A 72089-nucleotide genomic window follows, 5' to 3' on the forward strand; every position below is an offset into this window, starting at 1 on the left:
AAATAATAATTTCTGAGGTAATTCCCATAGTCATGGACGTGGTCGCAGACGTGGTCGCAGACGTGGTCGTGGTCGAAATCAAAGAACCCCCAATTACCACACTCCACAAAATACCAATTCCAACCAGTATAACAAAAGGAATGAAGCTGGTAGGTCCGAAAAAAATGGCACTTCTTGTTTCAAATGTGGAAGAACAAACCATTGGTCAAAGCTTGTCATACACTTTCACATTTATGTGAACTTTACCAAGCCTCTCTCAAAAGAAAAGAAAAGGAGGTAAACCATGTGGATAATTTTAATGATATCAACGTCGAGCTGAATGTTGCCGACTATACTAATGACATGGAACTCTGAAACAAATGTTGCTAAACCATAATAATTATATGCAACAATTATGTAATTTCCTTTATTATAACTATCTTTATTATGTTTCATTAGTCTTTCTTTTCTTGTAATGCTTTCAACTAATAAATAAACTTCTTATTAAAAAATAATTCATAATGCCTTCGTTATACACTTATTATTATTTTTATTTATATTTTCAAGATTAAAATGAATACCATTGGAGCACAAGAGCAAACAAATGATGCATATGTATATATAGTGGATAGTGGAGCCACACACACTATACTTAAATCTAAGAAATATTTTTATGAGTTGAAACAAACAAAAGGAACCGTTGATACAATATCAGGTCCTACAAACTTAATAGGAGTGGGAAAAGCTAATTTAATATCACCAAATGGTATAAAGCTCTTAATAGAGAATGCTTTATTTTCCCCAAAATCAGCGAGAAACTTGTTGAGTTTCAAAAACATATATCATAACGGATATGATACTCAGTCAAGGACTGTTGATAACAAAAAATATTTCCACAGCATGAGCAAAGATCATGTATTGGAAAAACTGCCAATGCTCCACTCTGGTTTGCATTATACACACATTAATGTGCCTCAAGCATATATGGCAGTAAAAGAAAGTTTTTGTGATCCTGAGACATTTAACTTATGGCATGACAGACTAGGCCATCCAGGATCTACAATGATGAAAAGAATTATTGAAAACACACATGGACATCCATTAAAATATCAAAAGATCCCCCAATCAGATAAAATGTCTCTATGTACCTCTTGTTCACTTAGAAAACTAATTACAAGGCTTTCGTCCTTAATAGTTGACAAGGAATCACCAATGTTTCTTGAAAGAACTCAAGGTGATATATGTGGACCAATTCATCCACCATGTGGACCGTTTAGATATTTCATGGTCTTGATAGACGCATCCAGCAGATGGTCTCGTATCTCTTTATTATCAACTCGTAATGTTGCTTTGCAAAATTTCTTGCTCAAATTATCAAACTACAAGCACATTTCCCTGATTACACTGTTAAAAGGGTGAGACTTGATAATGCTAGTGAATTTACATCACATGCTTTTAATGATTATTGCATGTATGTGGGAATTGTTGTCGAACACCCCGTTGCTCACGTACACACACAAAATGGCTTAGCTAAATCATTGATCAAACGTTTACAGCTAATCGCTAGACTATTAATAATGAGAACAAAACTTCCTGTGTCGGTTTGGGGTCATGCGATTTTACATGCTGGATCACTGATTCGTGGGAGACCAAGTGTAAATCATAAGTACTCCCAACTACAACTTGTCTCTGGCCATGAGCCAGACATTTCCCACCTTAAAATTTTTGGGTGTGCAGTGTATGTTCCTATTACACCACCACAACGCACAAAAATGGGACCTCAAAGAAGGTTGGGAATATATGTTGGATATGAAACAGCCTCCATCATACGATATCTTGAACCTTTAACAGGTGACGTATTTAAAGCATCTTTTGATTATTGCCGTTTTAACGAGGCAAGGTTCCCAGCATTAGGGGGAGAAAATAAAAAACGAGAAAATGATGTCTCATGGTGTGTGCCGTCATTGTCTCATCTTGATTAAAGAACAAAACAATGTGAGACAGAGGTTCAAAAGATAATACATTTGCAAGACATTGCAAATCAATTGCCTTATGCTTTTACTGATACAAACAGTTGTTGGGGGTATCGGATCAGGGTAGGCTCGAGCGGAAGCGGAACAAACACACACACACTAGTAGAAAATAAAGAACATGAGAATTTACGTGGTTCGGTCAAGGTGACCTACGTCCACGGGTTGCAACTAGGGTTTTACTTTATTAGATGCTCACAACTGTTTTCAGAATGACACAGACTACAGTTACATAATAGGTATTTATAGAACAAGATTAGGGTTTCCTACTTGGTCAACAAGTTAACTAAGTGGGCCTAATAACTAGGGCCGGCTAACCCTAACTAGGGCAGGCTAACCCTAATTAGGGTCGGCTACCCTAAAGCCTACGAACCCAACAATCTCTCACTCGGAGGCTTTGCATAGTCCACAAAGTGCATCCAAGAAACCCATCACCAGTAACTTCAGTAATCTTTACAAGATGTAATAGGAACATACACTGCACACCCAAAAATTCAAGTCTTCCTAGCCTCCATTTCCAAGAACAAGCTAAGACTTCAGTCACATCTAAGCCACCTAGTTGCAACCACACCTCTCATCAAGTAACTGAGAGACCAGTTGAAGCTCCCACAAGCTCCAACCCAACAGTCTTTTGAGACCCATTCTCTATCTCAACCGGCTTGCACGATCCACCAGCTCCAGAGATACACCAAGAATTAATACCACTCTCCACATTTTGCAAACTATTTCCAGAAGAGCTTTTTTGTTCAGTCGAAATCTTCGTCTTCAAAACCCAACGGTTCTTTGTGATTGTACCCGGAACACGACCCATGCTCCCACTATCACCACATCCCTTGACTGGCTTAAACTTAGACCCCCGACCACATTCAACTGACATCCCCAAAGCACCAGGATTCAAGTTCGCAAATTGAACCCTCTTCCGCTTACTAGATTCAGTGAACCAGACTTTATGTTATACAGGGACGGCTACTCCCTCAACAGGTATCTCAACTCGATACAACGATCCACATCTCCTCCCACAGGCAACAACAAGACTTTCCATCAATCAACTTCCACTTCCCACCACCAAACTTAACATCTAGTCCCTGTTTATCCAGATGACTGACAGAAATAAGTTTCTTCGTTAAACCTGGAATTACCCTGACGTTCTTTAAGTTCCATGTAGTGCCCAGTAGAGTCTTCAGATTGACATCTCCCATACCCGTAACATTAAGAACGTGACCGTTAGCTAATCATACCTTTCCAAAGTCTCATTTTTTTCAGATTCACCATCGTCTCCCCGCTGTGCGTGGCGTGAAATGAAGAACCAGAATCCATAGCCCAAGAATCTATAGACTCTTCACAGCAAACCAGTACATCACCGTCAGATTCATCTGACATAACACTGTTTACATGCTGGCTACCACCCTCTTTCTTAGGATCAGGACACTCGTTTTTAACATGCCCTTTTTCACCATAGTTCCAGCATCTCACATTCTTCCCAACTTAAGACAAGCTTTTCCCACGACTCCCACTTCTTCTGTTTTTACCTCTTCCCCTGCTAACACTGAGCATACAAGAAGTAGATCCTCCACTAGTGTTCCTCCGGCGAACGTCTTCACCCAAAACACTATCCCGGACCCGATCAAACTTCAAATTTCCTGTTCCAGCAGTTTCAGTGACCGTTGTCACAAATCCTGACCAACTATCAGGTAAGGAAGATAACAAAACCACAGCCTGAGTGTCATCATCCAACTTCATGCCCACAGTTGCTAACCTGGACAAAATTGAATTGACCTCGTTAATGTGATCAGCAACTGAACTGCCTTCGTTCATACTCATATTAAACAGTTCCCTCATCAAGAACACCCTATTACCGGTAGACGGCTTCTCATACATATTTGACAGAGCTTCTAACATATCACGAGCAGTTGTTTCTTTCATGATATTAAATGCAACGCTCCTCGTCAAAGCCAATGTAATTTAACCGCTTGCCTTTTTGTCCTTTGAGTTCCAAATTGCCTCGGCAGCTTTATCCATTCCAATAGGTTTTTCTTCCAGTACCGCATCCAAATCGCATTCACCAAGCAATGCCTCTATTTGCATTCTCCACCAAGCAAAATCAGTACCGTTGAACTTCTCGAATCGGAACTTCCCGTCTTCAGCCATAGCAAACGAGAAAAACCAGAAAAAACCACAAGGAACCAAGCAACCGAAACCCGAGCAACTTTCAATAAACTATAAACCCGAAGTACCCGAACCAGCGACTTCTCTTGCAAACCCGAGCGTAAAATCAGCGAATAACCAAGGTTCAAGAACCGAAACCCTAATCGCCAAACACCCCAAAAACACCAGATCTGCAATAGCAAACCCTACGGCGCAAACCCTAGACCTTACGAGCCGTAACCAGAGAATAGGTACGGGCCGTAAACAAGTCAGCGGCGACAGCAGCAATAGTAGATCAAGATCTCTTGTCCAGCTCTCTCTCCTTCTCATGCGATAACCGTGTGAACCGTGTATTTAACTGAACCTTTGGCTCTGATACCACTTGTTGGGGGTATCGGATCAGAGTAGGCTCGAGCGGAAATGGAACAAACACACACACACTAGCAGAAAATAAAGAACACGAGAATTTACGTGGTTCGGTCAAGGTGACCTATGTCCACGGGTTGCAACTAGGGTTTTACTTTATTAGATGCTCACAACTGTTTTCAGAATGACACAGACTACAGTTACATAATAGGTATTTATAGAACAAGATTAGGGTTTCCTACTTGGTCAACAAGTTAACTAAGTGGGCCTAATAAATAGGGCCGGCTAACCCTAACTAGGGCAGGCTAACCCTAATTAGGGCCGGCTACCCTAAAGCCTACAAACCCAACAACAGTTACTAAATCTCATATACCAACTGCTAATGCTCCAGCTCGAGTTAAGATCCCAAGTAAGGCAATAGATAATAAGATAGCTCATGAATCTCAAAAAACGTTTGAAACGTGGAAGGCCAATCGGTTCAAAAGATACGAATCCTCGAAAAAGATAAGCACTTATAAAGAAATTGACCACAAAGAGAATGATCTTGATAAAACACTAAATACCGAAACCTCTCATGAGGAAGATGTTGATGATGCTAACAAAGAGATATCAATCAACTATGGTCATACACATGTCATATGGAACCGATATGAAATGGAAATTGTTAATGTGATATTTTCTTATTCTGTAGCAAGTGACATCATGGGTGGAGATGATGATCCTGAACCAAAATCTGTCAATGATTGTCAAAATAGACATAACTGGGATAAATGGAAAGGCGCTATGCAAGCTAAATTAGATTCACTCAACAAACGAAAGGTTTTTGGGTCTATTGTTGTTACACCTAAGGTTGTAAAACCTGTAGGGTATAAATGGGTTTTTGTACGAAAACAAAATGAGAAAAATGAGGTTACAAGATATAAAGCGAGACTTGTAGCTCAAGGGTTTTCACAAAGGCCAGGGATTGACTATGAAGAAACATATTCTCCTGTTATGGATGCAATAACCTTTAGATTCTTAATCAGCCAAGCACTTTCTAAAAAGTTAGAAATGCATCTTATGGATGTCGTTACAGATTACTTGTATGGATCACTTGATAGTGACATCTATATGAAAGTTCGTGAAGGATTTAAACTCCCTGAAGCGTTAAGTTCAAAATCCAAAGAAATGTATTCGATCAAATTACAAAGATCTTTATATGGGTTGAAATAATCTGGAAGGATGTGGTACAATCATTTGAGCGAGTATTTGACAAGTAAAGGTTATACAAATAATCTTATCTGTCCATGTGTCTTTATTAAGAAGACAACATCAGGATATGTGATGATAGCTGTATATGTTGATGACCTAAATATAATTGGGACGCAAAAAGAAATTCATGAAGCAATTATTCTTTTAAAGAAAGAATATGAAATGAAAAACCTTGGAAAAACCAAATATTGTCTTGGTTTACAAATTGAACATATGAGCAATGGAATACTTGTGCATTAAATGAATTATACTGAAAAGCTATTGAAACGTTTCAATATAGGCAAGGCAAATCCTTTAAGCACTCCAATGGTCGTTAGATCACTTAATGTCGAAAATGATCCATTTCGTCCTTGTGGGGACAACAAAGAAGTTCTTGGTCGAGAAGTACCATACCTCAGTGCAATTGGAGCACTTATGTATCTTACGAATTTTACGAGACCTGACATTTCTTTTGCAGTGAACTTGTTGGCAAGATTTAGTTCAGCTCCTAGTAAAAGGCACTGGAATGGGATTAAACATATTTTTCGATATCTTCGAGGTACTTTTGATTTAGGCTTGTTTTATCCCAACGATTCAAAAGAAGGGTTAGTTGGTTATGCAGATGCAGGTTATTTATCTAATCCTCATAAAGCAAAATCTCAAACTGGATATGTGTTTAAGAACGGAGGAACTGCAAAATCTCAAACTGGATATGTATTTAAGAACGGAGGAACTGCGATTTCATGGCGTTCTCAGAAACAAACACTTGTCGCAACATCCTCAAATCATGCTGAAGTCATTGCACTAGCTTCCAGAGAATGTGTATGGCTAAGATCTATGTCACAACACATAGTGACTTCTTGTGGACTAGAGAAAGATCGAAGTCCAACTCCTATCCATGAAGATAATGCCGCTTGTGTCTCTAAAATGAAAGAAGGGTATATCAAAAGTGACAGAACAAAACATATACCACCAAGATTTTTTTGCATATACTCGGGACCTTATTAAAGAAAATCAGGTTGAGATGAGATATGTCCAATCCAGCAACAATTCAGCCGATCTTTTCACAAAAGCACTACCTACAGATTGCAAACTAGATTTTTTTGCATATACTCGGGACCTTATTAAAGACAATTTAGCCGATCTTTTCACAGAAACATGTTCATGACAATGGCATGCGTTATGTACGGAGAATGTGATTCCTTATAAATTGCAAACTAGAGGGGGAGCTATAGACTGCACTCTTTTTCCCTTAGCTAAGGTTTTTTCCCACTGAGTTTTTCTTTAGCAAGGTTTTTAATGAGGCAGTACTTAAAGACCTCGAAGTTTGCAAAGTGTCATCCAAGGGGGAGTATTATGAATATTATAAAATGTTTACCATGAAGATCAAGATTTACCTCTAGATTTACCAAGCAAGTGGATGAACTCTTTGTCAAACTTATGGATAGATTTGTCTACTAAATAGTTAATCTTGTCTACCAAATAGTTAACCTTGTCTACCAAATAGTTAATCTTTCTGTAGTATAAATACTAGCTCAACAAGAAAAGAAAATGCACCTCATGTATACACTTTCATAAGTTATATAATTCTCTTCTTCTTTCTCTTATAACATTTCTAAAGTTCTTAAAGTTTTAGCACTAATCTTGTGTTAATTCTTGTTATATCATACCATATTATTATTATTATTATTATTATTATTATTATTATTATTATTATTATTATTATTATTATTATTATTATTATTATTATTATTATTATTATTATTATTATTATTATTATTTATAACTATAAAAAGAAAGTGGTCAGTAAACAAATTTATGTTTGTTATTATATTTTTTCTACCTTTTGATTATTTTGTTATTTTAGTTAAACATATTTTGTTTTTCTATTATAACTTTTATGAAATGATGTTTTATAAATTTTCTGAGTATGCTGTTACGATGTGTTTATTTTTTATCTATATTTAATGATGTGCTGAATGCGGTCTGTAAAAGCTAACATAATCTAGACACCCTTGTTTTAAATTTACAAACTAGGACTCTCTAAATGCTAGACCACTGACAGGCAAGTGTACCTATCGTACGTAGTAAAGCCTAATGAAGTCCGAGTATCGAACCCACGAGAAACTAGCGACGCTAACTAGATTCTGACTTAACTAATTACTTAAGTGTTTATTTGATTTGATTGGATTTTGGGGTTTAACTAATTAAACTAAAGGAATTAACTAAGTTGAACTATACTATCTAGACGCAGGCTGAAGGCTACTAAGGTGAAATCAAGGATGAGAAAGTACTACCCAGGTTTGGAATCCTATCTGTGACTCTCGGTTTTCTCTCGGCAATGGTAACTATGATGGAACCAAGTTCTAATAATACGACACTCTGAGACTAAAGATAAGTTGAATCTCCTCCCGGTCTCATCAACTTCTCCTAAGGTCCTAAAGGTCAAATAAAGCTCACTAGTATGGGTTGGATCACCTCCCGGTCTCTCCAACAATACTAAAGTACCCAAAATCTAGATCTACTCTCGGTCTCACTAATCACAATACACCCTAGAGTGCACAGGGTAACCTAAAAACACCTGACAAGACTTAGAGAAACAAATAATACTAGGCCACTTAGACAGATCCCCTCCCGGTCTCACTGCACATAAATACCTAGCACCAAAAACAAACCTAACTATCTATCTCTTTCCGGTCTCAAGAATAGGTAGAACACTAAACTTCTCTAAATCACCAAACAAAGTTCCTATGGGATACGTGCACCATAAACCATAAACTAGTTACAAACACAAAGTAGGTAACCTAACATGTATCTATACATGAAAGACATTTACAAATACACATGAGAAACATTTGAATGATAATAAAACAAAGTTAAGCATGCATATACATCTAGTCAAATATAATTAGGTCTTTTACTTTAATATTAAATCATCAATAAATTACCAAAACCGAGAAATTACCGATTATCAATAAATATTCATTACAAACCCGGGTAGAATTAAAGTCTAGCCAAGAACCATAATTAATAACATAAAACAAGTCTGAAACAATAAGCAGTCCATAATATCGAATCTGAAAAACACTAAATTATTCGAGAACGAAACTAACTAGTTGCTAACTGAACCCGACTCCTCGTCTCTAACTTTGAAACTTGACACCCACTGCTTCCTTCAAAAATCGCCCCTTTAGATATTCTCCTGCTTTGCGTCTGAGTTTAAGGTTTTAGATATCATCGACCCAACTCCACTTTCATGATCTGCTGAGCTTTAATGCTTTTTATGGCCCACTTACTTTCATCCCAATTAATGTTCTAATTTACTCGAAACGGCCCAAAGTCACAAAATAACAAATGGCGGTGGTATGTTGTCGCAATAAAGCTAGATTTTGAGGGGCATTTTGGTAATTCTTATGCCCTTTCATTTAATTTCAAACGACCTCCAACTTTTGTTCTTTGCATCCGATGTGCAGCCCTCTTTAAGATGACCAAACCCACTTGGTGCAGAGTGAGACATTGGTGGGCAATAATAAAAGATCCAGGGAAACCTAGGTTGGATCCTTAAGCCAAACGGGTTTTACTGGTAATTTCACCGTCGTGCCTACGGGCGGGTGGGTTACAGGGTTTTCCCCGGAATTGGTGGTGGACTCGGGTTACTCTCGAAGTACTCCGTTTGTCCAGTGGGTGCCCCGAAAGTGCTCGAGATTGAGTTTGTTGGCCGTTAAAAAAAAAGATGACCAAACCCACCATCTAAAAGTTCCATTTAATTTCTTTTGCTAATTACTCTCCAAGTAACCTGCCATTGTTATAAATATATTATTATTATTATGATTATCAACACCAAAAATAGATTAGCCTTGTTTTCAAAATTTGTAATCTAAAATCTAATAAAACAATCCAAAAAAGTCCACATGTCAACATTTCTCTTACCTTAAATTCTTTAAAATGCCACGTGGCCTTTTCTAATCCTACTTTCCGTTCGACCCAGTTGGATCTAAACCCACCCACCCATAGTCAATATTTTTTACCCTGAATTTCATTCCAAACCCTAATAGCGTCTCCTTCATCACGCTCACAATCGTCTCCCTCCCCACCACTCGCGTCTCCATCTCTCCCAAACCCTAATCAACTCTATCTACTTCCCTCAAAACATACGCAGAGTAGAGGTGGAGATGGAGTTAGCTAGAGAAACATATACAGAGAAGAGGCGGGATAACAGGGGCTGCCGGGACCTTCTGTTCCCACCGTCGGTTCTATCCACCACCGTTCAGGCTTCAGCCACACCACCTCGCCGAGCCTCTTACGCCACCTTCGACCTTCGAGGTAAGTTTCTTTATTCAATTTGATCGAGTGTTCAAACTAGACCATCATTAACATATTTCTTCTTTCTTTGTTTAATCCCTCATTCCACCACTTATATTGATTCACGTTATTCAATTTGATCGAGTGTTCAAATTAGACTTTCTCCAAGCTCCAGCACTAGCATATTCATTCAATGGGTTGTTTCTTTATTTTTCTCCGTTTTTGAGTTTTTCCCTCACCGTTTTTGTTTATCTGGTTTAGGGCAATGCCTTTAACCTAATAATATTTTGTTTTCATCACAGTAGTCAGCTTTAGATCAAATTTTACATTCCATAGTTCCTTTGTTTTTCACACGCATAGCATTGTTATTTTTCTTATGATTTGTTATCATTTTACACTAATTTAATCAACAAATCTTCAATTTTCAGGTTGTCAGATTTAGATCAAATTCGGCATTGCTATAAATTCTTCTTTCATTTTCACACGCTTATTATTGTTATTTTTCGTAATTCTTCATTTTCACACGCATGTATTGTTAATATCATCATCATTTTGCACTAATTCAACCAACAAATCCACGTTTCTTAGGTCATCAGTCTTAAATAAAATACTTTAGCATATTATTTATAGCAGGGAGAGCTAGATTTGTTATTCGATCAGCTCTCTTTCTGTTTATAAGTAATCCGGTAACAACCGCCATTCGTCGACAATATCCCAACAATGGCGGCACCGACATACCTATTTGGAGCTAAGACACCCTATCATTTCTCCAAAACCAGAAAAGGCTGCAAGTTGTGTTTGAATTGTGTCTGAAATTGAAGAATTGAGCTTTGTGAAAGAACTCCATTATAGGCCAAAATCTTAAAAATCAGTTTAAATTACTATTAAAGTTTATGAACTTTAGTTTACTGATTGGGTTATAATTTTACATTCTCAGGACGGTGGACGAGCTTGGATTACAAAGGACACTGGTTATAGGTAAATTTGCAAGAAGATGTTAATGTCAGTTCTTTTTTATATAACTATCTAAATCATATGGGTGTGTTATGGTTTAAACTGCTAACTTAATTAGTATTGTGTTAATATTAACTTTTTATCTTACATTAGTCTTTCTTGCAGACCATTTAGAAGAACTAGAGCGGCTTCTCAACGGGATTTCTGTACTAAAGGAACCGGTCTGCGGGTAAGTATAGGCGCTTACCTTATGCATTTTTCCATTTTTAACGATTTATCATAATATAGGGGCATGCATTTCAGATATGACACAAACCTAATACGAAATTTGTAGACTTGTGTTTAGATGGTACTTTACATTTACCTAACCAGGTCGTGTTCTGGTTGACCCGTTTAACCTGTTTTATTTTATTTTTTGATAATAATAATAATAATAATAATAATAATAATAATAATAATAATAATAACAATAACAATAATAATAATAATAATAATAATAATAATAATAATAATAATAATAATAATAATAATAATAAAAATAAAATAATAATAATAATATTTTTTTTTTTGTTAATTTCGAATGAGTAAAAAAACTAGAAAAGATTAGATTTACAATTTTGAAATTGTATTTATAAGAAAAGTTGAGATAATGTGTACCTTTATATTATATTATTCAAGAGTGTTAAATACCTTAATCCTAAAGATTAATTTGGAAAACACTATCTGGTTTTTACGATATTCAAACAATATGTCGTTCCCTTTATAATGGAAATATTATTATATCATCATTTTGTTTTATTTGTCAAACCGTGTAACACACGGGGTTATAAACTAGTCATATATATACCCTTATTGTATCTCAATGTAAAACATATCATTCAATGAAATATTAAATCTTTTCTCCATCTATTATTCTTTTCTTTCTCCTTCTATTGATTGTTATTAGGCTAGTTTCACAACACGTTATCAGCACGAGAAATCGTAAGAATTATTATTTTTTTTCAAATAATTAGGTACTCAAATTTAGAATTTGTATGATCATATTGGTTAATAATTTTGACAAAACAAAGACATATAATTGAGTAGCCAAATACAATTACGATAAGAATCATGAAATTTCTCTATTACAATTTACTTTGAAAATCTAAAAATAAAATAGCATGTAACACTGATAATTGCATGAAACTTTTTCTTAATTCACAAAAGTGTAATGGTATCTATTTATATTCTCTAAAGAAAAAAGTAAATTAAACTGTTTTGAAAACTTCGTGAGGTATCGATACCAATTTTTTAAGATTAATTTTTGTGATGTTAATTGTAATGAGATAAATAAGAACAAAACATACCACTGATCAAATTTTGTGTAGGTTGTGGGTAGTAACCGATGATGCGATCCAACTTCAAAAGCACATCCATCAATTATAATAAATCTAGAAAATGATGGACATTTTCTTATGGACAAAGCTTATGGTGTAAGTACATATAATGATGTCCAAATATTTGATACATAAAAAAATGAATTTTATCATCTTCTATCAAAGAAGCAAAGATCCTTGGTCCTAAAGTACCATAGTACAATACAAATTGTATTAATATATCTTGCTAGTTATATACGAACATATATCTTTAATTTCATTGGCAAGATATAACTCATGTACAATGAGGAGATAATGTAATGGATAAAACATATATTTTCTATACTCTTAAGGTACGAAAGATATGGGTTCATATTTTACTAACCCATCAACAAGTTTGGTTAGTTTTGTAAATGCAGGGATTATAACAAAACACATTCATGGATTATGGTATCTGCTTACAAGAGGAGGCAATTAAAGTTTCACATGAAGATCATACATCAACGCTCATTGAAGGATTGTACATCAAGAGATTAAACAAAAATTACTTACTACAAAAGTTTTCAGCAACTTTCATAGAAGATCAAATTTCATAGAAGATTGGCACCTATTACTTAAATGATACATATCATAATGAGAGGGAGTTTTACACAAGTTGCACTCTTTTTTCCTTCGCTAAGTTTTATCCCATTGGGTTTTCTTAGTAAGGTTTTTAATGAGGCAACGTACATTGGAATCTCTATAATTGAAAAAAAAAATTAAAGGAAATACATGAAGCATTTTTGGTCAATGCAATAGAATCATCCATTACATAAGGCATTTAATTTCTTCAAAAGAGCTTGGGCACTTGGGCCACAGCCACTAAACTTATGGGTTGTCCAATGGGCAAATGCTCACCCTCCTTTGTTAATGAATTATCCGCCAATGCCTTTGCTAATCTATGCATCAGTTACTTGAAAATTACTTAGTAAAAACATTATACACACCGAACAACAGGGCCGATTGGATTTTTTCTAAAACAGAGACAATGATTACACCATCAACGTCTAACCTTACCTGTTATGCCGCATTCACCGCATCCACATGTGTTAAGTCGAGCATATTTGTTGAAGTCACATAAGTGAAACGCAGTATATCACCAGTATTAAGGTCATTCGCTTTCATGATAAGCGGCCATCCTTCAATCGCGTACCTAAAACCTTCTCCGTTTTTTCTGCGATTTAACATTCTTCACCATGGTTTTACCCTTGATGTACGTTGATCTGATGCTCCATATTAATATAAAATAATTTAAAACTAAAATAAACAAACTTTATACAAATGACTTTATGTATAAAAGTATAAATAGTAAACCAAATCGTCCAATACAGTTTGTAATTTCTGAAACCGAGCAACCAAGAGTCTAGAGAAAAACCAAATACATTGTACTTTATATAGTGTGAGGTTTCTGTTGTAGCGAGAAAAACGTTACAAGCATCGTGCAAAATATGTATCGCCCACATGTCCTTTAACCATTTTTGTCTTAACATTAGATCTATATGCTTGTGGGTTGTCACTTAGAACAGCAGTAGCCTCCACATTCAATGGATCTTCATGGTTTGGTCTCTGAGCACTCACACGACTCAGCAGGCCAATGTGTGGAACTTACATCCTGAAAAAGGACCTATGCCAGACATCAGAAGGCCAAGCGCGCATGACACGCGCGATACTTATGGTGATACGGAAAGCAATTATGTGCAGTACTCCCATCCACATAGAAAGCCGATACAAAGTCGTTTAGGCGCGCGCAACATGAACGATGAATGGGATAGCTATAATGAGGAAGACGATCCGACGTATAAGAGAGAAAGCATGATATTCAGCAGATTACCACCAGAACATGAGTCGTACAAACCCCACAAGCGCGCGGGGTACAATCCAAAGGCAGAACACGACTACTCTTTGAGCTATCGCCAAGACGGCATGGATGAAAACTCCAAGTTCATCAAAGAGATTGCAACAGCCGATATTGACAAGACAAAACTGCCACACAACGTGGGCAAATACAACGGCTTAACAGATCCCGATGACCACCTCTAAGTCTTCAATGGCGCAGGGGTAACAGGTGGATGGAATCTACCAACTTGGTGTCATCTATTCGCGCAAACCTTTGTCGGCGCGGCGCGCGTCTGGTTTGATAGCCTACCAGCAGGGAAAATTAAGTCATGGATCGATTTTCGAGACAAGTTCCTCGCGCACTTCTTCCAACAGCGCAGGCATACTAGAGATCCAGCTGATTGTTTGAATATATGGAGGAAAGATCACGAAAGCGTAGAAGATTTCATCACCAAATACAACAAAGAATGTCTGGAAATCGGAGACGTAGGCGAAAAGATGATGGGCGCGAAAATTCATGAGGGCAGTAAAGTGCGACGACCTGATCAAACGATTGAAAGGAAGGGACGGAGGCCCCAAAGATTGGGAAACCTTCATCGAAGCAGCAAAAACAATTGCGCGCACTGACAAACAATTGACCGGTGATGACAACTGTCAATATGGTTACAACCATAATGATCGGCGCAACAAGAAAGGCAAAGGCCAATCATGGAAAACATCTGGTTACAGGGAAAGAAGCCCAGTAAGAGAAGACGCGCGCAATACAATCAACCAGATCATTCATCGCAAAGAGGTAAAAAGAGAAAATAGAGAAAAAACAGTGGACGCTCCTAACAAAGACCCCTTCCGGGGTCCTGTCAACTGAGAACCACCAGTTCAAACCACCTCTACAAATGCGAAACAAAAGGGGCCAAGACCCAAATCTTTTCTGTGAATTCCACAAAGACACCGGTCACTTAACCGACGATTGCTTTAGCCTAAAGCAGGAGATAGAAAAGCCCTAAGGGATGGAAGGCTCACACATCTGGTGAAAGGCGGGAAGCGCGATAACCGTCAAATCCATAGAAGAGAAAAAGGGCTAGACAACAAAAAACTTCGAAAGTTAGAAACCCACATGGTTCAAGGGGGTCGACGAAGGCCACGAAAGAATTATAACAAGCACACACAAGATGACTCATGACGCGAAAGACAAGTTGTCTTCCCCATAGTAAGAGGAGGTCCAAGAGAGAGAAGGCCCATAGTCATATCCGGGGTAATCGGTCACTACCAAACTAACTACATTTTCATTGATCCAGGGAGCACCGCAGATATCATATACGAACAATGCTTCAATCAATTTGACCAAGAGGACAAAGCGCGCTTGGAACCAGTAGATTACCCACTAACTAGTTTCTGCAACGAAGCCGTTTTTCCTCTCGGCCAGATATCATTCCCGGTGCTGCTCTCGGATGGAAGAAATTCAAGAACAGAGGAAGTCACGCTCATGGTGCTGCCCGCACATTCAAGACATGATATCCTTCTGGGAAGAGAATCCCAAGGATATTTTAGTATGATTTGCTCTGGACCACATTCAGCTGTTGGGTTCCCGACAGAGACAGTTTTAAAAACTAGCACCAAACCGGTAATTTCCGTACACTTTAATTATTATTTAATGACTGCAATTATGTGCTTAAATGTCGACATTGTTTGATTACATGATATACTTGTGAATTCATGCACGTTTTATACTACAAGAATTACTTTATGCATTAATGAACAACGTTTCATCAGAAATACTAGTAAACTCACCGGTAAGACACATTGTGTCAACAAAACTGAAGAAAGCAGTTAGACAATAGAATTGAGGCCTAGGTGTAGGTCCAACGACAAGAATACATTAAAACCCAAGAGTACATACAAGGGTTAACACATAGACCTTCTGAAAGCTAAAATACACACTAAAAAGCACCCAAAACACACTTTAAGTGCAGAATTTTATTAAATTTAGCTATAAATCAGCATTTAACGCATAAATATTATGCACAATTCATGATTTATCGTCCAGAATATTTCCCTAAGTGTCGGGAATTGAAAGGGTTACGAAAGGATACATAAAGGACACTAAACAGTGCAAATTAGCACTTTAACGAACCGGTATTTAACCGAACAACCTGACATTACCCGGAACATCAAAATATTACTAGAAGCATTGCTTTTATTTTTCTGAGCTAGTTATGATCCCCGAACACCCTAACACACTGTACAACACATCATACACTTAAACACTAAATACTATACTTGAAATCTAATTGGATTATTTAATTACCATCAAAATTACAATTTACCCCCCCCCCATTCACCATTCACGACTCACATAAGGTGGCCCCACTCAAGATTTTCAATATCTTCTTAAATCCTTCCATAATCCTTCTTGGATTTGCGTAAGATTTTGTTGGTACTAATTGAAACACATGGACCAAAGGGTATTAGAGCTTGTTGGTTATAAGATCACATTATCTTCATCTTCACCAATCACCACCATATTCTCCTCTCTCCCTCACATAGGCTACGGCCAAAAAAGCCCCTCCACACCACCATTATTTTCGATCTCCTTCATCCATTCCAAGTGTGATACAAGGTGATTTAGGAGGCTTGGTGGACTCGGAAGTTGAAGGACCTCATTCGTTTGCCTTTATCCTACCATTTTGTCATCTCCAAGTTCTAGTATTCTTCCCTAGCTTGAAGCTAGTGGTAAGGCTCTCTTGATCTTGTTTACTTCATATTTTGAGTGGTTAAAAGTTGATGTTTAATGATTAACTCAAGAACACTAAAAGACACACACTTGAATCTTGAAACATAAGATGAAAGATGATGACATCTTGATGAAATGATATTGTTTAGTAGATATTTGGTGATTGTTTGTTGTTTATTTGAGATATTGATGATAATTACATGAAGCTTGCTAGATTGTGATTAAACACATGATCTAGCAAGTTAGGAGACGATTATGTAACAACATGAAATAATCATCTTCTTGTCTAGTCATGAACTTGATGAATGAATGATTTCTTGGTAAAATAGTAATCAAAGCAAGCTAGTAATCTTGTGAATCTAAGATTCAGGAGTGGTTTTTCTAAAAGAACCAAGTTTAAAATATAGTTTTTAGAAAATCTTGGTTTTTACTCAAACTTACACTATTTTTGGCAATGAAATAAGTGTAAAGATACTAGAGAAACAAGAAGATGTTACAAATAAACATTTTTGTAAAATTTGATTACAAGTTGTAAAGGACCAAATCTTTTAATAACGTGATTTACAAACAAACAACCATGTTTTTAAGGGTAACTAAACCTACTAAATAACATGGTAAGTTACTATAAGTTTTTACAAAACCTTTAAGTTCATGATATAGTGTAATATACTTGATTTTGACACTCGGTAAGTGTTAAATGTGTTGATGATTGTTGTGATGATTTAAAAGAAAATAAACACAAGTTTTGAAAACATGAGAAGCCTCCACTTTTAGGGGAAACTCTGTCAAAATTTTTATAAATTTTGACACTTAGAAAATAAAAGTTTTTGAGTAACTTACTCCCTAAAAATGTACCTAAAATATTTACCAAGGTTTCCCTAACTTTTGTGTTAAGAAAATGATGATTTCTTCAAGGATAAAAATGGATATTAAGTAGGTATATTTGTGATGAAAAATATATATATTTGATCACCAAGTTTTGTGCTAAGTGTATGTAGTACGTATTACATGTAATAGTGTATTAGGACTTGAAAATACACTAAATACTCGTAAGAAGTGAAAATACAAAAATACACATACAACATACTTAGACAAATACAAGAGAATATATTTATAAAAATATATTACTTGATAGAATAAATAACTTGGACAATTTATAATCATGAAATGAAGTTTTGGACAAAATACATAATTCGGGTGCAAAATACAAGATATTATATTTATTGTTGAGAAAATAATATAAGTAAGACACGTAGTTAAAAATATAAACTATTTTTAACACAAGAACACATATACAAAAGATAGTGACTTGTGCTTGTGCGATACAAGTCTAGTGACTAACGTTAATAAAACACGTTTAGGTCACGACGCTAGATAAGCAAATCCGGTGAAGTTTACGACGTAGGAACGCAAAGTTGTGAGTTCATGCTCCCTCTTTTCTTTTAACTGTTTTCAGTTTATTAACTTCAGGGGTGAAATACATGTTACAAATGTTACAATGTTTATAAATGGTATGATGAATACAAAAACAAGAAGCACTCTTGGTGATAACTAGTACCAAGTATGATGCGTTTTAAGGAATGATACGAGAAATCGTGTCACGAATAGGGTACCATAAGCACCATTAATTGTGTACATACTAAGACCGCAAAACAAAAGGTTAGATCTAACGGGTGACCGGGCAGCCACACTCTTGGTGAGAACTAGTACCGAGTAGTGCTTTTGTGTCTCTGTCGTGAATCGACAACTAGAAAAATGCCTATGGTTTGGTGACTTCCTATGTCGTGTCACATGTTAATGGCCTTGCAACCCATTAACAACCCTGATATATACAAGAATACTTTATAGTTTATACCTCAAGAATACTTTATTTGTACGAGGTTTGTACACAAGAATACTTTATTTGGTTCATACCACAAGAATACTTTATTTATACAAGAATACTTTATTTACACAAGAATACTTTATTTTTACAAGACACATATCACGTTTTCATAAAAAGTATACTAGCGTGAAATACAAGATTTGCATGAATTCACACCAACATTATTTTGACGTTTTTCCAAAACTCACATGTATTTCAGGTAACTAAGGTGGATGTGCGCGCGGTCTTACCCATGCTCCTGGATGATGTTTATGTTTATCTTTAAATAAAGTTGTAAACTTTCAGACAATATGTCGTTTCGTGATGTAAACGCTTAAACCTATGTTTTCAGTAATGTAATGTTTTGGGTATTTGAAATTATTTTTTACGAGCATGTAGTATGTTTACCTTTCGTATGCAATGAGAACCTTTCATGATCACACCTCGTGCTTCCGCCTAAAAAAGGGGTGTGACAGATTGGTATCAGAGCTGCGATTGTAGTGAACCAGGATTCCTTCTCAAGTCTAGTCTACAATCTCTAGGATCCTATCACGAAAACAATTTTTCAAAAGTTTTCATTGCATAAAACTTTCCGCGACATCCACTACCTGAAAATGTTTACAAAGAGTCAAGAAAAGACACTACGAGACTTAGGGTGCACTGGAGTAGCACTTGTCTGTGATTAAGAATTACTTGCAATTATGTGTGATAGTTGATACATACATATACTAAAAGTAGAATGTCACAAGTATACGTGACTTTACCTAAAAACAATGGCCTATCTGAAGGAAGAAATACAAGGATGAAACGAACTGTGCGGACTGTGCAAGGAGTTACGTAATTATGGATGCATACATAATTATGGAACTCGGTGCACAGAAACCACAGCAAGTCTTGTCACGTGTAGATTCCCTCAGTGCGAGAAAAGGGAAAACGTGAACACCCCTCCCCCATGCTATTAAATACTCTATGGGAGTAGTAATGTAGGGTATAAAGACAAGAACCGTCAATGTGAAGTAAGGTGTTTACATAATTATACATGCTTGTTGCTGTATGAATCGATTTATGCATTGGGCGGATTGTTTGATGTCACTTATGTGGTATATGCCTGTGTGTATATATATATATACTACTACTTGTAACAACCCGAAAACGGGTTTGGTAATCAAACCCCGTTAATACTAAAAGACGGGTAAAGTACCGTTAGTGGTAAAATTTAACCTGGTAAATATTAGGACTTAAATAAATAAACCTAATATTAATTAAAAAGGGAAATAAATACTTTGCGAAAACAAAGTATATAAAAAGCCCAAATTAACGGGACTTAAAACATAACGGGTTATAACTTCCCGAACCTGTTAAAGTAACTAGGAATAATTAACCTAGTTAGTGGCATGTGATTAAGTGACTAATGTTGAGTTATAGCCTCATTTGATCAAAATAAAACACGAGGGACTAATATCGCCAAGTGGGGAAACTTGTTTTATTAAAACAAGAGTTAAACACCAAAACACACACCTTGAGTGTGTGTTCTGGTCGACATAAACACAGGAGCCAAGAAGCTCTCTACCTCAAAACCCTAAAGCTCACAAATCCAGCAAAATCAAAGGTGAATCAAGCAAAGAAATTGGGGCTTTAACTAAATCCTTGATCCCCTAAGCTAGGAGGTCACAAGGTATGTCGATTTTTGTAATTCGGTGATATCTTGAATTTATGATGAACACCCACAATCGAAATTCTTGAGTGCATGTGGAATGTATGGGTGATATCGACATGAATACAAGTCTAGGAACAAGTCCTAGAAGCAAACATGTAGAATTAGTGCCATAAGACTAGAGATTTAATGACTTCCCTTGTAGGTGCTAAGTGGGTCTTCATGATAAAATGATGAACCCATGAATCTGAATGTTAAATTGTGAAATTTGAAGATAGGATGAAAGACCTAGATGATGTATATAAACACTAGACATAGAGATTTGATTCTTGATGTAAATCTTGATGAAAATAGCTAGTTATGAACTAGTTAGTAAACATGTAGAATTATGCCCATTAGGTGTTTGTTAAAATGCTTAAATGAGAAGTAAAGTGTTGAAATTCAAGTGAAACGCGTAATTGGCAAGCTTGACTAACTACATGAGATATGGGATAAAATGGGTTCCAATCATAATGTTGATTTGCCTTAATCGTGCATATTATATGACCAAAGGTAGTTGACTTTAGAAAGTCGAACTAACCTATGGTGGCCTTAATCGTGCATATTATATGACCAAAGGTAGTTGACTTTAGAAAGTCGAACTAACCTATGGTGAAGTCGAATAGAAGTTTTGACATAAAGTCCGTAAGATGAACTAGTCATAATATTGATGACTAATCTAACCATCTTACGAATTATAATGATAGTTTGACTCTTGACAAGCTAGATGAAGGCTTGGGAGGAAGCGGGTCAAACGGAGCAAGTACGAAAAGAAAACGTTGCTTGGATGCGAGGTAAGTATAGCTTACACTAGTCTTAAATGTGGAATATTCTCTTATCATATAAATTATCAATGTGATAACTAAACAATTGAGTAATGATGTTCCGTCATGTAGTCGTACGGAACAGGATAATCAAAGATGAGGGGAACCATAATAATGGTTAAATAGAAGTAAATCGATAACGGTCATTTAGACTAAACGGGTCAAAAGGTGAAAATATCACCTTTGACAATATCGACTAATGAATTTGTCGAGTGTATGATTACAGGAATACATATCAAATGGAAATTTGCATCACTATTAGTTAGCGTTTATTAAGCAAAGCATTAAATGGGTCAATATGTTGATCCGAGCCAGGTATGTGTGAAAGGTTAATTACTCATTTAAAACGTGAAGATCTATGAGAGTTAGGCAAACTAAAAAGGGACATTCGGTTAACTTAAAAGGTAAACCGAAGGATTTAAATTATAGACAAAGTGTTTTGAAAACAAGATTTGGTTAAAAATGAGATTTTGGGCGTGCATGGCTTAAGCAAGCCCTTCGTCGTAAAAGAAGAGTTAAAAATGTCCAAAACACCCTTGTTAGTGAAATTAAGCAAGCAACCTTTAGAAGTCGCTTGAAAACGAGTTTTATAATCAAGTCAATACTTAGAACAAGTATAAAAACGAAAGATGTAAATTCTTGGTCGAAAGACTCTATATGAGTCTTTGCCGTAAAATAATAATCTGAGGGGTAAAACTCGGATTAAATAGATCACCACATTAAATCCACCACAAATATAGTTGTGGTGGGAGATCATTTAATAAGAAATGTGGACATATGTATTTAGAAACAAGTGAAAGCAATTGGCGCTTAAAATATGCTCAAATACCCTTAACAGGTCAAAATGAGCATATGGGTGAAAATGGGTTTAAGAAGGTATATAAACCTGTAATTTGAAACCTATTGTCACACCCCAACCGATGGCGGAAACATCGGGATGAGACGAAATAGATTGCAAGAGTCTTCATAACGCTAATTGTGACAAGTATTTAATAGTTACTTTTTACATTGCTTGAACTAGAAATACCACAGGTTTGAAATAAAAAAAAAATATGTACAACAAGTATTCAAGTAAATAAATTTCATGTTAATAATTTATTACAAGATTGGAAACAAATTACAACAGGTTTGAAAGTAAATTACAATGTCACACGTATTTAAATTTATATGTGTTTCTAGGTAATCCTACTAGATTCCTTGCATCATCAAACCTGCAATACATGTTAAAGCATAGTTCAATACAAAAGGTATTGGCGAGCATACAAGTTTGAGTATAAGTATAAAACTGTTTTAAATAGATTTTACATGGCAATGACTAAGTACAAGCATATGAATTTAAACACGTATGATTGCAAGTATAACACGTATGAACAAGTATAGAGATTATTTGTATAAAAGGATTCTAGCATGTTGGTGTCTTTGATTCAAAGTACAAGTATTGCATCCCAAAGGTAATAAAGCGTAAAAAGGGATCGAGTATGCTCACATTGGTTGCGTATGAGAATTTCTTGTAACGCACGAGTAAAGATTGGAAATCAAAAAGGACGAACAAGATGGTTATCCTAGAGATTTAAAATGGCACAAAACGATCTAGTTAATAACTATACGTTAAATAGAATTCCTAATACTTTATGGTTTACAAATTAGTAATTGGATTATTATATTTTATCTCAGTAAACTTTTATTGTTATAAAAGAGATATATTTGATAATTTATGTATGTTATTAACTTATTGTAAAAAGAAATTTAAATAAAACTAGATTAATTGGACAAGAAAAATTTGCTTATATTGAACCTACATTGATTTATATTAAAACATGTGAAAAACTTTCAGTTTTTATTACATAAGTGTAGATGTCACAGTATCATCATATTCATCAATAACATGAGGAAAAATATGTATTCAGCTTTCTTTAAGGGGCAAGTTTTAAAGGTTAAATATGTATATGAATTAATAACAAGAAATTCATCTTACTTTAAAAAGTATATATGATACTGTCATCAAAATAGATTAGAAAAGAAATATATTCCATTCCTATTATTCACCATTTGAGATTTCTAATCCATTATCAGCTTAAACTAAGAAAAATCTGAAAATTTAAATATTTGTTTTTTTTTTTTGAACGAGCAAGAAACAGAGCATGAACCAAGTTGCAATTTTCTTCTTTTAGTTATGATTTAATTTAGTGTAGTTACATGTTCTTATTTTACACTCTTAAACTAATCTTATTTGATAAATTATAGTTACGTGCTTCTTTGTCATGTCCATATTATAACTTGAAATCTTTTAGCACTTGTATCTTCTTCATTATAGAGAAACCGTACAGTAACAACAACGACTAATATACATATATATTTTTCTTTAAAACTTTCAGACAATAGCATTTGTGTTTAGAAAAATATTAAGATAAAAATGAATAGCGAGAGATTAACAAGGATAATTGGATAGCAAGTATTATACCGAATCGAGTCAAGCCGAGTCCGTCGAAGGCTCCGGGGTGTTCTTCTTTTAAAACCGACAAGAACAAGGATCCGACCGTGAAACGACAAAAAGGCGTGAACTTGAGATTGTTTTCCGGTGAAAGTAAGTTACTCCAGCGTCACCTCGTAACTCCGGCTAGGCCTTCAAACTCCGGCAACGTGCAGATGATATGCGAAAGGTGATAGATCAACGAGACAAAATCGTGTGGGGTGTGGGCGTGTGTCTGGAGATGGGTTTCCGGAATTTAGAGAGAAAGGGGTCGAGAGGTGTGTGTGATTTGTTGCTAATGTTCAGTATGTGTGTTTGGAAAAAGATGAGACACAAAAGAATGAGAGGGAAGCAACTTTGGGGAAAACGGCTGATGAAAAAAAAATGAGAAGGAGTTTAGAGCTTGGTGCTATTTATATACTTAGGGTTAGTCTTTTAATGGGCTTGGGTCCAAGGCCCACAAGCCCAATTCCGTGTTTTAAGTTGCCCATTTACTCCTACGAACCCGCTTTCAAAACCCGAACTCCGCGAAACGTCATAAAATAAAATTTTAGTATTTAAAACACGTAAAATACAGTCGGTAGTCGGTTTTGACGCGTACGTTCGTTAATTGCGTTAAAAACGCTTCGGTTGTTGTTTCTAGTCAGTTTTTTTTTATCCGATTCCGACCGTTATTCCAAAAATATAAGTCGAATAAAAATTTTCTAAAAATAGAAAACGAACTTGAATTTTCTAAAAATATATAAAAATACGAAAATACGAGGCGTTACAGTCTCCCCTACTTTAGAAAATTTCGTCCCGAAATTTATTCAAGAGGAAGACCTTTGGAAGGATGGCATTTTCGGAGCGTGTTTAGGTATAACTGAGGAATAAGTAGTGTGTGATCAAAGTTTGCATCCAATGAGGTATGGGGAAACACCGAATTTCTCATGGCACGTTTTTACGAAAGTTTGGTAATATGGTAGGAACACTTATATATAGGAAGTACCAGCGGCGTATCCACCATGTTCATATCATGTTACGTCCGTTTCGCGACTCGGTGTCATGTTACGTCCCGTGTTATGGTACACAGTAGAACCTACCATGGTTTTCATGCATCTACCAATATAATCACGTATGCATCCTCGATTATTTTGGTATGTGCATGATCCGCATAGTTTGTACTAGTAGTGTACGGGTCAGGGTACATTATCGTATTACGAGTATGAATGTGTGCGTGTGATAACGCATAAAGATTTAGGTATGTAAGCATGATTGTGTTAAAGTATGAGAGAGTATAGAGTAGGAGTGAAATCTTTGAACAATCACATGATATACTTAGTTAACCAAGATTAACGCATTACTGGCATGTGAGTAAACAGGTCAAACCATCGTGTACCGCAATGTTGACTACCCCACATCGTCGCAACGAAAAGGGTGTAATGTTGTTAACTTAACATGACCACTAGAATACGGGCGATGCGCTACTCCTATAGCGCTACACAAGCGCTATACATGTTAAGGTGTGGCTTCTTGCGAAGTTAATGACAGGTTTATCACATAAGAATGTTCCAGAAATCCCGAATCAAGTATAACTAGCATTAGCATATGTAAAAAAAATCATTGAACAATCCACACGACATACTTTAGTTAATCAAGATTAACGCATTACTGGCATGCGAATAAACAGGTCAATCCATCGTGTACCGCAAAATGTCTTAACATGACCTCAAGAATACGGGCGGGCGCTACTCCTATAGCGCTACACAAGCGCTATACATGTTAAGTTGTGGCTTTGATCAAAGTTAATGACTAATTGTCAATCCATCGTGCACCGCCAAATGTCTTAACATGACCTCAAGAATACGGGCGGGCGCTACTCCTATAGCGCTACACAAGCGCTATACATGTTAAGTTGTGGCTTTGATCAAAGTTAATGACAAGTTTATCACATAAGAATCACCCAGTAATCCCGAACCAAGTATAACTATTAGTATGTATGTATTGAATGGTTGGATGATAAATCGATTCTAGTATAACACTGGTTTTGAAATGAACGAGATAACAAGTATTAAATCACATAGATATCGAGATAACATAAAAGAGGGGTTTGATAAAATATTGGAACGTTTCGGGTTTAGAAACTTCGACTATTCCAAAGTGACTCGTAAGTCCTTTCGAATTACGAAGACATGCTTTGGCCTAATAGGTAAAATACTCTCGTCGACAGGCGAGTAGCGGTATTTTACCCTTCTGGTTAATACATGTCCCTAATTCGATTGAAAATACGAAACTTTGGCGAGATTGAAAATCGAAGAATGGAACCAGTCATCAAGGTGTGGATATCAATCCTAGCTTGACAATTTCGCCCCCAAAGTGTGGTTTATTGAACTAAACAAGATATGATCTTGAGTCGTCAACAGGGATCCACAAGAATATCAAGTGGAAATTTCTATTAAGATAGGGATGTCACTCCTGACTTGGTGGTAAATTTCGTGCAAAATAACATGATGGATAGATTGAAATTCGTCACCAAAGGCGGGATTCACCCCTATTTTGATGAGTCGTTTCGATTAAGGACTATGAGCGTCTTCAAGTCCTTAGCGTGTAATTTGCGTATAATGCCTAAGGATGGACGAATCGTTTAATTATGACGAAAAAAATAGAAAGAAGCAAAGTAGGAAGAATTTGAGTGTCTTAAAAGCATGAAACAAGGATGGTCAAGTATAGGTACCTAAACTATAGACTAGGTCAAAAGCATAGCAATTTTCCTAATTTGCTATAGTTATGGCTCTGATACCAATCTGTCACACCCCAACCGATGGCGGAAACATCGGGATGAGACGAAATAGATTGCAAGAGTCTTCATAACGCTTATTGTGACAAGTATTTAATAGTTACTTTTTACATTGCTTGAACTAGAAATACCACAGGTTTGAAATAAAAAAAAAATATGTACAACAAGTATTCAAGTAAATAAATTTCATGTTAATAATTTATTACAAGATTGGAAACAAAATACAACAGGTTTGAAAGTAAATTACAATGTCACACGTATTTAAATTTATATGTGTTTCTAGGTAATCCTACTAGATTCCTTGCATCATCAAACCTGCAATACATGTTAAAGCATAGTTCAATACAAAAGGTATTGGCAAGCATACAAGTTTGAGTATAAGTATAAAACTGTTTTAAATAGATTTTACATGGCAATGACTAAGTACAAGCATATGAATTTAAACACGTATGATTGCAAGTATAACACGTATGAACAAGTATAGAGATTATTTGTATAAAAGGATTCTAGCATGTTGGTGTCTTTGATTCAAAGTACAAGTATTGCATCCCAAAGGTAATAAAACGTAAAAAGGGATCGAGTATGCTCACATTGGTTGCGTATGAGAATTTCTTGTAACGCACGAGTAAAGATTGGAAATCAAAAAGGACGAACAAGATGGTTATCCTAGAGATTTAAAATGGCACAAAACGATCTAGTTAATAACTATACGTTAAATAGAATTCCTAATACTTTATGGTTTACAAATTAGTAATTGGAATATTATATTTTATCTCAGTAAACTTTTATTGTTATAAAAGAGATATATTTGATAATTTATATATGTTATTAACTTATTGTAAAAAGAAATTTAAATAAAAATAGATTAATTGGACAAGAAAAATTTGCTTATATTGAACCTACATTGATTTATATTAAAACATGTGAAAAACTTTCAGTTTTTATTACATAAGTGTAGATGTTACAGTATCATCATATTCATCAATAACATGAGGAAAAATATGTATTCAGCTTTCTTTTATGGGGCAAGTTTTAAAGGTTAAATATGTATATGAATTAATAACAAGAAATTCATCTTACTTTAAAAAGTATATATGATACTGTCATCAAAATAGATTAGAAAAGAAATATATTCCATTCCTATTATTCACCATTTGAGATTTCTAATCCATTATCAGCTTAAACTAAGAAAAATCTGAAAATTTAAATATTTGTTTTTTTTTGAACGAGCAAGAAACAGAGCATGAACCAAGTTGCAATTTTCTTCTTTTAGTTATGATTTAATTTAGTGTAGTTACATGTTCTTATTTTACACTCTTAAACTAATCTTATTTGATAAATTATAGTTAGGTGCTTCTTTGTCATGTCCATATTATAACTTGAAATCTTTTAGCACTTGTATCTTCTTCATTATAGAGAAACCGTACAGTAACAACAACGACTAATATACATATATATTTTTCTTTAAAACTTTCAGACAATAGCATTTGTGTTTAGAAAAATATTAAGATAAAAATGAATAGCGAGAGATTAACAAGGATAATTGGATAGCAAGTATTATACCGAATCGAGTCAAGCCGAGTCCGTCGAAGGCTCCGGGGTGTTCTTCTTTTAAAACCGACAAGAACAAGGATCCGACCGTGAAACGACAAAAAGGCGTGGACTTGAGATTGTTTTCCAGTGAAAGTACGTTACTCCAGCGTCACCTCGTAACTCCGGCTAGGCCTTCAAACTCCGGCAACGTGCAGATGATATGCGAAAGGTGATAGATCAACGAGACAAAATCGTGTGGGGTGTGGGCGTGTGTCTGGAGATGGGTGCCGGAATTTAGAGAGAAAGGGGTCGAGAGGTGTGTATGATTTGTTACTAATGTTCAGTATGTGTGTTTGGAAAAAGATGAGACACAAAAGAATGAGAGGGAAGCAACTTTGGGGAAAACGGCTGATGAAAAAAAATGAGAAGGAGTTTAGAGCTTGGTGCTATTTATATACTTAGGGTTAGTCTTTTAATGGGCTTGGATCCAAGGCCCACAAGCCCAATTCCATGTTTTAAGTGGCCCATTTACTCCTACGAACCCGCTTTCAAAACCCGAACTCCGCGAAACGTCATAAAATAAAATTTTAGTATTTAAAACACGTAAAATACAGTCGGTAGTCGGTTTTGACGCGTACGTTCGTTAAATGCGTTAAAAACGCTTCGGTTGTTGTTTCTAGTCAGTTTTTTTTGATCCGATTCCGACCATTATTCCAAAAATATAAGGCGAATACAAATTTTCTAAAAATAGAAAACGAACTTGAATTTTCTAAAAATATATAAAAATACGAAAATACGAGGCGTTACACCTATTATGTTAAACATTATTGAACTTGATAGGTTATGGGAAATGAGGGTCAAACAAACTTGTTTGTTTGAGAAAAATCGAACAGGTCAAAATTTGGTAAAGAGGGGAATAAGCCGAAGACTTAAAAGTCTGAAATTTTACTAAACCGGATGTTGGATTTTAAACTCCATTAGGTGGAGAATTAAATTACAAACACGTAGGAAGAAACGGTAGGTCAAACGGACAAGCGGTTTGAAAGATACGAAAGATTTCGTTTCAAAAACGGCAAAATGGAAAGGTTGGATGCAGGGGCCACCGTAACTTACGGTGCCACCGTAAGTTACGGTGGAGCTGATATAGATACGGTAGGTAACCCCTGAGTTACGGTGGAAGTTTTGACATTCAGGGGCTACCGTAAATTACGGTACCCACCGTAATTTACGGTGGACCCTGTAATAGAATATATTTTTAATTAGTTTCGTTTCGTGGACTCGTTTAGACATGTTTTTAAACCCCGAATGACTAAAGCATTTCATGTTTATGAAATGTAGGTACTTTTGGATGCCGGAAGACGATCAAGCTCAACGAGGAACCGAACACGATGAAGATACACGCCTCCGCACTTTGCATCGTCATTAATTTTAAACGACGAATCTGATCACGTTATGTTAAATGAATTATGATTTGTAAAAGTTTTAATAAACCCGTATTTCCGACGTATATGTAATCTAAATTACATGGTTGTTTTTCGTATATTTTACGTTAAAACTTGATTTTTAAGAACGGGTGTTACAAGTTGGTATCAGAGCCTTGGTTTAAGAGATTTAAGTATGGTGGGGAAAACCATGCTTGGACTTAAACCTTATGCTCTTCACAAAGATTGGTGTTCGGTTCGAGGCTTGATCGCAAATCTGGTAAGTACATGTATGTTAATGGTTTAGTGTGTTAAAGTGTTGTAAACAACACATAGGGTTATCGTGTAATACATGTTACCCTAATTAAAATGATTGATATAGTTGATGAAAATACGCGCGTTGACGCGTATAGAAAAAGCCTTGTATTATAATACGGGTGATTATTGAAGTTGATATAATTAACTCTTGTAAATGTTTCAGTTGAAGGACACTCGCATCTAAAGATAGCGGGAGTCTGACAAATTGCGGACTTGACGGGGGAACGGTCCAAAGTACGACAAGTAGAACATGCTCACCAAGGACCTAAATCGCGTAACGATTGCGAACAAGGCTAATGGCAAGAAAAGCCTGTCAGGGCAAGCATTACCAGGTGCACATTTTTTTTAATTTTAATTGCACGAATAGAAATATGCAACAAATACGTAGAAACTGGTAGTTGCATATGTAAATTGAAAACTTGGAAAAACCTGAATAGAATACCTATCTGGGATATTGTTTCCAAGAGAAATGAATAGAGGTGTTACTTACATGGGGCGTGATGTGAAAGTTATAAAAAGGTCATGTATGTCATGTGTTGATCGCCTACTCTGGCCAAGTAGGTAGTGAACACATGATACCATGAACTTTTCATAATGGACATGCTTACACTCGATGTAGTAAGAACGGGGTGAATGGGACAAATTAAAAAGTACCCAAATGAATCAGATAAGCAAAATATTGTAAAATGATTTAGACAAGTATCGGGAGGGGTGTACTTACACTCGAACCCGTAAAATGCAAACATGTAAAATGGTTTAGACAAGTATTGGGAGGGGGTGTACTTACACTCGAACCCAAAGAATATAAACATGTAGACATGGAAACATGTAAAATGATGTAGACACGTATTGGGAGGGGTGTATTTACACTCGAACCCGAAGAATATAAACATGTAGACATGGAAACATGTAAAATGATGTAGACATATATTGGGAAGGGGTGTACTTACACTCGAACCCGAAGAATATAAACATGTAGACATGGAAACATGTAAAATGATGTAGACATATATTGGGAGGGGGTGTACTTACACTCGAACCCGAAGAATATAAACATGTAGACATGGAAACATGTAAATTGATGTAGACATATATTGGGAAGGGGTGTACTTACACTCGAACCCGAAGAATATAAACATGTAGAATGATCAAGATATGCACTGGGAGGGGGTGTACTTACACTCGAACCTGGAAAATGCGAATATGTCTCTAAATGGGTCGTTTTTGTAAAACGCCAAACTCGAGGACAAAGTCGGAATATAAAGATGAAGCGAGATCTTAATGCATACCGGGAGGGTTGCAATAATAACGACTCCGGTAAAACACCCGGTTGATGGGTAAGAACTAAACACATGCGTAGACCGAGAAACGGGAACTCGGATGGAAAGTTAAAAGACTTGGGTTTTGGGTCATAACTAAAAGATGACAAGATAATGTAAATAGAGTTGTGAATAAATTACGTTCAACTATTTTAAAGTTGAACGGGTCGAATATAATATCATGCCGGACGGCATGAGTAAACACAAGTGGGATAATGGTAGCGTTAAAAGCAAAAGAATAATGAGCCTGGTAATGGGACATATTCAAATACGAATGAATGAAAACTGGATAATGGTGAGCATAAGATAAACCGACGCATAAATGATGTGAGAAGTTATAGAGTCGGAAGAATTATCTTGAAAGAAAACGATTGTAGATACGGACTACAGTCAAGGTAAACGGATTTCCAATGTGAAAAACAAATGATGTCCAAAATAAAATGAATGAATTGCAAGATCATCATCACCTTCGGGTTATAAATAGTGTAAAGGTCTACGGGACTAAAATGACCCACGGGTCATGACTAGAAAGAAATAGATTGTAAGGACGTCGCCTTAAAGAGATGAAAGCCTAATGAAATAGCCCATGAGGCTAAGTAATAAAACCTACGGTTAATTAGACAAAGCGAGTGAATCAGTTGAGAATCCCCGCGTAAAACAAACATTGTAAAAGAATAAATTGTGGACTGTCAATATCCTGGTATGGATGATTGACAAAAGTCAAAAAGAAGATGCTAAACTAAAACTTCAGTTTTAGTAAGAAATAACGTTTTTATAAATATGAATGCTCATAGGGATTTAAATAGTAAGCGTGAAAGATATAAGTCTTGACACCGATAGGTGCAAGACGATGTATTCGAAAAGTGATATTTTCGAAAATGAAAGGTTGATATAAAATTTAACAGGATGTGACACGATCACGGTCAAGAAATGTAATGTGAAGAAGAATCACATTATAACCAAGCGAGCGGTATAAAGTAACTAAACTAATAAGTCTAGTTAGTGAGACCGGTTAAGGTCAGTAATTTAAATCAAGAAATTCGGTTTGCTTGTAAGCGGAGGATTATGTATAACCGAACCGAATGAATAAACTTGAAAACAAAAGAAATTGTCGCTAAAAGTGAAATATTTCACTAAAGGCCTTTAAACGGGTCAAAATAATGGATTCATAAAGAATCCGATAGTATCTGAAAGCGATGGGTATCCCTAAGTTAACTAAACTAGTGGAAATGACGAGATTACGTTATTTCAAGATGCACTATGTCGTATGAGATACGTAGACAACTAGTAACCAAAAAGATGTTACCATACTTTTCTGGTAATACTAACAATTGGTTAAAAATATAATTAATGTTTGAAAAGATTTCTCGGATCAAATACATTGAGTTTAAATTCAATAAATTCTGTAAGAAAAAGGTTTCGAGGACGAAACCACTTTAAGGGGGGTAGACTTGTAACACCCCGAAAACGGGTTTGGTAATCAAACCCCGTTAATACTAAAAGGCGGGTAAAGTACCGTTAGTGGTAAAATTTAACCTGGTAAATATTAGGACTTAAATAAATAAACCTAATATTAATTAAAAAGGGAAATAAATACTTTGAGAAAACAAAGTATATAAAAAGCCCAAATTAACGGGACTTAAAACATAACGGGTTATAACTTCCCGAACCCGTTAAAGTAACTAGGAATAACTAACCTAGTTAGTGGCATGTGATTAAGTGACTAATGGTGAGTTATAGCCTCATTTGATCAAAATAAAACACGAGGGACTAATATCGCCAAGTGAGGAAACTTGTTTTATTAAAACAAGAGTTAAACACCAAAACACACACCTTGAGTGTGTGTTCTGGTCGACATAAACACAGGAGCCAAGAAGCTCTCTACCTCAAAACCCTAAAGCTCACAAATCCAGCAAAATCAAAGGTGAATCAAGCAAAGAAATTGGGGCTTTAACTAAATCCTTGATCCCCTAAGCTAGGAGGTCACAAGGTATGTCGATTTTTGTAATTCGGTGATATCTTGAATTTATGATGAACACCCACAATCGAAATTCTTGAGTGCATGTGGAATGTATGGGTGATATCGACATGAATACAAGTCTAGGAACAAGTCCTAGAAGCAAACATGTAGAATTAGTGCCATAAGACTAGAGATTTAATGACTTCCCTTATAGGTGCTAAGTGGGTTTTCATGATAAAATGATGAACTCATGAATCTGAATGTTAAATTGTGAAATTTGAAGATAGGATGAAAGACCTAGATGATGTTTATAAACACTAGACATAGAGATTTGATTCTTGATGTAAATCTTGGTGAAAATAGCTAGTTATGAACTAGTTAGTAAACATGTAGAATTATGCCCATTAGGTGTTTGTTAAAATGCCTAAATGAGAAGTAAAGTGTTGAAATTCAAGTGAAACGAATAATTGGCAAGCTTGACTAACAAATGGGATATGGGATAAAATGGGTTCCAATCATAATGTTGATTTGCCTTAATCGTGCATATTATATGACCAAAGGTAGTTGACTTTAGATAGTCGAACTAACCTATGGTGAAGTCGAATAGAAGTTTCGACATAAAGTCCGTAAGATGAACTAGTCATAATATTGATGACTAATCTAACCATCTTACGAATTATAATGATAGTTTGACTCTTGACAAGCTAGATGAAGGCTTGGGAGGAAGCGGGTCAAACGGAGCAAGTACGAAAAGAAAACGTTGCTTGGATGCGAGGTAAGTATAGCTTACACTAGTCTTAAATTGTGGAATATTCTCTTATCATATAAATTATCAATGTGATAACTAAACAATTGAGTAATGATGTTCCGTCATGTAGTCGTACGGAACAGGATAATCAATGATGAGGGGAACCATAATAATGGTTAAATAGAAGTAAATCGATAAACGGTCATTTAGACTAAACGGGTCAAAAGGTAAAAATATCACCCTTTGGCAATATCAACTAATGAATTTGTCGAGTGTATGATTACAGGAATACATATCAAATGGAAATTTGCATCGCTATTAGTTAGCGTTTATTAAGCAAAGCATTAAATGGGTCAATATGTTGATCCGAGCCAGGTATGTGTGATAGGTTTATTACTCATTTAAAACGTGAAGATCTATGAGAGTTAGGCAAAGTAAAAAGGGACATTCGGTTACCTTAAAAGGTAAACCGAAGGATTTAAATTATAGACAAAGTGTTTTGAAAACAAGATTTGGTTAAAAATGAGATTTTGGGCGTGCATGGCTTAAGCAAGCCCTTCGTCGTAAAAGAAGAGTTAAAAATGTCCAAAACACCCTTGTTAGTGAAATTAAGCAAGCAACCTTTAGAAGTCGCTTGAAAACGAGTTTTATAATCAAGTCAATACTTAGAACAAGTATAAAAACGAAAGATGTAAATTCTTGGTCGAAAGACTCTATATGAGACTTTGCCGTAAAATAATAATCCGAGGGGTAAAACTCGGATTAAATAGATCAGTACATTAAATCCACCACAAATATAGTTGTGGTGGGAGATCATTTAATAAGAAATGTGGACATATGTATTTAGAAACAAGTGAAAGCAATTGGCGCTTAAAATATGCTCAAATACCCTTAACGGGTCAAAATGAGCATATGGGTGAAAATGGGTTTAAGAAGGTATATAAACCTGTAATTTGAAACCTATTATGTTAAACATTATTGAACTTGATAGGTTATGGGAAATAAGGGTCAAACAAACTTGTTTGTTTGAGAAAAATCGAACGGGTCAAAATTTGGTAAAGAGGGTAATAAGCCGAAGACTTAAAAGTCTGAAATTTTACTAAACCGGATGTTGGATTTTAAACTCCATAAGGTGGAGAATTAAATTACAAACACGTAGGAAGAAACGGTAGGTCAAACGGACAAGCGGTGTTGGATCTGAGTTTCTTTTTGATTGTATTTTGTGTTTGAAGTTAAGATGAAAATGGATGAGTTGTGCAGCGGAATTAAAATGAAAACAAACTTTGCATACAATCAAATGAGAGTAACACTTTAATCAAACATCTTTTACACAATGAACCGAATGATTGAATTTAATTTCAATAACGATTACAAAGATAGATGTATGAATGCAAACTCCCCCTCAGCCCGAGCTCAGTAGTTTGTTCGTGTAAAGAAGACGAATGATGTAAAGAGCTAATAGAACAGTACAAAGTACTGAACTATTTATAGGCACTTGCAAACTACTGAGCATCTTTGCTGACGTCACCATGAAAGTGACATCTAACTTCCTAACAAACTCTAACCTCTGATCTATACAGACACTGCTTGTGTTAACTACTGCTAATACATTCTATTACAAAACAGACTTTAGAACTGCTGCTGCAACCTTCTACTGCTGTGAACCCAGCAGCACTTGTCTGGATCAGCAGTGCTTGACTCAAGGCAGTAGATTGAATCAGCAGGACTTTAGTCTTCCATCAGATCTTTAGTTGAGCAGCAGTTATGAATCAGCAGTTTTCGTAAGATCAGCAGATAGGAGGTCATCAGTAGTTGTAATCACTTTCAAGGGTAGAGATTTTTATATCAGCATCTACTTATTCAGAATCCACTGTTGTGATCCGGTTTTGGCTTTAATTATCTGTTCCTCTGATAGGGTTCAATCCAAACAATCTCCCCATGGAACAGATAATGCCAAAACCCTTCATTATTGAGTGAATTGCAAGTTTTGTCCTTTATCTTTAGGCCATTTTGCAAGTTTTGTCCTTTATGTTTAAATTTGACGAGTTTTGTCCTTTATGTTTGAAAATCAAGCACGTTTTACCCTTTGGGGCAAAATGTGCTTGATTTTTAAGGACAAAACGTGCTTGATTTTTTAAACATAAAGGACAAAACGTGCTTGATTTTTAAACATAAAGGACAAAACGTGCTTCATTTTTAAGGCCCAAAGGGTAAAACGTGCTTGATTTTTAAACATAAAGGACAAAACTCGTCAAATTTAAACATAAAGGACAAAACTTGCAAAATGGCCTAAAGATAAAGGACAAATCTTGCAATTCACTCTTCATTATTTGTGGATATTTTATTGCCTCATTAACAGCTCCCTTATCTGACCTTTAAATTGTAATTCAATGTCAAGGGCATCTGTATCTTCATCATCCCTGCTAAGTGGAAGATTAAGGAGATCCTGCAAATCTTCAAGACTCAGGCCAAGAGCTTGTTCCCTTGATATTTTCTCCACTACTCCACCAGACCTGAGCAAAGTCAATACGCAGGTCTGTTTGTCAGTTGCCCACTTTTGTATTTTTGAGCCTGATGGGTTTCTTGGGAGATGTTTATTTGCAGAAGTATTTGGTGAGGCTGGCCGGTTCATCACTGGCTGAGAAGTGGTAGCAGAGTTTTCCTGTTCAAGTTCTTCTTTTAACGTTCTTAACAAGCCTTCTTTTAAGACAGCATTTCCAGCAAGAATTTCTTGAACAGTTTCAGCTCCAAACTGGCTTTGTGTCCTTCTTTTGTATTGGCAGTACCAGCTGGAGCAGTGGCTCTCCTGATTTGCAGCTTTGATGGTCCTTTTGAAACCGCTGCTTCAGGGTAGTCAGGTTTTTGAGGAATTTTTGGATCTTTCTGTGACAACTCGAAATTTAGAACCTTTCGTTGTAACTTGCTTGTACGTTATGTGACTAGTTAAAATGATAACGTGAACCTTTTTATGTGATAAGTGCTTTGTTACGTGTGTATTATATATATATGTGTACGTGTTATATGTGAACCGAGAACCCGACACGAAACAACAAGGAACCCGACTCGAGACCATGAGGTCTCGAGTGACTAGTAATCGGTTTTGGGCCTTGGGCCGAGAACCTTTGGCCGGTTGGGCCTTTGGGCCGTGAACCCCACTCGAAACCCACTAAGGGTGCACACACTTGGAACTTGACTATATAAACTACCCTTAGTTAGTTTTTGCCATTTGTTGAACAATACAACACACACACTCTCCTACTTCTCTCTCTAAGCCTTAAGAACACAAACACATTTCCAAGACTCTCGGATCCACTCGGTTGACACAAGAAACTCTCGGATTTGGACTTTGGATCGGCACACACACACACCCTCGAAATCCATAACCGGTTAGTGTTCTTGATGTTTTGATTGAATGTTGGTGTTATGTTTGTATGATAAAATGCATGAGATGATGTTATTTGTTAGTATTTCTTGATGATCATTGTTGAATGCTTAGTGATAGTATGTTCATGTTATGCTTGTGCTTAAATAGATGCATAAATGAGATGATGTTTTATGTGTGTTAAAAAGTTTAGTGTTGGAATGTGTTCATGTGTTAAAGAGAGTTTAAACTATTAGATTTGATGATTCATGAAATCGGTTTACATATGTCATGAAATCGGCTAAGGAGTATGTTTGTCATGTTAGGATGCATGCTAGTAAATTGTATCTTGATGGTTGTTCATAGTTTTGTTTGAATAAAGGTTGAATACTTGATGAATATGGGTTTGAATGTGTGAAGAACACTTTGAATGATAGTTGAAGATTGAAAACCCTTGTGATTTTGATCCATCTTTGACCAATAACCTGATTAGGAAAACTGTTAGTGGAATGCTATTGGTTATTTCCGGATTTGGGCCTGATTATATTGTACCACTAATCTGACTACATCTGCATCAACACGTGAACTTGAAAACGACTGCTACCGACTCGCAATCACGCAGTTGCGACTCGCAACCACAGCGTGATGACTCGAGACCACGCGGTTGCGACTCGCAACCATAACAGGACAAGCCGAAACCACAGGATACGAGTCCCGTTGCGACTCGAGACCTCAGCATGATGAACCGAAATCATGGTTGCGACACCAGTTGCGACTCGCAACCATCCATGATCAACACACAGCATGACTCGAGACCATGCTTGCGAGTCCGGTTGCGACTCGAGACCACACTTTGGGCCTTAGTTAGTGGGCCGGACTTATGAACTTCTGTGCTACTGTTGATGAGTTATTTGGGCCTGTTATCACGAGCCCAACTGTTTGGACTTTGAACTTGTGATTGACTGTTACCTGTGAACTGTGAACTGTTAAACGTGTCTGCCATACGTGTTGAACATTTGTGCACTACTTGGTTCGAACCTGATTATACGTGATATCCGTGTTAGGACGTTATTGACTACTTGCGACTTGATTGACTTTCTGTGATTAACTGCCGAGCAAACCAAGGTGAGTTCACACCCTTTACAAAGCATGGGATTCCCTGGGTTGGGAACGGGGTTAAGGAACGTGGTTCCTCGTCTACCTTGGGTAGGACGTCAGTGGTTCAGGAATGTGATTCCTCGTCCGGATGGACGGATAAACGTACTAGACTAAAACTCTATCACGAAGTCCCTCCTTCTTGTATCGACTAATCGCCGGGCCAATGGCGAGCGGGTCATTAGTTAGATAGCGCTATTTAGGTCTGACAAGCCTCACACCGTGCCGCAGAGGACGGGCGTGAACTAATGGATCTGGGGCACGTCAATGATGATAGACATTGATGTTTTCAGGGCACATAAACATGACTACAGTCAGCAATCGATACGGTAACGAGTCTAGTATACACATGGGGTAGCCCCCACGGCTGGAGAGCCAGATGATGTACATGGGGTAGCCCCCACGGCCGAAATGCCTGATAACTACATGGGGTAGCCCCCACGGCCGGAGTGCCGGAGTAACTGGGAACGAACTGGTCACGTTTTTAAAACTATGGGGTAACCCCCACGGCAGGATGCCAGATAAAGTAAACTGTTTTCGAAACAACTAAAACGAACGCCCACCCGTGAACTCACTCAACTAGTTGTTGACTCGTTACTACATGCTTTGCAGGACCATAGGTACTCAGTGGGAGCTTGCATGGAGGAAGATCGTTGTGGGACAGGGATTGCTACAAGACTATGTTAAACTTGAAACTTTTGGAACTTATGTTATAACTTTAAACTTATGCTTCCGCTTGCAACTTAAACTTATTTGTTTTGGAACACCAATCGTGAATGGTTAAACTTTTATAACTATTTATATGCTTGTTCAGTATGATTGGTGGCTGGATCCTGGTCAGTCACGCCTCCAAGCGGTAGTACTCCGCAGGTGGGATTTTGGGGGTGTGACAGATTGGTATCAGAGCCATTGGTTATAGTGAACTTGGTTTTAATAAAGGAGAAACGTTTTTGTTAAAACCAGACTATAACCGGTTTAGTGCTCAACGGTCCACAACGACACTTCGCTCCTCATGCAAGGCTCGACGTTCTAGGTAATATAATGTATGTATATTGCCTACTTGTTAGTTACGTAGTACATTGCTCATGGTATGCTTGATTAGTATAGCTACTGTTGTTTGAACACGTGCGTGCTTACTCTGTCCTACTATTGTACTTTCGCGAACCTCTCTCACACGTATTACTCTTATTATGAAGAACCATGTCTGGACGCGTTAACATGACACAAGCCCAGTTGACGGCTTTGATCAACGAGCGAGTTGCCGCAGCGCTCGCAGCCGCACACGCAGGAGGTATATCCTGCAGTCCGAAATGTTCTAGGATCATTTGGATCCTACTCTCGTGAACCAACCTTTGTGTTAAACTCTGTCTTTCTTTCACATACCTTAGGTCAGTATGCTCAGGCACCGGTGTGCACTTTTAAGACCTTTATGGACTGTCGACCCACAACTTTTAGCGGCACTGAAGGAGCAGTAGGTTTCCTACACTGGTTTGAGAAACTGGAGTCTGTGTTCGAAATGTGCGAATGCCCTGAAGCGCGCAGGGTGAAGTATGCTACTGGTACTCTCGAGGGTTTGGCTCTCACGTGGTGGAATGCTCAAGTGCAGATGTTAGGGTTGGTTGCTGCCAACGCCACCCCATGGGAAAACTTCAAGGAAATGATCAGGGAGGAATACTGCAGTCGTGACGACATTCACAAACTGGAGGATGAGTTTTACAATCTCAAGATGTCAGGATCAGAAATTGAGGCATACACTAAGAGATCGCATGAGCTTGCCTTGTTGTGTCCTACTATGGTGGATCCTCCGTATAAGCGAATCGAACTCTATCTCAAGGGCTTGGTGCCAGAGATCCAAAGTCATGTGACTTCAGCAAGGTTGACTACTATCCAGCAGGTTGTACAGTTGGCTCACCGTCTTACTGATCAAGCGGTGGAGCAGAACAAGTTACCGAAGCGTATAGGTGCTGCAACTACTTCTGGTGCTTCTAGTGGAGATAAACGGAAATGGGATGGAACTTCAAGCAGGGGTTCAACTTCGGTGCAAACTCAGTCTCAGCAGAGAAAGACAGATGATCACAAGAGCCCCAGTCAGCAGTCGTCTGGTGGTCAAAGTCATGGTGGATACAAAGGAAATCACCCCAAGTGCAATCGTTGTAGCCTACACCACAGTGGGCCATGCACCAGGGGCAACTGTCATCGATGCAACAAGCCTGGTCATGTTGCAAAGGATTGCAGGAGCGCATATCCTGTCAATCAGAATCGTCAGCAACCTCAGCAGAACCAGCGACAGCAACAGGGTAACAACAAAGGGTGCTTTCAGTGTGGAGCTGAAGGCCACTTCAAGAAGGATTGTCCCCAACTGAACCAGAACAACAACAACAATCAGGGGAATGGTAACAATGGGAACAACAACAACAATGGTGCTAGGGGACGAGTGTTCGTGATTGGTCAAGGTGAAGCAAGGAATGATCCCAACGTGGTGACGGGTAAGTTCCTTCTCGACGACTTTTATGTTACAGTCTTATTTGATTCGGGTGCCGATACTAGCTATGTGTCACTAGAAGTCAGTAAGATGCTTAAGCGTATTCCTACACCCCTGAGCGACAAGCACACTGTAGAGCTAGCTAATGGTAAGAATTTGGAAGCCTCACACGTAGTCAAGGGTTGCCAGCTTATTCTCGCTAACCAGACCTTCGCCATCGATCTTATTCCTATTGTCTTGGGTAGTTTCGACGTTGTCATTGGGATGGATTGGTTATCCCAACACCGAGCAGAGATTCTTTGCAACGAAAAGATCGTTCGTATTCCTGGTTTAGGTGGTGAACCTCTCATGATACGTGGCGACAAGAGAAGTGCTGTTGAGAACATCATCTCTCTTCTTAAGGCCCAGAAATGCTTACGAAAGGGCCACACAGCGATTTTGGCTCTAGTTACTGATACCACAGAAAAGGAGAAGAAGCTAGAAGATTTTCCCGTTGTACGCGACTATCCTGAGGTATTCCCTGAGGAATTACCTGGTCTTCCGCCCCATCGCCAAGTCGAGTTTCAGATTGATCTAGCTCCTGGAGCCGCGCCTGTAGCCCGTGCACCTTATCGTTTAGCGCCATCAGAGTTGGAAGAACTCTCCACGCAACTACAAGAACTCTTGGATAAGGGTTTCATTCGTCCTAGCTCATCGCCTTGGGGAGCTCCAGTGTTATTTGTGAAGAAGAAGGATGGTACCTTCAGAATGTGTATCGACTATCGCGAACTCAACAAGGTGACTGTGAAGAATCGTTATCCTCTACCGCGTATTGACGACTTGTTCGACCAGTTGCAGGGGTCGAGCTACTATTCAAAGATCGATCTGAGATCGGGATATCACCAGCTGAGAGTTCGGGAAGAGGATGTCTCTAAGACGGCCTTTAGGACTCGATATGGGCACTATGAGTTTCTGGTCATGCCGTTTGGGCTGACGAACGCACCGGCAGTTTTTATGGATTTGATGAATCGAGTGTGCAAACCGTATCTGGACAAGTTTGTTATAGTCTTCATCGACGACATCCTGATCTATTCTAAGAGCAAAGAAGAGCACGAACAACATCTACGACTTATTTTGGAACTCCTCCGGAAGGAACAGCTTTACGCAAAGTTCTCGAAATGCGACTTCTGGCTTCGAGAGGTCCATTTCCTAGGGCATGTGGTGAACAAGGATGGGATTCACGTTGATCCATCCAAAGTGGAATCAATTAAGAACTGGCCTGCACCTCGTACACCAAAGGAAATTCGCCAATTTTTGGGATTGGCAGGTTACTACAGGAGATTCATTAAGGATTTTTCTAAGATCGCGCAGCCTCTCACCTTACTAACACAGAAAGGCGTTATTTATCATTGGGGAAATGCACAAGAGTTAGCTTTTCAGCATCTAAAGGATAGACTTTGCAGTGCACCTATCCTTTCACTGCCAGAGGGCACAGAAGATTTTGTGGTTTACTGTGATGCATCAATTCAAGGTCTTGGTTGTGTATTGATGCAACGAGATAAAGTCATAGCTTACGCCTCACGACAACTCAAAGTTCACGAGAAGAACTACACGACACATGATTTAGAACTGGGAGCTGTTGTTTTCGCACTTAAGTTATGGCGGCATTACCTGTACGGGACAAAGTGCGCCATCTACACCGACCACAGAAGTTTAGAACACATATTCAAGCAGAAGGAACTGAATATGCGGCAGCGACGATGGGTCGAGCTGCTGAATGATTACGAGTGCTCTATCAGGTATCACCCGGGCAAGGCCAATATAGTGGCGGACGCCCTGAGTCGAAAGGACACTACGCCTAAGCGTGTAAGAGCTTTACAACTCACGATCCATTCTAGTCTACCTTCGCAAATACGAGCTGCTCAGATAGAAGCACTGAAACCAGAAAACGTTAGAGCTGAAGCTCTACGCGGGTCAAGGCAACGCTTAGAACAGAAGGAAGACGGTGCTTATTATGTAACAGGACGCATTTGGGTCCCACTCTATGGCGACTTACGAGAACTTGTGATGGATGAAGCGCACAAATCTCGCTACTCGGTACACCCTGGTTCGGACAAGATGTACCACGATATTAAAACTACGTATTGGTGGCCTAGCATGAAGGCCCACATAGCAACTTACGTCAGCAAGTGTTTGACTTGTGCGCGAGTCAAGACGGAATATCAGAAACCTTCAGGCCTACTTCAGCAACCAGAGATACCACAATGGAAATGGGAGCAAATTTCCATGGATTTCGTTACTGGCTTACCTAGATCACAGCGCGGGAACGATACTATTTGGGTGATCGTGGATCGACTCACAAAATCCGCACACTTTTTGGCAATCAAGGAGACGGATAAGTTCTCCACTCTAGCGGAAATATACCTCAAGGAAGTTGTTTCGAGGCACGGGGTGCCCACCTCTATTATCTCTGATCGAGATGCACGCTTTACTTCGGAACTGTGGCAGGCAATGCACAAGTCTTTTGGATCACGTTTAGATATGAGCACAGCGTATCACCCACAGACGGACGGGCAGTCCGAGCGAACTATTCAGACCTTAGAAGACATGCTTCGCGCTTGTGTAATCGACTTTGGCAACAGCTGGGAAAGGCATCTGCCACTCGTGGAATTTTCGTACAATAACAGCTACCACACCAGCATTAAAGCTGCTCCGTTTGAGGCATTGTACGGACGTAAATGCCGGTCACCCCTCTGTTGGGCAGAGGTGGGGGATAGTCAAATCACTGGTCCAGAACATGTGGTAGACACTACTGAGCGGATTGCTCAAATACGACAACGCATGGCGGCGGCTCGTGACCGTCAGAAGGCCTACGCCGATAAGGGCAGGAAACCACTTGAGCTCCAGGTTGGGGAGCGGGTATTACTCAAAGTTTCACCCTGGAAGGGTGTGGTTCGTTTTGGTAAACGAGGCAAACTCAACCCACGATACGTTGGACCTTTTGAAATCATCGAGAAAATAGGCAAGGTGGCCTACAGACTGAAATTACCAGCAGAACTCGGGGCAGTTCACAACGTTTTCCATGTGTCGAATCTGAAGAAGTGTCTGTCAGATGAGACGCACGTAGTTCCTCTGAAGGAACTTACGATCGACGAACAGTTGAAATTCGTCGAAGAACCTGTCGAGATCACGGACCAGGATGTTAAGGTCCTCAAGAGCACTAGAATACCTCTTGTTCGAGTTCGTTGGAACTCACGTCGCGGCCCAGAGTTTACCTGGGAGCGCGAAGATCGGATGAAACAAAAGTATCCCCAACTGTTTGAGAACAGTACAAACGCTACTGAGGCTGAAGCTACGGAATTTCGGGACGAAATTCCAGATCAACGGGGGGTGGATGTGACACCCCAGGAAAACCGGGAAAACCTTACAACTTAACTAGCTTCCTCAGTGAGTGCCATCAAATTTCGGGACGAAATTTCTTTCAACTTGGGGATGATGTGACAACTCGAAATTTAGAACCTTTCGTTGTAACTTGCTTGTACGTTATGTGACTAGTTAAAATGATAACGTGAACCTTTTTATATGATAAGTGCTTTGTTACGTGTGTATTATATATATATGTGTACGTGTTATATGTGAACCGAGAACCCGACACGAAACAACAAGGAACCCGACTCGAGACCATGAGGTCTCGAGTGACTAGTAATCGGTTTTGGGCCTTGGGCCGAGAACCTTTGGCCGGTTGGGCCTTTGGGCCGTGAACCCCACTCGAAACCCACTAAGGGTGCACACACTTGGAACTTGACTATATAAACTACCCTTAGTTAGTTTTTGCCATTTGTTGAACAATACAACACACACACTCTCCTACTTCTCTCTCTAAGCCTTAAGAACACAAACACATTTCCAAGACTCTCGGATCCACTCGGTTGACACAAGAAACTCTCGGATTTGGACTTTGGATCGGCACACACACACACCCTCGAAATCCATAACCGGTTAGTGTTCTTGATGTTTTGATTGAATGTTGGTGTTATGTTTGTATGATAAAATGCATGAGATGATGTTATTTGTTAGTATTTCTTGATGATCATTGTTGAATGCTTAGTGATAGTATGTTCATGTTATGCTTGTGCTTAAATAGATGCATAAATGAGATGATGTTTTATGTGTGTTAAAAAGTTTAGTGTTGGAATGTGTTCATGTGTTAAAGAGAGTTTAAACTATTAGATTTGATGATTCATGAAATCGGTTTACATATGTCATGAAATCGGCTAAGGAGTATGTTTGTCATGTTAGGATGCATGCTAGTAAATTGTATCTTGATGGTTGTTCATAGTTTTGTTTGAATAAAGGTTGAATACTTGATGAATATGGGTTTGAATGTGTGAAGAACACTTTGAATGATAGTTGAAGATTGAAAACCCTTGTGATTTTGATCCATCTTTGACCAATAACCTGATTAGGAAAACTGTTAGTGGAATGCTATTGGTTATTTCCGGATTTGGGCCTGATTATATTGTACCACTAATCTGACTACATCTGCATCAACACGTGAACTTGAAAACGACTGCTACCGACTCGCAATCACGCAGTTGCGACTCGCAACCACAGCGTGATGACTCGAGACCACGCGGTTGCGACTCGCAACCATAACAGGACAAGCCGAAACCACAGGATACGAGTCCCGTTGCGACTCGAGACCTCAGCATGATGAACCGAAATCATGGTTGCGACACCAGTTGCGACTCGCAACCATCCATGATCAACGCACAGCATGACTCGAGACCATGCTTGCGAGTCCGGTTGCGACTCGAGACCACACTTTGGGCCTTAGTTAGTGGGCCGGACTTATGAACTTCTGTGCTACTGTTGATGAGTTATTTGGGCCTGTTATCACGAGCCCAACTGTTTGGACTTTGAACTTGTGATTGACTGTTACCTGTGAACTGTGAACTGTTAAACGTGTCTGCCATACGTGTTGAACATTTGTGCACTACTTGGTTCGAACCTGATTATACGTGATATCCGTGTTAGGACGTTATTGACTACTTGCGACTTGATTGACTTTCTGTGATTAACTGCCGAGCAAACCAAGGTGAGTTCACACCCTTTACAAAGCATGGGATTCCCTGGGTTGGGAACGGGGTTAAGGAACGTGGTTCCTCGTCTACCTTGGGTAGGACGTCAGTGGTTCAGGAATGTGATTCCTCGTCCGGATGGACGGATAAACGTACTAGACTAAAACTCTATCACGAAGTCCCTCCTTCTTGTATCGACTAATCGCCGGGCCAATGGCGAGCGGGTCATTAGTTAGATAGCGCTATTTAGGTCTGACAAGCCTCACACCGTGCCGCAGAGGACGGGCGTGAACTAATGGATCTGGGGCACGTCAATGATGATAGACATTGATGTTTTCAGGGCACATAAACATGACTACAGTCAGCAATCGATACGGTAACGAGTCTAGTATACACATGGGGTAGCCCCCACGGCTGGAGAGCCAGATGATGTACATGGGGTAGCCCCCACGGCCGAAATGCCTGATAACTACATGGGGTAGCCCCCACGGCCGGAGTGCCGGAGTAACTGGGAACGAACTGGTCACGTTTTTAAAACTATGGGGTAACCCCCACGGCAGGATGCCAGATAAAGTAAACTGTTTTCGAAACAACTAAAACGAACGCCCACCCGTGAACTCACTCAACTAGTTGTTGACTCGTTACTACATGCTTTGCAGGACCATAGGTACTCAGTGGGAGCTTGCATGGAGGAAGATCGTTGTGGGACAGGGATTGCTACAAGACTATGTTAAACTTGAAACTTTTGGAACTTATGTTATAACTTTAAACTTATGCTTCCGCTTGCAACTTAAACTTATTTGTTTTGGAACACCAATCGTGAATGGTTAAACTTTTATAACTATTTATATGCTTGTTCAGTATGATTGGTGGCTGGATCCTGGTCAGTCACGCCTCCAAGCGGTAGTACTCCGCAGGTGGGATTTTGGGGGTGTGACACTTTCTTCCTTAATTCCTCCAACCTTTTGTAGGTTGACCTGACCAAATCTTCTTTCCATCTAGCAACTTGTCTTTTGGTGCCAAATTCAGCAACAACCAATTCTTCTTTCATTCTTTTTAGTTCCAACTGCTTTTCAGGTACATTCTTTTTGAACTTTGCCTAATCAGGAGGAGTGTGAGTGACTTTCCTTTTTTTCATAACTTGAATTCTGGCTGATTCAGCTTCAAGCTCTGGAACAGTCCACTCTTTGTACATGTGTCTCTCTCCTTTGTATTTCTTGTAGAACATAATGCTTTCAATGTAGTCTTTCTTCAGAGTTTCAGCTGCTCTTTCTAAAATTTGTTGACTGACATTTTTAGCAAAACGTTCTAGGGAACTGACTTGTGTGAGCAGATATTGGTAGTATCTTGATACTTCTTTGTCAGATTTCCCTTGTGTGTTTCTTTTCGAGATATCCTCTGCTTGCTTGGCCTTTATCTTCAAATATTCTTCAATGTTTTTGGGCCAGGGATATCCTTTGATTGAAGGCAAACTCCTTTTGGCAGGGTCATCCTCAGTATAGAAGGATTTTATCTCTTCTCTGACAGCTTCTAGTTCAAGAGGAAATTGAACACCTGCAGGAGGTAAGGGTTTGTGCATTGGAACTGAAGAAAGTGGAACTGGTTTTGGTATATTGACAAGAGCTAAAGGTTTTGAAGATGGTGAAGTGACATCATCTTTAGGAATTAGCCTTCTCCTCTTTATTTGAGGAGGGACTGATGATGTTTTGGATGGAAAGGTGGTTGCAGTGGCAGTGGTTTGTGATAGACTAACAGTTGTTGAAACAACTGGTGTTCCAACTACTGTTGTCTTTACAGCAGAAGTTATAACAACTGCTGTCTTCTGCCTTTTGACAGGAGGTGATTGTGATTTTGGTGGTGATGGAGGTAAAGCAGTGGATGTAGTGTGTGTTGAGGTGGTGTGTGTTGAAGTGGGAACAGATGTTGAAACTACTGAAGTACCAACAGCAGCTGATATACCAGGAGTTACAACAGCTGTTTTAGACTTTGAACGTCTGACCGGAATGGATTTGGGTAGCCTTACTTTTCTAGTAGGCTTCTTCTTTTCATCAATGAGATTTTCATCATCTCTTGACCCTGAAGTACCCTGATCCGGATAATCCACCCTGGCTTTCTTTTTGGCCTCTCTATCCCTTTTTACACATGCAAGTGCTTCTGCAAGTGCATTTGTGGTAACATCAATTTTCTTACTCCCATCTGGCAAAGGAATCTGTTTGGTCATATTGGAATTTTCTGGTGCGAGGTAGAGACCATCTGTTATTCCTTTCCTTCTCCATTCCTGAATTTTCTCCCCCTTTTTGGCATTATCTTCGGGGAGTTGATCAATGAAGAACACTGGTGGAGGAGCAGTACTAGTGGAGTGCAGGATCTGAGTTTTGAGAGCCTTTAGATCAGCCTGAGTGTCATTGTACCTAGACTCCATAGCATTTCTCAATTGTTGAACATGTTTTTCATGTTGCTGATCTGCTATTTGTGCTTGATGATGGAGAAAAGGTTGAAATAAATTCCAGAGATCATTTGTAGCAGGTGCCTGTTGTAGAGCAGGTGCTTGAGGTGGAACAGCAGTGGATTGTACCTTTTGTACCTGTAACAACTGTTGTAGCATATCTTTGAGTTCTGCAACAGAGTTATCAAGTTTTTCAACACAAGCCGTCAATTTCTGGTACTTTAAACCATCACCCAATTTAATGGGATCATCTAATTTCCCACAAACAGTGGTTTTATCAGTGGTAGAAGTAGGGAGTTTACTCCAAACCTTAACCACTGATGCCCCTTTTTCTTGGTACTGGGGTCTTCTTCCTTCAACACTTGACAGCCTTTTGATGTTGCCAGTAGGATAAATAAATCCACTGGTGGTTGGCAGAGGTGCTATAAAAGGAATTGCCTCCAAGGAAGTCTTATTGATGCAACCATTGTCCAACTGTAAACCTGTAGGTTCAACAGTTGTAGTGGCTGCTTCACTTGGATTACCACAAAGAGTTTCTTGTAGCTCAATGGGTGTAACCTCCTCAGGTTGTGTTGGTGGGTTAGCAAAGAATGATACAGCAGGCTCAGTCATTTGTTGAGGTATATTCTCATTGACAGGTGATTGAGAAGGACTGAGTAATGCCTGGTTCAAATCAATTGCATCCAACAGTAGTGGTGTTTTTGGTGGAATTGAGGATGTGATGGTGGGTTTAGAAAGCGGATTTGCTCCAGGCATTGAGCTGTGGATGATGGAGACGAGTGTATCCAGAGCATCATGATGTGGTGGCCCTTTGTGTACAACCTGTTCTTTTTGTGAAGAAGCAGGAGGAGTTATGGTTATGGGTTGAGATATTTGTACCAACTGCTGTGAGGAAGTAGCAGCAGTGGTTTCTTGTGACATTTGTGTTGTCACGGGCATTAACTCTGGTATCTCATCCTCCAGAGTTGCCCTTTTGATTGGGTTGGGGTGTTTTTGATTTTTCTTTTTGTAAAGCTTTTTGGGTTTTGTAGGTGTGGGTTTCAAAATAGTTGGTCTGCTGCTTTGATCACCTAGAGCAGTAGGCTTAGCAGCAGATACGTGAGGAGCAGTGGTTGCTGCTAAATTCTGCTCAGGTACCCCTGCTTGTGTTTTGCAAGGTGCTAACATTCGTGAAAAAGTTTCAGATGTTAGGCAGTTTATTGCAGTTATTTCACCTTGGTTTATTAAAGCTAAATCATCCTTACTGAATTTCTTTTGAAAATAATAGCTTAAAAACCTTGGAAATAGTAAGAATGATTTGCTTTCAACATTATTAACCAAATCTTTAAAGATTTCCCGAGAATAATTGTAATTTTCTTCTTGAAGAATTGCATATCCCAGATTTTGAATCTTTGTAGGGATCTCATTAAAAGAAGTGGTTTTGTTTGAAACACATAGGAGGAGGGTATGAAATAGAAATCTTGGTGCAGGAGGAAAATAACCTTTTTCTAAGGTTAGTTTCTTCATCATTGTGGCTTCATACCCTCTTTCAATGAAGTCAATGTGCAACTCGTTTTTAGTGAAGGAAGTTTTACCTGCTTGGTCATCGAGTTGAAAGACTTTGGAGATGGATTGTGGTGTAATGTGGACAGCTTTACCCTTTATGGAAGATTGGATTGCAGTTGCAATGTCTCCTTGTTTTTCAAGGGTTGCATTCTTCCAAAATTCCCTTTGGGTCGCCAAGTAGATGGGTGCGTCGGCGGTGAGCAAAGTTTTGTAATTTGATTTTGCCATGATGGTGATAATGGAATCGAAAACATCTGTGGTTCCTGGTTTTGTGAGAAGACCCAGGAGATTGTGAGATTTTTTGAATGGAATTTCAGTGGTAGTTGCCTTTTGAGAGGCTGTTTTCGATGATTTTGATGAGGGTTTTGCAGAAAGCTTCGATTTTGTCATTTTTGAAACGAAACAATCGAAGAAATTTGTGAGAAATGAGAAGAAAAACTGCTTTGAGAAGAGAATTTTTAAGAATTCAATTCGACAGTAAAACCCTGTTTTGATGGTGAGTGGGGATGTTATAGGAAAGAGAATGAATGCTGACGTGGCAGCCGTTACAAAAGGTCTGACTGCTATGTACTGCCCACGTGACAACCACTGGTGAAAATGAAGGACAGTACTTTTGGTGAAAGCAACTGATGAAAGCAGTGGAAAGGGGGCAGTGGATGATTTTCACTATCAGTGGATAGCATATCAGTGGATAAGACACTGCTTTTGAACAACAGTGGTTATCAAGGAATGAGAGAACAGAGGTTGCCTTTCAGCAGTGGGCAGACTTTTTGAAGTAGAGCAGACTTTTGAACAATCAGTGGTTATGGCAGACTTTTAAGGATTTTAATGAAATTTTCATTTTTAAGCTATTTTTAAGGATGGATTTTTGATTTTCTGAAAACATTTTGTTGCTTTTATTCATAGAAAAACAAGATGTTGCTTGTTATTCCATGTTTAGCATCCCAATCCTAGAGACCAAGCTTTCAAAAGTGGCTGTATCAAGTGCTTTTGTGAGCACATCTGCTAGCTGGTCTTTAGTTGGGACATGTTGCAGAGAAATCAAACCTTTTTCATAGCAATCCCTCACAAAGTGATGTCTGATGTCGATGTGCTTTGTGGTAGAATGGGAAACTGGATTTTTGATGATATTTTCTGCTGCCTGGCTGTCCAACATGAGTGGTGTCTTTAAGGCAGTGATACCAAAATCCAGTAACTGATTTTGAAGGCACAGGAGTTGGGCTGTACAGCTTGCAGCATCAATGTATTCAGCCTCAGCAGTGGATGTTGAAACTGCTGCTTGCTTTTTGCTTTGCCAGGATACTAAGCAATCACCTAGAAACTGGCACCCTCCTGAAGTGGACTTCCTTGTGGTGTGACATCCAGCAAAGTCACTGTCTGAAAAACCTGAAAGCTTGATATTCCCATTAGCTGGATACCAGATACCAAGTTTGGGAGCACCTTTTATGTATCTGAGAATCCTTTTTACAACAATGAGATTTGATTTTCTGGGAGCTGATTGACTTCTTGCACAGACACATGTTGCAAACATGATGTCTGGTCTAGATGCAGTTAGGTACAATAAAGACCCAATCATGCTTCTATAAAGTGTTTGGTCAATCAGCTCATCCTTTTCATCAGACATGACCAGCTTATTTGTGGCCATGGGTGTGCTGCATGGTTTACAATCATTCATATCAAATTTGGTTAAAAGTTCTTTAGCATATTTGCTTTGATGAATGAAAGTTCCATTTTGCAACTACTGTACTTGGAGACCAAGAAAGCATTGCAGCTCACCCATTGCACTCATTTCAAACTCAGCTGTCATGAGTTCTCTAAACTCTTCACACATTTTGGTACATGTGCTTCCAAAAATAATGTCATCCACATAAATTTGGACAATCATTAAATCTTTCCCTCTCCATTTAAGAAACAGTGTTTTATCAATGGTACCTCTTTTGAAACCATTTGAGAGTAGAAAGTTGGAAAGAGTTTCATACCAGGCTCTAGGTGCTTGTTTCAGTCCATACAAGGCTTTGTTTAGCCTGTAGACATGATCAGGATAAAATGGATCCTCAAAGCCTGGAGGTTGACATACATATACCTCTTCTTGCAATGTACGATAGAGGAAAGCACTTTTGATATCCATCTGAAACACCTTCATGTTGTGGTTGACAGCAAAGGCCAGGAACAGTCTGATAGCCTCCAATCTTGCAACAGGGGCGAATGTTTCATCATAATCAATCCCCTCTTCCTGTCTGTAGCCTTGAACCACAAGCCTGGCTTTGTTCTTGACAACAATGCCCCTTTCATCTGTTTTGTTCTTGAAGACCCACTTTGTGCCAATGGGACTAACCTCTTTTGGCAGTGGTACAAGCTCCCATACTTGTTGTCTCTTAAATTGTTGGAGCTCCTCTTGCATGGCTTCTACCTAGCTGTTGTCTTTTAGTGCCTCTTGGTACTTGACTGGCTGATGAAGTGATAGAAAACCAGCAAAAAGACAAATGTTTTGGGTTTGGCTTCTTGTGAGCACCCCTTCATTGATGTTGCCAATGATTTGATCAGGTGGATGAGATCTCAAGAAGATTAAATCTCCTTGGTATGGTATGATGGCATTTGTTGGTGAAGGCTGCAAATGTGTATCATCTGAGCTAACCACTGCTGATGACTTTGATGACTCAGTAGTGGCTTCAAAAGGTGGTGGAATGGGTGGTAATGGAGTGGACCACTTTTTACTTTTATCCACTGTTTGAGGACTTTTGTCAGCAGTGTTTGAGGATGTGGAAGCAGTGGGAAATGGGCTACTTTGGTCAACAACTGTTGATGTAGCAGTGGTTGAGCTTTCATAGATGTTTTGAATAACTGATGATTTCCCCTTTGTGGCAGACCTTTGAGGGATGATGACTTCATACCCATAGTCTGGTGTTGTATCCTCTGATGGACCTGCACTGTTAGTCTTGACAGCAGTATTTTCAAAAGTGAATTTTTCAAGATCAAACAGTTCAGCAAGATTTGCTGGGATTTGCATTGATGAAAGTTCATTGAACTTTACATCCAAAGTCTCCTCCACTACCTTGGTCCGTGCATTGAACACTTTGTAGGCCTTGGCAGTGGTTGAGTATCCTAGAAAATAACCACAATCAATTTTGGCTGCAAATTTTGAAATGGAATCTTTTAAATTCAAAATAAAGCATGGGCAGCCAAACACCTTGAAGTATGAGATCAGTGGTTTGATTTTATACAGAATTTCATAGGCAGTCTTTTTGTGCCTGAGGTTTATTAAAACTCTGTTCTGGACATAGCAAGCAGTGTTTACTGCCTCTGCCCAGAAAGTTAATGGCAAACCTGAATCTGCAAGCATGGTTCTAGCAGCCTCAATCAAAGTTCTGTTCTTTCTCTCAACAACCCCATTTTGCTCTGGTGTTCTAGGGATGCTGTACTGCCTTACAATCCCTTTCTTCACACAGAAGGCATCCAACTCCCTATTTTTAAATTCTGTGCCATTGTCACTCCTAAAGCTTTTCACTGGAAGGTCAAATTGCTTTTCAACCTGTGTCACAAAGTCTTGCAAAATGCCTGCAGTTTCATCTTTAGAGTGCAAAAAGAAAGTCCATGTAAACCTAGAAAAGTCATCAACTATAACCAAACAATATCTTTTCTTTTTAAGGCTCATGACTTGTACTGGGCCAAACAAATCCATGTGTAGCATTTGCAAACACTGGGTTGTTTTGGACTCTTCAATGGACTTGTGGGAACTTTTATGCTGTTTTCCTTTTAAACAGGAAATGCAATGTTCAGGACATGAAAACAATTGTTGTGGTCGGCCTCTCACCTAACCATTTTTTGAAATTTCTGTTATTGTCTTAAGATTTGTGTGCCCCAGTCGTTTGTGCCAAAGTTCTGTCTCTTTGTTAGAGGCAGCTGAGAACAGACATGCATCAGCTCTGGGACACTCTTTTGACATGTCAACAACGTAAACATTGCCACTTCTTTGAGCAACAAGTTTAGTTTGACCATTTTTGATTATTGCTTCAATCTTTTTGACCATTTCTGGTCCAACAATCCTACAACAATCTTTTGTGAAGAATGACCCAAACCCTTTGTCACTCATTTGGGATACACTCAGAAGGTTGAATTTTAGATTGTCTATTAGATTGACATTTTCAAATTTCACATTGCCAGATTGCACTGTTCCAGACCCCACAACCTTCCCTTTACTATTATTACCAAAGGATATATCACCCCCACCATGGATTTTAAAGTCTTTGAGGAGGGCTTTACATCCTGTCATGTGCCTGGAGCCTCCACTATCTACATACCAAAGACTATCAAAGCATGCAGAAGCTCCCTGCACATGAAGTAAAAGGATTAGTTCATTAAGGACTCCAAAGCCAGCAGGGCTTTGGATGGAGTCTCTACAGTGTCTGGTATGGATGCAGTGTGCTGGACTGTGGTTAAGTCAGGGGTTTGGACAGTTTTAGTACTGTTTCTTGCTAACCACTGCTGAGGGTCTTGCCCAATCACCTGCTGGTAACCGAAAGGATGCCTATTCACTCTGGGTTTAGAGGGCTTTTTGGAGACCTCATAAACGTGTGGAATCCTTTGGTAGGACTGTTTTTCGTTGCCTTTTCTGAACTGATTGGCAGGAGGTGTATCAGTAACCTGAACATCTCTTTTAACAGATGTTTGGTTCAGCTGTTTTGTGACAGCTGTTTGAACTGGCACAAACAGTGGTTGTTTCTTTGTGAATTTGACAGATGGTGATGCTGATGGACTCAAGGATGTTTTAGCAAGGCACTCATTCTTTTTGATGTCAAAGTTTTTGAGATACACACATGCTTGAGTTTTGTGGTTTGTTTTACCACAAATAATGCAGCTTTCAGCTGAAACTATGACACTTGTTTTGTTTATATCATAAGCTTTTAAGTGGAAACAATCTTTTGTTAGATGGTTCCTTTTCTCACAAAATTCACAAAACAAGTTATCAATTTTTTCTTTCTTCTTCCTCTTTTCAGACTCCTTTGCAGCAGAGGTTTTAACCACTGCTGGAATGTCCTTAAGAGGAATGACTTTAGCTTTTGGAGCTTTAACACCATCAGTTGATGTAAAGTCCATTGGATTGAAATTTTCAAGAATATCTCACTCATCAGACCATCTTGGTTTTAAATTGATGATTTTCAATCTCCTCAAAAGCAGAGGGGCCCATTGGTCTGTCAAGTGTGATTTTGTTACCAAGTTTGTCAGTGATTTTCACTTCTTGGCCATTCTTGTTTGTGGGGATGTACTCAGCAGTTACATCAGTGGTTGAAACAGATTTTTCAAAAGCAGTGTTTTCATCATCATGTTTTCTATAACCAACCCCAAATTTCACATTGATTTTTATCTGTTTCTCAAGCATAACCTCATACCCTTTGCATGATTCCACCCATTTCTCACATGTGATCTGGGTGGATTCTAACTCCTTTTTGCAAACTTGGTATTTTTCTACCATAGTTTGGAGTTGGGTTTTGGTTATGCTTTGCTCTTCTTTCATGCTGCTAATCTCTTTCTTTTTTTTTCAGCCAATTTGTTTTTAAGTTCTTTTAAAGATCTTTCAAATTTGACTTCATCAGTTAAGATTTTGTTCCTAAGGTTTTCATTCACCTCTTTGATGTTAGCAAAAGCAATAATGCAATTGTCAGAACATAGTTTTTCTAGAACTTGAGGTGATACCTTGGCAGCAGCCATCATTGCACAATCACACTGAATATTCTCTTCATCACTAGCTCTCTCTTCTTTTTCACCTGCCTTTTCTTCTTTCTTATCTTCTTCAGACCATAGATCTGTCAGTGGTTCAATCAGGGTACCTGAACTTTCCTCCAACAGTACTTCATTAGCGACAGCAGTAGCCACTGCTTCAATCACCTCATCCACTGTTTCAGAGACGAGCTGTTTCTCTTCAGATTCAACACCCTCCTGTATTGACTCTAATGCCATCAAACAAAATTCATCATGAGAAGAAACATTAGAAGCATAGAGTGCAAAGTTTTCATCACTGAGGTCTTCAGACATACTGCTCCAGTCAACAAACTCTTGAGTAAAGAAACTTTGTTGATCTGGTTGTGTTGCTACTGGAGCAGTGGTTTGTGGTGCAGGTTGCACTTGTGCCTGGGGATCAGGGGTTTGAACATATTGAATCTGTGGAGCAACTGTTTGGACATAATGCACTGGCACAGGAGCAACAGCATAGTGAGCAGTGTTCACATGTGCTGCTGGGGCATATTGGGCATAGTGCACAGTGTTTTGATTTTGAGGTCTAGGATTTGAACTAGGGTGAGTAATTATGGGACCAGTTGTTTGACTCCTACACTCTCTAGCAAAATGTCCTAACCTGTTACACTTATAGCACTTGATTGTCGATTTATCCAACCCAACCCTTAGATTCCCATGCAACCCTGGGAATTTTCGCCCTGTTCTTTTATAAAACTTGCTAGTTCTAACACTTAGCAAGGCCAGTTGATGCAAGATGTCCATTTCCTCTAGACCAGTGGGGTCAAAATGCTGTAAATCATTTAGTTCAAAGCTTAGATTGTCTGACATCTGGTTTTCATTTGCAGTGAATGCATAACCTGTAGAGTGAGGATTAGGGTTGTTAAAATTTGCACCAGCAGTTATGTCAATGAAGTGATCATAACCCTGATCCTTACCACTACCACCAGATTCTTCTTGACCCAGAAGAGCAGTGTTACCGAATGAATAATCATCAACGGTTTTCCCTGACTCTTGTAACTTCCTTTTCTGGTTCAACTCCCTTTCGTAGGTTAGGAGTCGACCATGGAGTTGGGTCAAGGTCAGATCCTTGAACTCAGGTGAGTTTCGGGTGACAAACGCTATTGTGTCCCATTTATCTGGCAGTGACCTGAGGAACCTGCTGTTTTGAGTTGAATTTGTAAAAGTGGTTTTAACAAGCCTCAGTTCACTGATGAGACAACTGAACCGCTCAAATTGTTGCGTCAGTGATTGACCTTTAACATGACAAAATGTTTCATACTGTTGGTTCAGGATTTCCCTATTGTTTTCTATGACCTCTTCGGTACCTCCAAACTGTTCCTTAAGTGCGTCCCACAACTCTTTGGCATTGTCACAATTTAACAATCCAGCATATATTTCGTTGGGCAGCGCTGATGCTATGATACTAAATGCTTTAGCATCTAGTTCAAACTTTTGATAATCCGTTTCAGTATAATTTTCAACGGGTTTTGGAACTTGTTTTTTAGCATCTTCAGCGCTTGGCACTGTAGGAACATGAGGACCAAAGATGACAGACTTCCAACAACCTGTGCTTTGTTGAGCGAGGATGTGACCCGTCCTCCTCTGCCAGATGTTGTACTCATTTCTTTTTAGCATAGGTGGTTTAAAGAGAGAACCAATGTTGTTTTTATCGTCCTGAGATTGTGACGTCATTCTTGTTGTTTTACAGGTACTGAGAAATCAACTTTAGTGGTGATTAATCCTTACTCTGTTTTTCAACGACGAACAAACGATCAGTATCAACTGTTTTTGAGCTGAACTTTTTACGTCAAAATGATTGTTAAATCAAATTTGACTGTCCAAGCTCTGATACCAATTGTTGGATCTGAGTTTCTTTTTGATTGTATTTTGTGTTTTAAGTTAAGATGAAAATGGATGAGTTGTGCAGCGGAATTAAAATGAAAACAAACTTTGCATACAATCAAATGAGAGTAATACTTTAATCAAACATCTTTTACACAATGAACCGAATGATTGAATTTAATTTCAACAACGATTACAAAGATAGATATATGAATGCAAACTCCCCCTCAGCCCGAGCTCAGTAGTTTGTTCGTGCAAAGAAGACGAATGATGTAAAGAGCTAATAGAACAGTACAAAGTACTGAACTATTTATAGGCACTTGCAAACTACTGAGCATCTTTGCTGACCTCACCATGAAAGTGACATCTAACTTCCTAACAAACTCTAACCTCTGATCTATACAGACACTACTTGTGTTAACTACTGCTAATACATTCTATTACAAAACAGACTTTAGAACAGCTGCTGCAACCTTCTACTGCTGTGAACCAAGCAACACTTGTCCGGATCAGCAGTGCTTGACTCAAGGCAGTAGATTGAATCAGCAGGACTTTAGTCTTCCATCAGATCTTTAGTTGAGCAGCAGTTAGGAATCAGCAGTTTTGGTAAGATCAGCAGATAGGAGGTCATCAGTAGTTGTAATCACTTTCAAGGGGAGAGATTTGTATATCAGCATCTGCTTATTCAGAATCCACTGTTCTGATCCAGTTTTGGCTTTAATTATCTGTTCCTCTGATAGGGTTCAATCCCAACAAGCGGTTTGAAAGATAGGAAAGATTTCGTGTCAAAAACGGCAAAATGGAAAGGTTGGATGCAGGGGCCACCGTAACTTACGGTGCCACCGTAAGTTACGGTGGAGCTGATATAGATACGATAGGTAACCCCTGAGTTACGGTGGAAGTTTTGACATTCAGGGGCTACCGTAAATTACGGTACCCACCGTAATTTACGGTGGACCCTGTAATAGAATATATTTTTAATTAGTTTCGTTTCGTGGACTCGTTTAGACATGTTTTTAAACCCCGAATGACTAAAGCATTTCATGTTTATGAAATGTAGGTACTTTTGGATGCCGGAAGATGATCAAGCTCAACGAGGAACCGAACATGATAAAGATACACGCTTCTACACTTTGCATCGTCTTTAATTTTAAACGACGAATCTGATCACGTTATGTTAAATGACTTATGATTTGTAAGAGTTTTAATAAACCCGTATTTCCGACGTATATGTAATCTAAATTACATGGTTGTTTTTTGTATATTTTACGTTAAAACTTGATTTTTAAGAACGGGTGTTACACTACTGTCTCGTATGATGATATCAAACAAATGTCTAACCCTATTGTGTTGTGTTCTGTCAGAAGATGGCACCTAGAAGAGCTGTGAACGCTCGTGATCAACCTCCTCCTCCCCCACTGCCAAAGACTGCTGAAGAGCTGAACGCCCTACTGGAAGAAAGGATCTCGGCAGCTATCGCCCAGTACGAGGCAAACCGCACCGAAGACATCGGAGGACCAAGCAATGCAAGACGTAACGGACATAGAGATTCGTCTAGAGGAAACGCAGCTCAAGGTAACCTTAAGACAATTTGCTAAGCATGGAGAAATTCATGAACGGTCTTTGTTTCGTTATTTCTTCGATTGCTCACGTGTGAGTTGGTTAGATCAATTACAGGCTACACCTTCAAGCAGTTCCTCGACTGCAAACCACTGAACTACGATGGCACTGGAGGTGCAGTGGCATTTATATGTTGGACGGAAAAGACTGAAGCCACTATCCGCATAAGCAAGTGTAACACGGATCAACAAGTCACTTTTGCTACTGGGCTGTTCGTCGATGAAGCTCTGACTTGGTGGAACTTGCAAGTCCAAACTCTGGGTGATGATGCCGCGTACGGCATGTCGTGGGATGAGCTAAAAGAACGTATGAGAGAAAAGTATTGCTCTCGTGCTGAACTCCAAAGGCTGGAGACTGAGTTTTGGCATTTGACCATGGAAGGTGCAGACATTACTGGGTATACTCGAAGGTTCCATGATTTGTCTAGGGTGATCCCTTATATGGTGTCTCCGGAATTTAAGCGCGTTGAACGCTACATTTGGGGACTGGCCTCAGAATTCCGTGGCATGGTAACTTCGGCCAAACCTCAAACAATCACCGAGGCTGTAACTCTGGCTGTCAGCCTTACGGAAGATTGTGTTTGCATGAAGAAGCTATCACTAAACCCAACAGAAAAGACCGGGACGCATGCTGAGTCGTCCGGCGACAAGAAAAGGAAACATGCAAACCTGAATCAAGCGACGCGTAACAACAAGGGTTCCAACAAGAAGCGTGACACCAACCCGCCTCTGGAGGCGAAATCTCTTGCAGCCATGAATGACGCTCCAGCTAAGGGATACCTGGGCACTCTGCCCATATGCAATCAGTGCAAGCGTCATCACGAAGGAGTTTGTCGCATTCCAAAGTGTGACAAGTGTGGAAAGCTGGGTCACCGCACAGAAGACTGTTGGGGTAAAGAAAAGAACGGGAATGGAAACCGCAACGGTGCTGGAAACAATGGGGGAAATGGAAATGGCAATGGTAACCGGAATAGGAATGGGGCTGGGCAAAACCAAGGATGCTTCAGCTGTGGAAGCAAAGATCATTTCATGAAGGACTGCCCGAAAGGAAACAATGCTCAGGCACGAGCATTTGTGATTGGAGCAAGGAACGCACGCGAGGACCCTAATGTGGTCACCGGTACGTTTCTCGTAAACAATCACTTTGCATCCATATTATTTGACACTGGTGCCGATTTTAGCTTCATGTCTGTGGAATTTAAACGTATGCTTGGGATAGAATCTAGTAGATTAGATATTCCTTATTCTATAGAACTAGCCAATGGTAAACTCGTTGAATCGGGCGAAGTTGTTAGAAGTTGCACATTAGAACTGGGTGAACGAAGATTTAGCATCGACCTCTTGCCTATTCAATTGGGTAGCTTCGATGTAGTGGTCGGAATGGACTGGTTGTCCAAGAACAAAGCTGAAGTTGTTTGTCATGAGAAAATCATTCGCATCCCTCTGGTGAATGACGAAACTCTCATCGTGCATGGAGAAAAACGAGACGCGCCTCTCGGAATCATCCGTTGCATGAAGGCACAGAAGTGCTTAAGGAAAGGATGTGTTGCTTTCCTAGCGCACGTTGTAGATAAGAAGGCTGAAGAGCCGAAACTCGAAGACATTCCTGTGGTGAAGGAATTCCCTGATGTTTTTCCCAAAGATCTGCCAGGACTACCTCCATAACGACAAGTCAAATTTCGTATAGACCTGGTTCCAGGAGCCGCTCCTGTAGCCAAGGCACCCTATCGGCTTGCACCATCCGAAATGCAAGAATTATCTACACGACTCCAGGAGTTGTTGGAAAAAGGATTCATAAGGCTAAGCATCTCACCTTGGGGAGCTCCAGTATTGTTCGTGAAGAAAAAGGATGGAACTCTGCGGATGTGTATCGATTACAGAGAACTGAACAAGCTCACAATCAAGAATCGGTATCCATTACCGAGGATTGATGACTTATTCGATCAGTTGCAAGGATCAAGCTACTATTCCATGATCGACCTTCGATCTGGATACCATTAGTTAAGGATTCAAGAGGAAAGCGTACCAAAGACTGCATTCCGAACACGCTATGGGCATTACGAGTTCCTTGTGATGCCATTCGGACTGACGAACACGCCAGCGGTATTTATGGATCTGATGAACCGCGTATGCAAACCATATCTCGATAACTTCGTGATTGTATTTATCGATGATATCCTGATTTACTCGCGAATGAAAGACAAACATGAGCAACACCTCAGAACCATTTCGCAACTACTGAAGAAAGAGAAACTATATGCAAAGTTCTCAAAGTGCGAATTCTGGATTTGCGAAGTACAATTTCTTGGTCACGTTGTGAATGAGAAGGGCATTCATGTAGACCCATCCAAGATTGAAGCAATAAAGAATTGGGAAGCCCCCAAAACCCCAACTGAAGTTCGACAATTTTTGGGTTTAGTGGGCTATTATCGACGGTTTATTGAGAATTTCTCAAAGATAGCTCAACCGCTAACTACCCTTACACAGAAAGACAAGAAGTACGACTGGGGTAACAAGTAGGAAGAAGCCTTCCAACTACTAAAGAATAAGCTATGCGATGCACCAATACTATCTTTACCCGAAGGCACTGAAGACTTCGTGGTATACTGCGACGCTTCACGACAAGGTTTGGGTTGCGTGCTCATGCAATGCCAGAAAGTCATCGCTTATGCTTTAAGACAATTGAAGGTACATGAAAGAAACTATACCACCCACGACTTGGAACTCGGTGAGCTGGTATTCGCCTTGAAGATTTGGCGACACTATTTATATGGTACACGATGTACAATCTTCACGGATCAAAAAAGCTTACAACACATACTTGATCAGAAGGAATTAAACATGCGTCAGCGACGATGGGTCGAGCTGCTAAATGATTACGACTATGAGATTAAGTACCATCCTAGTAAGGCAAACGTTGTAGCGAACGCATTAAGTCGAAAAGAAAGGGTTAAGACCCTAAGGGTTCGAGCATTGGAAATGACGATTCGAACGAACCTCACAGCACGCATCCGGGACGCGCAACAAGAAGCCCTTAAAATGGAAAACCGTAAAGTTGAATACCTACGGGGCATCTTGAAATATATGGTGCCAAATGAAAAAGGAGCCTTATACTTTAAGAAGCGTATTTGGGTTCCGCTCTATGGCGGTATTCGAGAAGTCATCCTTGATGAAGCGCATAAATCAAGATACTCGATCCATCCAGGATCGGACAAGATGTATCAAGACTTGAAAGAATACTATTGGTGGCCGAGACTCAAAAGCGATGTTGTTGTTTACGTTGGAAAATGCTTAACGTGTGCTAAGGTTAAGGCCGAATATCAGAAACCGTCTGGTCTACTACAACAACCAGAGATACCCATGTGGAAGTGGGAACAAATCTCGATGGACTTCATAACAAAATTAACCAAGACCCCTAGAGGGCACGATATGATATGGGTGATAGTCGATCGGTTAACGAAGTCTGCAGACTTCCTACCGATCCGAGAGAAAGACAGCACTGGAAAGCTTGCTGAGATACACTTAAAGGAAATCGTGGCACGTCATGGAGTGCCAATCTCAATTATTTCAGACAGAGATGGACATTTCGTCTCAAGGATCTGGCAATCCTTTTAGGAAGCCTTTGGAACTCAATTAGATCTAAGCACGGCATTCCATCCACAAACAGACGACCAGAGCGAACGGACTATACAAACGCTGGAAGATATGCTTCGCGCATGTGTCATGGACCTGGGCGGCAGCTGGGATACTCATCTACCTTTAGTTGAGTTTTCCTACCATAACAGTTATCATACAAGCATAAAAGCCGCACCGTTCGAAGCTCTATATGGCCGCAAGTGCCGATCGCCCTTATGTTGGGCAGACGCTGGAGACAAATGCATGGATGGTCCTGAACTAGTATAAGGGACAACCGACAACATTATGCAAATCCGAGAGCGCATTAAGGCGGCTCGAGATTGACAAAAGAGCTACGCTGATCGAAGACGAAAACCATTATAGTTCGAGGTAGGAGACAAAGTTTTACTAAAGGTCTCACCTTGGAAGGGCGTAGTAAGATTTGGAAAACGTGGGAAGCTGAATCCCCAATACATCGGACCATTCAAGATCTTAGAAAGAATTGGTACCGTGGCATACAAGTTGGAATTACCGGAAGAACTTAATGGAGTACATGATACGTTCCATGTATCCAACCTCAAGAAGAGTCCAACACAAGAAAACGTGATCATCCCTATGGATGAAGTGCATATTGATGACACTCTCCGATTTACAGAACAACCCGTTGAGGTTACCGACTGGAAAGTCAAAAAGACCAGAAGGAGTAGTGTCAAGCTTGTCAAAGTACGTTGGAACTCTAAGCACGGACCCGAGTACACGTGACCAGTTTAAAGAAAAGTATCCCCACCTGTTCAAGAAAACTTCCGCGAGAGATAGATCAGCCTGAATTTCGGGACGAAATTCTTTTAACGGGGGGAGACTGTGACTACTGGTACCAAACCGGTAATTTCCGTACACTTTAATTATTATTTAATGACTACAATTATGTGCTTAAATGTCTACATTGTTTGATTACATGATATACTTGTGAATTCATGCACGTTTTATACTACAAGAATTACTTTATGCATTAATGAATAGCATTGCGTCAGAAATACTAGTAAATTCACCGGCAAGACACATTGTGTCAAGAAAACTGCAGAAAGCAGTTAGACAATAGAATTGAGGCCTAGGTGTAGGTCCAACGACCAGAATACATTAAAACCCAAGAGTACATACAAGGGTTAACATATAGACCTTCTGAAAGCTAAAATACGCACTAAAAAGCACCCGAAACGCACTTTAAGTGCAGAATTTTATTAAATTCAGCTATAAATAAGCATTTAACGCATAAATATTATGCATAATTCATGATTTATCGTCCAGAATATTTCCCTAAGTGTCAGGAATTGAAAGGGTTACGAAAGGATACATAAAGGACACTAAACGGTGCAAATTAGAACTTTAACGAACCGATATTTAACCGAACAACCGGACATTACCCGGAACATTAAAATATTACTAGAAGCATTGTTTTTATTTTTCTGAGCTAGTTATGATCCCCGAACACCCTAACACACTGTACAACACATCATACACTTAAACACTAAATACTATACTTGAAATCAAATTGGATTATTTAATTACCATCAAAATTACAATTTACCCCCCCCCCATTCACCATTCACGGCTCACGTAAGGTGGCCCCACTCAAGATTTTCAATATCTTCTTAAATCCTTCCATAATCCTTCTTGGATTTGTGTAAGAGTTTGTTGGTACTAATTGAAACACATGGACCAAAGGGTATTAGAGCTTGTTGGTTATAAGATCACATTATCTTCATCTTTACCAATCACCACCATACTCTCCTCTCTCCCTCACATAGGCTACAGCCAAACAAGCCCCTCCACACCACCATTATTTTCGATCTCCTTCATTCACTCCAAGTGTGATACAAGGTGATTTAGGAGGCTTGGTGGACTCGGAAGTTGAAGGACCTCATTCATTTTCCTTTATCCAACCATTTTGTCATCTCCAAGTTCTAGTATTCTTCCCTAGCTTGATGCTAGTGGTAAGGCTCTCTTGATCTTGTTTACTTCATATTTTGAGTGGTTAAAAGTTGATGTTTAATGATTAACTCTAGAACACTATAAGACACACACTTGAATCTTGAAACAAAAGATGAAAGATGATGACATCTTGATGAAATGATATTGTTTAGTAGATATTTGGTGATTGTTTGTTGTTTATTTGAGATATTGATGATGATAATTACATGAAGCTTGCTAGATTGTGATTAAACACATGATCTAGCAAGTTAGGAGATGATTATGTAACAACATGAAATAATCATCTTCTTGTCTACTCCTGAACTTGATGAATGAATGATTTCTTGGTAAAATATTAATCAAAGCAAGCTAGTAATCTTCTGAATCTATGATTCATGAGTGGTTTTTCTAAAAGAACCAAGTATAAAATATAATTTTTAGAAAATCTTTGTTTTTACTCAAACTTACACTATTTTTGGCAATGAAATAAGTGTAAAGATACTAGAGAAACAAGAAGATGTTACAAATAAACATTTTTGTAAAATTTGATTACAAGTTGTAAGGACCAAATCTTTTAATAATGTGATTTACAAACAAACAACCATGTTTTTAAGGGTAACTAAACCTACTAAATAACATGGTAAGTTACTACAAGTTTTTACAAAAACTTCAAGTTCATGAAATAGTGTAATATACTTGATTTTGACACTCGGTAAGTGTTAAATGTGTTGATGGTTGTTGTGATGATTTAAAAGAAAATAAACAACAGTTTTGAAAACATGGGAAACCTCCATTTTTAGGGGAAACTCTGTCAAAATTTTTATAAATTTTGACACTTAGAAAATATAAGTTTTGAGAAACTTACTCCCTAAAAATGTACCTAAAATATTTACCAAGGTTTCCCTAACCTTTGTGTTAAGAAAATGATGATTTCTTCATGGCTAAAAATGGCTATTAAGTATGTACATTTGTGATGAAAAATATATATATTTGATCACCAAGTTTTGTGCTAAGTGTATGTAGTATGTATTACATGTAATAGTGTATTAGGACTTGAAAATACACTAAATACTCGCAAGAAGTGAAAATACAAAAATACACATACAACATACTTAGACAAATACAAGAGAATATATTTATGAAAATATATTACTTGATAGAATAAATAACTTGGACAAGTTATAATCATGAAATGATGTTTTGGACAAAATACATAATTCGGGTGCAAAATACAAGATACTTATATTTATTGTTGAGAAAATAATATAAGTAAGACACATAGTTAAAAATATAAACTATTTTTAACACAAGAACACATATACAAAAGATAGTGACTTGTGCTTGTGCGATACAAGTCTAGTGACTAACGTTAATAAAACACGTTTAGGTCACGACGCAAGATAAGCAAATCCGGTGAAGTTTACGACGCAGGAACGCAAAGTTGTGAGTTCATGCTCCCCCTTTTCTTTTAACTATTTTCAGTTTATTAACTTCGAGGGTGAAATACATGTTACAAATGTTACAATGTTTATAAATGGTATGGCGAATACAAAAACAAGAAGCACTCTTGGTGATAACTAGTACCAAGTATAATGCGTTTTAAGGAATGATACGAGAAATCGTGTCACGAATAGGGTACCATAAGCACCATTAATCGTGTACATAATAAGACCTCAGAACAAAAGGTTAGATCTAACGGGTGACCGGGCAGCCACACTCTTGGTGAGAACTAGTACCGAGTAGTGCTTTTGTGTCTCCGTCATGAATCGACAACTAGAAAAATGCCTATGGTTTGGTGACTTCCTATGTCGTGTCACATGTTAATGGCCTTGCAACCCATTAACAACCCTGATACATACAAGAATACTTTATAGTTCATACCACAAGAATACTTTATTTGTACGAGGTTCGTACACAAGAATACTTTATTTGGTTCATACCACAAGAATACTTTATTTTTATAAGACACATATCACGTTTTCATAAAAAGTATACTAGCGTGAAATACAAGATTTGCATGAATTCACACCAACATTATGTTGACGTTTTTCCAAAACTCACATGTATTTCAGGTAACTAAGGTGGATGTGCGTGAGGTCTTACCCATGCTCCTGGATGTTGCTTATGTTTATCTTTAAATAAAGTTGTAAACTTTCAGACAACATGTCGTTTCGTGATGTAAACGCTTAAACCTATGTTTTTAGTAATGTAATGTTTTGGGTATTTGAAGTTATTTTTTTACGAGCATGTAGTATGTTTACCTTTCGTATGCAATGAGAACCTTTCATGATCACACCTCGTGCTTCCGCCTAAAAAAAGGGGTGTGACAGACAGGGGTAGCAATAATTTACGCAAGCAAAGAAGTCTTAGCAACAGATGAAATCAGGCCATCGAAAGCAAGCAAACCCGCACCGCGCGCAGAAGCCAAAAAAATGGGTACTAAACAGCAAATACCCAGAACAAACGGTCACCTTGGGCCCTGCAATGTCTAATCTCCCGCGCGCGGTGCTAAAAAAGTTGTTGTTTGAAAACATGGATGTGTTCGCCCGGACACCAACTGACATGGTGGGTGTTCCACGGCACATAGCTGAGCACAGATTAAACGTTTCAGAGAGTGCGAAATCTGTGGTACACGCCAAACGTCATTTGCTAGACATAATGCACGATGCCATGCAAGGACAAGTCACAGAGCTGTTAAACGCTGGCATCATTAGAGAAGTCCGGTATCAAACTTGCGTGGCGAGCCCTCTAATGGTCCAAAAAAGGGAATGGCAGTTGGAGAATGTGTGTAGATTACAAAGATCTAAACAACACATGCCCGTGCGACTGTTATGCTTTGCTAGACATTGATGAAAAGATCGATTCGCTTGCAACATTCAGATGGAAATGTTTCCTTGACTGTTATAAGGGATACCATCAGGTGCAGATGGCCATCAAAGATGAAGACAAGACTACATTTCGCACACCAACAGGGTTATACTGCTACACAAAAATGCCCTTTGGTTTAAAGAATGCAGGTGCAACTTACCAGAGACTGATGAATGAAACGTTCAGCGACGCTATCAGCAAATACATTGAAGTATACATGGATGACCTGGTCATCATGAGCAAAGAAGAAACTATGATGCTGGTAAATATTCAAAAATCGTTCAACACACTGTGCGGAGTGAGTATCAAGCTAAATCCAGAGAAATGCTCCTTTGGCATGGAAGAAGGAAAGTTCCTAGGTTTCATGGTAACAAAAGATGGGTTTAAGGTTAATCCTGAAAAGGTGCAAGCAATCGAGCGGATGCCTTCACCATCAACAATCAAGGAAATGCAGAAATTGGCCAGACGGTTAGCAGCACTCAACCGTTTCCTAGCTAATCAAACAGCTAAGTCTTTTCCATTTATCAAAACACTCCGCAAATGCATGAAGAAAAGTCAGTTTCAGTGGACTCCGGAAGCCGAAAGTGCATTCCGGGAGATGAAAGATTGCCTCATAAGATTGCTAACACTGACAGCACCAGTGAAAGGAGAACCTCTAGTGATGTACCTGTCAGCATCAGACAAAGCAGTCGGAGCAGTTCTGCTCATGGACCGACAAGGCATACAGACACCAAGTCTATTATGTGTCTCGCACTCTCAATGATCCAGAAAAAGGTATGCCATAATGGAGAAACTGGTGCAAGCATTAATTCACGCATCTAGACGAATGCGCATGTACTTCGCCAATCGTGTCATTCACGTTTTTACAAATTACAACATTGGCAACATACTCCCGAGGCCCGAGATATCAGGAAGTTTGGCAAAATGGGCCATAGAATTAGGAGGTCACAATGTGGTTTTCAGGCCAAGACCAGCAATCAAGGGTCAAGTATTAGCCGACTTCCTAACAGAGGTACCAGATGACAAAGATAGAGAGTACAAAGCAATGGAAAGAGCGGAAAGAAAATATTAGGAAGAACCATGGCTACTGTATACAGACGGCGCGTCTAACGAAGATGGCGCAGGCGCATGTCTGAGGCTGGTAAGTCCAGAGAAACACGAATTCACGTATGCCATCCAGTTAGACTTCAAGAGCACGAATAATGAAGCCGAATATGAAGCTTTCCTTGCTGGCTTGAGGTTAGCAATCAAGATGGGAGTCAAGCACATCGAGGCGCATGTGGACTCCATGCTGGTAGCGGGGCAAATCAACGGCCAGTACGATGCCAAAGGAGATGTGATGGCGCTCTACTTAGACCAAGCAAAAACATTGCTACAAAACTTCAATTCCTACAAGGTGCACCACATCAACCGAAGCGAGAATAAGCTAGCAGACGTATTAAGTAAACTCGCGTCCACCAGTTTCCAGCACCTAGCCAAGGATGTGCGCATTGAAGTTCTGAGCAATCCATCGGTACCGCTAAGGCAAGTGAGCGTTATTCAGTTGGGAACGACGTCTTGGATGACTCCGATAATCATGTATCTCCAGTCTGGAATATTACCGAAAAATAAAGCCGAAGCAAGGAAAGTGCAGTACAAGTCCGAGCACTATCAGACGGTTGATGGAATTTTGTACCGGAAATCTTACCTAGGACCGTTGTTGAGACACGTTGACCCAGAAGATGCAAACTACCTGATCCGGAAAGTACATGAAGGCATCTGCGGCATCCATGCCAGTCCAAAAATGGTGGTAGCCAAAGTTATGAACGTTGGATATTACAGGCCTGGAATGCATCTAGACGCGGTGAAGGTTTTGAGGAAATGCAGCAGCTGTCAGAGACACGCCCCGAAAACGATGCGTCCCAAAAATGAACTAGTCCCCGTAACAACAGCATGGCCGTTTCAACAATGGGGGATAGATATGGTTGGTCCATTTCCAGAAGCCCCGGGAGCAGTGAAATTCATCATAGTCGCAGTCGACTATTTTACAAAATGGGTGGAAGCAAAGGCACTTGCATCAACCACATCTACCGTAGTACGAAGGTTCATCTGGGAACAAATCATTTGTCGATCCGGGCTGCCTCTGAGAATCATCACCGACATCAGGACAAATTTGCTGCCGATGATCTCCAAAACTGGTTCATGGAGCTGCACATAGAGCATACCTTTTCCTCGGTTGCGCACCCGCAGGGAAACGGTCAAGTTGAAGCTGTAAACAAGAGCATAGTTGACGGTATCAAGGCCCGGTTGGGAGCGCGACGAAGAGGTTGGGACGACGAGCTACCCAGCATACTATGGGCCCATAGGACGATGCCAAAGATGAGTAACGGAGAAACACCGTTCAGTCGGGTCTCTGGGTCCGAAGCTCTGATACCGGCAGAGAATGGCCTGCCATCCCCAAGAATGCTCTCCATGAATATGATTAACAATGAAGAAGAAAGAAGGTTGGATTTAGATCTTCTAGAAGAGAGAAGGGAAATGGCGGTAATCAATGAGGCGAAATACAAGACCAAGTTGGAAAAGTATTACAACAGCAAGGTCCGAATTTGCACATTCAACCCCGGTGACTACGTTATACGGGACAATGAGGCATCTAACGCCGAAAAACCAGGTAAATTAGCTCCCCACTGGGAGGGGCCTTATGTTGTAGATGAAGTTCTTGGAAAGGGAGTGTACAAGCTACGCACACTCAAGAACAAAGAAGTCCCAAGAACCTGGAATGCTCAGCAATTAAGGAAATTGTTAGTGCATGCATCTGTCGACTTCGTCTTGTATCGAGTCTTAGACTAGATAGTTTAGATCAGGGCACATTGTACGAGAAAATAGGTTGAGATAGTTGTGTTTGATATGATTTCGCTTGAGAGTGCTTATTCAGCTTGAAATGAGCTTGGTCATTTTCAAGCGGAATCACAAAGTTCCTTATTCCGCTTGAAGCTGTTTCAAGCGGAATCAAATGTGTATATATAGGTTAGAAGCGAAATCAGTTGTAACTGTTATGAACTTGGATACCGAAGTGCTGCCGGTTTATCCAGTGATTGTACAAGCTGTAATATCAATCAAATCAGTGTTTAAAGTGAAGAACAAGTTGTTTCTAAGTCTGTTTCTTGTTTTTCCGCACCTGAAACAGATCAAAACTTCTCTGAATGACTCGTTCGGGTCCGTACACGATTCTACAAGTGGTATCAGAGCACAGGAGCAGGAGTTCTGCAGAATTCAGCTGTATTTCATTGGATTTTCTTACTTCTACACCTTCTTTCTTGAATTGAACAAGTTTTCACAGTCAAAATCGGATCAATTTTTCACAGATTGTGTAAAAGTGTGTATTAACAAAGCCTAGAAAGTTACAGACCAAAATTCACATTAAAATTGGCAAAAATGAACTCGAGAAGTGATTCTGCTCGAACGTACATTTTCTGATTCCGCTCGAGGCTGTGATTTCGCTTGGGATATTCCGCTCCAAAGTACCTTGTTTCCACTTCAAACTTGCTATTCCGCTTGAAAAATTTCAAGCGAAATCAGTGATTTCGCTTTAAACCGACTCAGGAGATTTCTTTTGAAAAGTTGAGTGTGATTCTGCTACAATAGCCTATTCCGCTTGAAAGTGTTTGTTTGAAGATTTCGCTTGAAAGAGAACTTTGGTTATTTCGCTTGAAGTTGTGTTCTCATTATTTCGCTTGAACTTGTCTGATTTTGAAAAATGTGACACCAAATCATGAGTGAAGAGTTTTATAACGCGTTCGCCACATCCCCGACTACTCTGGCGTCCATTGCTCAGAACATGAATCTGGATAAGAAGACCGGAACTTTACAAAAGCCCCCGAAGCTAATGAGCATAGAAGAGTATTATGGATGGAAGGATAGATTCGAAAACTGGGTTCAGGCTAACCATTTAAGATCATGGGAGTGTATTCTGAAGAAGTATGTGTTGCCACGTACTGATTTGCAAGTTGAGAAAACAATTTCTGAGTTTAGTGACCAAGAACGTGATATGTACAAAGCCGAAAAGATGATGACCAGTCTTCTTCAGCAAGCCATCAAAGAAGACATCTTTGTGTTGCTACAACATGACAAGACTTCAAAATCAATTTGGGATGCTCTTAGAGTTAAGTTTGAGGGTAGTGAGAATATGATTAAAAGCAAGAAAGCATTGCTTAAGAAAGATTTTAATCTATTCAGCAGTCTGCCTGGAGAAGATACAAAGAAGCTAATTGAACGATATTGCCACTTAGTGAGATCTATGTCTATGTTGAGCATAACCAAAGATCGAGAAGAATGGGTAGACAAGTTGGCTGATGCTTTACCGCAAAAGGAGTGGGGTACTTACTTGATGATTCTGAAGAACACTGAGGTATATGATGGGTTGATGATTTCTCAGTTTATTGAAAAGATTGAGGGTCAGGATCTGGAACAACAAAAGATTGCTAGGATGAACAATCTGAGTGGTCAACAAGACGTGAAAATGTACT

At 38.9% G+C, this 72089-nt stretch overlaps 1 protein-coding gene and 2 long non-coding RNA genes across 3 annotated transcripts; all 3 read left to right on the forward strand.

The window, feature by feature from the left end:
- The first annotated feature begins 6077 nt into the window (after window positions 1–6077).
- On the forward strand, window positions 6078–6758 carry LOC118484028 (secreted RxLR effector protein 161-like). Its single transcript, XM_035979910.1, has one exon. It carries the CDS (start codon window positions 6078–6080, stop codon window positions 6756–6758), a length of 681 nt encoding a protein of 226 aa, XP_035835803.1.
- A 3008-nt stretch (window positions 6759–9766) lies between these two features.
- Window positions 9767–13151, forward strand: LOC110917955. The gene is made up of 4 exons (XR_004870964.1): window positions 9767–10073; window positions 10990–11030; window positions 11172–11235; window positions 12374–13151. It is a non-coding gene; the product is annotated as an uncharacterized LOC110917955 (long non-coding RNA).
- Window positions 13152–33878: 20727 nt separating this feature from the next.
- Window positions 33879–58804, forward strand: LOC110918000. Its single transcript, XR_002581008.1, has 3 exons — window positions 33879–33920; window positions 34180–34268; window positions 58575–58804. It is a non-coding gene; the product is annotated as an uncharacterized LOC110918000 (long non-coding RNA).
- The last annotated feature ends 13285 nt before the right edge of the window (window positions 58805–72089 follow it).

Source organism: Helianthus annuus, chromosome 11 (assembly GCF_002127325.2).
Source record: "Helianthus annuus cultivar XRQ/B chromosome 11, HanXRQr2.0-SUNRISE, whole genome shotgun sequence".
In the NCBI taxonomy this organism is placed as follows: domain Eukaryota; kingdom Viridiplantae; phylum Streptophyta; class Magnoliopsida; order Asterales; family Asteraceae; genus Helianthus; species Helianthus annuus.

What these genes read in the sequence shown, in the direction of transcription:
- LOC118484028 (XM_035979910.1), top strand. Translation starts at nt 6,078, where the DNA reads ATGGTCGTTAGATCACTTAATGTCGAAAATGATCCATTTCGTCCTTGT.